General features: G+C 45.4%; 2 protein-coding genes and 1 pseudogene across 2 annotated transcripts; 2 read left to right on the top strand and 1 right to left on the bottom strand.

The window, feature by feature from the left end:
- Positions 1–5,964: 5,964 nt before the first annotated feature.
- LOC147185910 (uncharacterized) lies at positions 5,965–42,183 on the bottom strand. Its single transcript, XM_086102968.1, has 4 exons — positions 41,963–42,183; positions 41,740–41,871; positions 12,420–12,596; positions 5,965–7,867 (listed from the first exon to the last, which is right to left on the bottom strand). The coding sequence occupies exons 2-4, from the start codon at positions 41,861–41,863 to the stop codon at positions 6,492–6,494; spliced, it is 1,677 nt and encodes a 558-aa protein (XP_085959094.1). The 5' UTR covers positions 41,864–41,871; positions 41,963–42,183; the 3' UTR covers positions 5,965–6,491.
- Positions 42,184–56,081: 13,898 nt separating this feature from the next.
- LOC147185911 (uncharacterized) lies at positions 56,082–69,184 on the top strand. The gene is made up of 5 exons (XM_086102963.1): positions 56,082–56,260; positions 56,443–56,512; positions 57,688–57,811; positions 68,640–68,779; positions 68,867–69,184. The coding sequence occupies exons 1-5, from the start codon at positions 56,256–56,258 to the stop codon at positions 69,164–69,166; spliced, it is 639 nt and encodes a 212-aa protein (XP_085959089.1). The 5' UTR covers positions 56,082–56,255; the 3' UTR covers positions 69,167–69,184.
- A 1,733-nt stretch (positions 69,185–70,917) lies between these two features.
- Positions 70,918–72,089, top strand: part of LOC147185912 (uncharacterized) — a 1,335-nt pseudogene continuing 163 nt past the window's right edge.

The raw sequence follows: 72,089 nt of genomic DNA on the forward strand, positions 1-72,089 counted from the left end.
TGCGTTACAGCGTGGTCTCCTGGGACATGGACCTCCTGGCCTCCCACTGCAAGAAGCCCGCAGGTATGCAAAGAAACTTATTTCACAGCCTTCATGTCTATCAACTACGATGAATTTTGGCCTCAGCAGTACAACGTTTCAGCACACTCGTGGACTCGAGTGGCTCGAGGGAAAAGCTTTTTCAGCATTTATTCCATAACCTTGATTAGCAAGCTACTAGTGCATGACACGTTACTAGTGCAGCAGTCATTTACGAGTCGAGTTAAATTACATATCAGTCAGCCAAAAGCGCCACCGGTAGTGGGGGGAGGGGGGTCCGTATTTTCCACGCTAAAAGGCCCACTGGATTATGAGGCGCACCTTGAATGAATGGCCTATTCTGTAATTTTTTTTCATATATTGGGCGCACCGCGTTATAAGACGCAATCTATGAGGCCTCCAATAGATGGAGCTATGCTCAAGTGTAGCCACCCTAGGTGCAGCTACTAGTGGCACCCTTCTATTAAGTTGTCAGTCAAGGGGAAGTGTGTCAATCTATGAAATCTATTTGAGTTAGGGTGCACTACTTAAGGTCACAGCGAGATTGGCAACAGCAGACTCTAGTTAGAGTCAAGGGGAAACCTCCAACAGGAAGAAGACACACTGACTGAGGTTTTTATAAAAAAATATATTGGGTGAATATTTACAATAGGAGTAGATGGGAAACTGAACCAGAATGCATAAAGATGAACAAGGAAAAAAAACATACAGTAAGTTAAATTGTTATCAGTTCTTATCAATTGTTTTTTTGGTATCAGATCTGACCCATAAAAAAAATGACTGAGATCTCAGATTCAACAAAAAAAGAGGGAAATCCTTTCAACTGTCCTACCACCCTCCAGCGGACGGGTGGCTTTGAAGTCCAAGATGTCCTTCACCAACGTCCCACGTGGCATCCAATCTCCAGACTACGTAGTCCAATCTTCTGATGGTCTATGAGTCCCAAAAAAAAAACAGCCTGCACAAAGTGCGCAAGGCATTCACTAAACGTGGCAATAATCGGCTAGGGAAAATAACGATTTTCTAAAATTGGCTCGAACGAAGGCCACAGCGCTATTCGCCGTGAGCACGTTAGCTTAGCTCGATGCTAATACACTTGCTATGGAGCGCACGTGTCGGTACAATGGTTTATCCCTTTTTCTTTCTTTTATAACGGCACAGTTATATCTTATATCAACAGAACAACAATCTCCATTTTCACCAACTTCATTCCTGACTGTTTTTTTATGTTACAAATCGAATGCTAGAAATGCTAATCGGACATATTCAACAAAAAACACTCACCAGGAACGTTATCTCTTCTAAACCCTTCTCTTGCCTTGAGAAGAAAAAAAAAAGAAAGATTGCCACAGGATTTAACTTACTATCTTGTACAGGTAGAGGTTCAAGGACTAGTTTTCATTTATCGTTCTTTCGTTTCGACCCGCCTGGGAAAAGTGCGAGAATGTTTCTGTCTCTCTCGCTAACGGGTCCTCGCTCCGAGCGCTGCGGTGCGTTCATTGTCCCTCGGAAACAGCAGTATCACAAACAAATATCACCCTCCAGAACAAACAATAAAATAACAGCCTTATCAAGGCTGGGTTACACTCTCCCCCTCTAAACGGCATGAGTCCCTTCATGCCCCGTTACCCATCCTGGACATTATGAAGGCAATGCCGCAGCCTTCGAGAACGCAACACATAAAGCTTGTATAAAAGAATTAATGGCTAAGCTCAGTGGCTCTCCCAACTCATCATAGGTAAACTTTTTAGGTCGACGTCTTTCTCTACCAGAGCGTCGCAAGCCTACCGTCTCTACGTCAACATCATCAAGTTCGATAGCCTCAGCAATAGGTCTAGAGTCTGATGGAATGGAAACCCTGTCAGTCAGGGTGTTTGTCATGTGAGGTTTTTGGATATCAACTTCAACCTGGTCTGGACATCTAGCGTCTGTGGATGATAACTCACCACTACCCAAACCAGGAATCTCATGTTGTGAGGCCTTGTCAGATTTTTCAAAGTCAAGTGTCGATCTGTCTGGCACCGCAATATCAGAAGGTGACGCTCTGGGTTGAATATGTGTAGGAGCTTGAGATTTTGGGGGAAACTTTTCAGTTTGGACATAGGGGCCCTTCGTGATTATCTGTGGCTCCCACGAGCCAATATAAGTGTCCTCTTCATCACTCTCTTCTATGTCACTGTACACTGCTTCAGCATCACCGTCGATGGTTTTCATCTTGCTTCTTTTGCTTCGTGTCCAAATCTTTCTCAAATTTCCTCCTTGAGGATCTGATTCACTTTGGTCCACAACAGGTAAGAACCCACAAGGGAGAAGTAAATCCCTGTGTAAAGTGCGGTGAGGGCCATCTCCGGTTTCTGGTTTAACAACATAAACAGGACTGTCTCTGATGCGTCTTACAACTGTGTGAATGGTTCGTTCCCAACGGTCTGCAAGTTTGTGTTTTCCTCTGATGTTAACATTCCTTACCAGGACTCTGTCACCGACATAGAGCTCAGCAGCCCTTACCTTTTTGTCAAACCGTGTTTTATTCTTCTCACCCATCTTCTTCGAGTGTTCGGAAGCAAGAGCGTAGCTCTCCTGGAGGTTGTCACGAAGAGTTCTGACATAATCTGCATGTGATTTGGGGCCACTTTTACCGGGGTAAGTACCAAGGACAAGATCAATGGGCAATCGAGGCTGCCTGCCGAACATTAGTTCATATGGGGAATAACCTGTTGTGTCATTTTTTGTACAATTGTAGGCATGTGTCAAGGGCTTCACAAAGTCTCGCCAATGGGATTTGTCCTTTTCCTCTAATGTGCCCAACATGTCGAGCAGGGTCCGATTATAGCGTTCTACTGGGTTTGCCCGGGGATGATATGGAGTGGTACGAATCTTTTTTACCCCGACGAACTCACAAAGCTCCTTGACTAACTTAGATTCGAAGTCTCTGCCTTGATCACTGAGCAGGCGACAAGGGAAGCCATATGGAATGATCAAATTATCCCAAAGAGCTTTAGCTACCGTCTTAGCTCTCTGGTCTCTCGTAGGCACTGCTATGGCAAATTATAATTGCGCACACACTTATTTTCTGTTTAATTACTCCAAATTGTTACTTGAGAGTGTTTTCACAACAAACTATATGAAGCAAATCGTGATCTTTTTTTTTTAACAGGTACGAAAGCACATCTTCAACTGTGTTTTTAGTAACTGTGTCATATCAGTTCATCCATAAATGTGTTCGATCAACAACCAATCTGCAAGAAGAATGTGACAGGTGGAATCAACATTGCTGATCACAGGAGGTATTTTCTGTGGACCAACATGAGCTATGAATCAATTGTACTTTTCGACCCTTTACCTCCAGTTGAGAACAATTAAACATGTTTTGAATGTGTGTTACAATAAAAAATGGAATTAAAAAAATCTGCTCTTTTTTTTATTGCCAATTTAGAATAGAAAGAATGATAGTTGTGTAAGCTTATGTTATATTATTATCATTATATGTTTGAGCATCATATTATTTCATGTTAAGATGACCTAAATTGCATTCTGTTGTTTCATAATTGCTTAGACATGTTTTATGTTCAAAGATTCCGATTGGCTGAAAGAAAGCATGAAGTGATTTTAGTTGTATGTGTGTGATCAATTGAATCGGTTGTGTTGGTTGCTGTTGGAGGAAGGAGATATCTAAAACATACAGCGTGGACCGGATTTGAACACCCTTGAAAGATTCGGAAAAATCCAACTGGGTAAGATTTGGCAGTTGCTCTGTCTAGAAACACAATTGGTGAATTAAAATGAGCGAATGTTGTGAGATGAGACTGAGACTGATCACTCGGCCTCCGAAGTTCTCTTTCAGCCAATCTCGGGACAGGTTTGAGGTGTGATAACTTGCTCCGGCTTGCTGGAACCAGAAATCTCAGCCAGAGGCATCATTGGACCAATCTTCATCGAAGAATCTGGCGCAGCAGTGAAAGTCACCAAGGAGCGGTATGTGGAGGTCCTCAAAACCTTCAAGAATGAGCTCCAGACCATCTACCCGTCGCTCATGAGCAAGTTCTGGTTCCAGTATTTGCACTTTATAGTGCAATAATGTAATTGTAACATTTGTTTGTTACATATTTTGATGCATATTAATAAAACATTTCTGTCTGCATTTGGGGAGGGGGGGGGGGGGCAGGCCTTGGAACGAATTAGAGCATTTGCAGTTTCACTGCAGTGTTGTCCGTTGCTCTTTTGGTGACTTGATATTACGTTTGAAAAGAGCTATAGCAAGTACAAAAACACGTCGTTTGGTCACTTTTGTTTGAATATTGAAACACCAACATTGAAATACAGCTAAAAATATATGTATTTTCATTTTTTGATTGAAAGAAGAATCCCATATAAAACGAGGCACAAATCGAAATATAGGTATAATACTGTACAGGTTTTGCTGTAACGGTGTCCCCACAAAGGACACTACCACACTGCCTCCACCCACATCCGCTATTCCATCAACTTCCGACGCAGCACCCCAGCCAAATGCAGACATTATACTTGAAGGAGCATGATGTGCTGAGTGCCAGAGACGAGTTCGGCAGGGGGCCCATAGACTGGTCTGCTCAAGTTGCAAAAGCAAATTCCATTTCAACTGCATGTTGCCCACCCGCAGCCTAGCTCGAGATGCCGTACAGTTACAGCGGTGGGGATGCCCCCACTGCGTAAGTCCCCAACCGTCAAGCAACAACGCCCAAATAACTCAGCCACAACTTGACCCCAAGACCACTGGGATCAAACAGTCGAAGACCCGGTTCCTTCAATGGAATGCAAACGGTATCAAGCGAGAACTGCCACTACGAGAGGACTTGCTGAGTGAAGAAAAAGTAGACATTGTGTGCATCCAAGATACAAAACTCCTCCCAAAGGCAGCACCAGCGAGTTAATTGTCTCGAAGCATAAGGCAATCGAAGTTTCCGGCGTGTGGCAATACAATGAATGGTATCTTTCATTGAGATTTACTTTTACCAGAGATGCAACGGCACCAATGTTCCCTCGAAGATGCGCAACTGCACACTGGTCACACACTCTCAGCGCACAAGAAAACCTATCCAGCGCAGAGAACGCACTGCAAATGAATTAGATCTCCAGTATAACTTTTTTTCTGTTTCAAACAACCATCAAAGCTCACACTCACACGTAGGGAGACATTTTGAGTGTGAAATCAGCCAGCCATGCATGTTTTTGGAATGTGGGGGGGAAACCGGAGTACCCGGAGAAAACCCACACAGGCCTGGGGAGTACATGCAAGCTCCACACACGGAGGTCGGGGCCGGGATTGAACCCACGACCTCTGCACTGTGAGGCCGATGAGCTAACCACTGGGTCACAGGACTGCCCCATTTTGTAAAATATTTTTGCTAAATATGTTGTAAAATAAAGCAAAAATGACAAATACCCAGATGTTATTCATTTGTGACAGGTCGTTGGGAGAGCCGGCAGGGGGGCACGACAAAGCATTTATGCTGAGGGCACCAAAATGGCTGATTTTAAACCGTGTCACTCGTAATTACACGTCGGGCGAACGGGCTAACAACGGGCTGAGAGCAACACTGAAGGACAATGGAACAGATAAAAACAGACTTTGCAGATTTTTTCACAGGCTGGAGAATACAAAATGGAAGTGGAAGTGTGAAACTTGTGGCAATGACCAAGGCAAAGTGATCCGCGCACCATGATGAGGCCTCTGAAAGAGAAGCTAAGGAACCTTGAGCTCAGAGGTATTTTCATTCCTGTGTACTGTGGCACAGACCGGATCAGAAGAAGTCCAGGGGTTTTCCAGGAAGCGGTGCGGACAAAAGACAATTAAACAGAACCCAGGAAAGTTCAAACTGACACAAAGTGAGTGAATATTCAGTTGTATGTTATTTTTCAAAAAGCATAACATGTAAAAAGTAATGACACTGACATTTGTAATATTTTATTCATGGCCCAAATGATACAGGATAGAGACACTAACATTTACATCAAACAGGCACAAATTAGCATGTTGTGCACAGATTAGATTCATATTGGTTCATTGCTCATGAAAAAAAACTCCCAACTGGCCTTTCAATTCTGAGCATCTCCAAAGGTGATTGACAGCAAGTGGGTGGGGAGAAATGAGCACATGTAGCAAAATTGAAGAAAAAAATATATTTTCTACAATTCAAGGACTGTTGAATTTTGAGGAGGAAAAAAAACGAAGACTCACAACAAACTACATTTAAAAACCACAACTCTAACCATATGAAAACTAACTCTCATGAAGATTCCAAAAGTATAACCCTGATGAAAATGCTAAATTTTCTAAATCGTTACAACAACCAAAATATAAAAAACTTTTCAATGCAATCAAGGAAAACGTCAGCATCCCAGTAAGAAGGTGGATAAAATACAACCAGCTTTGGCGCATGCAAACCTGAAACCTTCTCAGGTGAGAAGTGAAAACTTCAATGATGACTGCTTGTCTCATCATCACACTTGTGATTCTTAATCTGATGCTTCCATGAGAATCTTTGGCCACAAACTGCGCAGGCAAAAGGTTTCTCACCAGTGTGGGTTCTTGTGTGTTTTTTTAAGTATCCCTTACGAGAGAAACTTTGGCCACAAACTGCGCAGGCAAAAGGTTTCTCACCAGTGTGGGTTCTTGTGTGAATTTTTAAGCTTCCCTTACGAGAGAATCTTTGGCCACAAACTGCGCAGGCAAAAGGTTTCTCACCAGTGTGTATTCTTGAGTGTATTTTTAAGCTTGAATTCTCAGAAAATCTTTGGCTACAAACTATGCAAGAAAAAGGTTTCTCACCAGTGTGGGTTCTTGTGTGACATGTTAAGTTTCCCTTCTGAGAGAATGTTTGGCCACAAACTGCGCAGGCAAAAGGTTTCTCACCAGTGTGTATTCTTGTGTGACATGTTAAGTTTCCCTTCTCAGAAAATCTTTGCCCACAAACTGCGCAGGCAAAAGGTTTCTCACCAGTGTGGGTTCTTACGTGGCTTGTTAAGTGTCTCTTCTCAGAAAATCTTTGCCCACAAACTGTGCAAGCAAAAGGTTTCTCACCAGTGTGGGTTCTTGTGTGACGTGTTAAGTATCCCTTACAAGAGAATCTTTGGCCACAAACTGCGCAGGTAAACGGTTTCTCACCAGTGTGGGTTCTTGTGTGTATTTTTAAGATTCCCTTCTGAGAGAATCTTTGCCCGCAGTCGGTGCATGCAAAAGGTTTCTCACCAGAGTGGGTTCTTTTGTGACTTTTTAAGCTTGCCTTACAAGAGAATTTCCGGCCACAGTTTGAACAGGTGAACGGTTTTGCACCAGTATGTGTTCTGATGTGGAATTCCAAAGCACTTTTACAAGCATACATTTTCCCACAGTGAGAACATTTCCAGGGTTTGTTGTCTGTGTTACATGTCAGATCACCTTCAGAGTCATCTTCATCCTCATCTGCATTTAATGACATGTTGTCACTTTCTGATCGTGGAGTTAAGATGCCATTTACTTTTGATTCTTCCTGGTGGTTTCCAACACCTTTTGTTGTCATGTGTTGACAAGAGCTGGTGCTTGGAGCCTCTCTGTCCGCCTCATTTATACTCTTCTGAAGGACACCAGTAAATGGCACCTTGTAGATAACCTCCTCCTCCTCCTCTTCTTTGATGTCAGGGGGCTCATCCACCTCCACTTTCGTGCAACGGTGCTGTAGCTCCTGCTCTTTAATATATTGGGCCTGCTGCTCCACTTCCTCTTTTAAGTGGGAGATCTCTTTTTTCTCCTCTTCCTCTTTAATGTGAGAAGACTCCGCATTCAGCCGCTCAGGACAAACATCTTTGCTGATGTCTGAAAGACACAAGAAGACAAACACGTGTGGAATTATGGTTTAGCTTTAGAATGACGGTTATTAGAAGAGCCCAATCAACACAGATACAGATACATATCACATATCCCAAGATACCTATGAGCACGTGCTGCATGTGCGCGCACACAAACACACACACACACATGCGCACACCCTGATGAACTACATCAAAAAAGACATGGCAAGACACAGAGAATGTTGGAAATGGAGAAGTTCTTGCAAGAGGCTTCACTGAACATTCAGGACATAAGTATGATAAAAGCAATTGTTGTGGTCAAGGCACAAATGTGCAAAGGCAACATCTCTATGCAAGTCTCATATATGCGAAACGGGGCGTAACTCCTAATGGATAACATCCTTTCTGTAATGGACATCATCCTGTCTGTTTCTGGATGACCGTTCCATCATCTTATGTTTTCGTCTTCTTTTCATTTCTTAATCTTTCTTCTTAATCCAATGCTTTTGATTTTGAAAGACATTTGTTTTCATATAACATGATGACAGGTGCTCTAATGTTACACAACATTTTTTTAGAAGTCATCTTAATGCTGGCTTCCACGAAAACCCTAATTGCTTGTAGGCCCTCTACTTTTGGTTGGAACACAGCTGCAAGCAGGAAACCACAATCAAGCCAAATGATGCACTGACAGTGTTGTCTGGTCTATGCCTGCAAAAGGTGTTAATATTATTTTTCGTTGCTAAGACAGTTTAAGTCAAGGTCACATCATAAGGTTCAAGTGGTGGTTATGTTGCAAGGTTCAGAGTAAGGTCATGCTTTCGTCATAGTCTGTCTGTCTGCGATCAGTCGTTGATGGAAGGCGCGCCATTTCATGGTAGGAGTGATGGTACGATTGATAGTTAAATATGACATTGACCTAAAAACTAGACTCAAATTCAGCCTAAGGATGCATTATCCAATTTGACCACTAGATAACATCAGAACAAATTGTCCACTGAGCTCTCGCCAGCTCGCGAAAGGTCCATTTACAGAGTACGGTATATAAATTAAATATGGTTAAATCGAACATCCCAAAGTCAATGCCTTTAAAATACGCCTTAAACAAATGTTTAACAAATGGCAATACATAAGATGTGATCATACAGTTTTACAGAATTTACTGTTAACTGTTTTTTTATGATGATTATTTTTCTTTCTTCTTTTTGAGTGTTGTCATGAAATAACAACATGGTATTATTCATTTAATTTAGAATAGTTGTGTGCTGTGATAAACGCTTTGAAACTGCTTGGTGTCAACATTATTGCTAGAGAACGTTATTTACTCCCAAATGGTGCCTCCTGATGAAGAACCAGACAAGATCAAAAACCTGTTGATTGCATGGGAGATAATGAATCAATATGAATTGTGTAAACATGATATCCTTTTTAAGATGCATTGATGTGATTTTGACATGTGATTTTAATTCAAGTATGTGCACGATGACTATCATTGATTTGAGGGAAGATTACGGGTTAAAGCGCGAAAGATTACTTTACTTCTTCCTACTCCCTTGAACAAAATAACTGTTGAATGATGACTGATTTCTCTTTCCTTCTTACTGTTTTACTTACCTTACTTTCCGTCAAATTATTACTGTATATGTTTTATGTTCAATAAATAAACGAAATGGGGAAAAAAAAGAGATAAACCGGAAAGTATCGAATTCAAATAGAAGAGCTGTGAGGGTGTGATAGGACGCCTGACTGCACAGCAGTGGAAATTTCTGATCAGCTAGAAAGTGAAAGAAGCCGCCTCACCCTTTGAAGGGAAAAACAGCTGTGAACCGAAAAAACATCATTTGCAGAAACCGGACCAGCTGTAGTGGTTGACATAACCACAGGAGCCTATTCAGGGCTATAAAAACCGCAGTCCGGTGGCGCGCGGGTGGACGAATCAGGGCAAAGCCCTGATCCCCCGGACAAACAATTTCCGGGACCAGACGGAAATAGGATTACCAACAATATTACAATCAACTGGCAGAACTTGAATACAGGTATTGGGGTGGCTTTTCTCTAACACTCCGTTTTATTCCAACTGCCCTTAGTTAGCCGTTGTGTCTGTAAGGAGACATAAACAATATACTACTCTTGCGTGTCGGAAGAAACGAGCCAACCGTATGTATTAAATGTCTATTACCCAAAATTGTTGTACTGATTATGTAAAAATAGGAAGTATACAAATGGTACTAAAATATTATGATAAAAATGAATAAGTAAAATCACGGGGCGTTTAAGACCTGATCAATCTTGACTCCCTCAATGATGATAGACAGGTGCTTATTTCATTTATTGATTTATATTCTTATCATCATTTTTTATTATAATCACTGTTGTTACATAATTCTCATTTGATATTAAGTCAAAAAATATCATTTAAACAATGGTTTTCTTGTATTCCGCAATAGTATTCCGCATCTTGCGGTTACAATGGTTGATGAATGCATGTTTCACAATAATTGTCATCTTAATAAATGTGTCAAAATTCATTATATCGTCTGCCACAGTTGTTTTTATGATTTAATTCATATCACCATTCAACCTTCGTAGATTAATCAAAGGTTGTGTGCTCGCTCACAACGGGCCGCGTGATCCGTCTCGAAAAATGAATAGTTAATTAAAATAGTTTACTACAGTGTAACGAAACAAATCAGAACGATCCTGTAGGATTGTTAAATCAATACTAGGTCTGTACCACTTGCTACAGAAGTAAAAAAATCGAAAGACCTTTAATTGTCGGTTACTTATTAGAGTTCAAATAAGCGAAGGCGGATTCGGGTTGGCTTCGTGAAATCAAAAGCGGTCAGGAACCTAGCCGCATCTCTTTCGTAATCGACTCGCATGAAATAAAGAACCCCCGTCTCCCCAGCCGTCCCGCGTTACCGCGAGGAGGGGGCGAGACGTAAACGGGGGTTCGGGCCCGTGAGTCAGGGGAGTCGATCAGGACTGTTCCCCGATTCGGTCCTGCGGATAACAAATTCTGACATACCGTATTTTCACGAACATTTGGCGCACCATATTGTTGGGCGCAGTCTCAGTAACGGGTGCTATTTCTGTGTTTGACACATACACAAAATACACTGTATTGTTGGGCGCAGCCAGGCATGGTAAAACATATGCCAGCTTAAACATACGGCATGCATGCATGCACGCCAAAAATACGTTTTTAAAAAGGCAACAGAAGCAAAACTGAGTTCGGTTGTACTTTATTTTGCCACTTTACAATGTACTCACGTTTTTCTCTTCACCTCTTATACGCTCACCCTTCACTCATTGGCGACGGGTACCTGCTAGGGGCGTGCCTTTAGCGTCCTCTTACACGCCCAGCCTTCACTCATTGGCGACTGGTACCTGCTAGGGGCGTGCCTTTAGAGTCCTCTTACACGCCCACCCTTCACTCATTGGCGACTGGTACCTGCTAGGGAAGTGCCTTTAGCGTCCTCTTACACGCCCACCCTTCAGTCATTGGCGGACTTCCGCATGCCTGTCGTCACTCACTCCGCCTGTTCTCTATATAAACAGCTTGTCGGCCAGAAGCGCTCTCAGTCATGCTTTGAAACTCAGCTCAAATAGATGCTTCGCATTATAAGGCGTCCTGTCCATTTTGGAGAAAATTTAAGACTTTTAATGGCGCCTTATAGTCGTGAAAATATGGTAGTTCAAGCGAAACATGCAAATAGCTGAGAATCGTTTTAGGAGAAACGAAAGTTATGATATCACACCTTGCGTCCTGGTAACGCCCTTCTGATGATATAAAAATGATGTGATTCTCTTCCTGCTTCGCACTCGTGACCATCGCAGCCATTGTCTGTAACCGCGGGTCCCCGGAATATTCTGTCATTAAAAGCTTTGAAGAAACTGTTCATGGATTCCAGCCTTTATTTGAAGAACCAACATTCACCTCGTCCGAAATTCAACGAATACATGGGGAAGAGGAGGCCACTCTTCCCCCAACAGTTGCCTTCAGGGATTTTGAAAGTCCAGCAGGTGCCAGTGGTCAGCGACACACTATCAACAGAGTGTGTCATTGTGTCAACACGCTCCATGACGCCCATCACTAGTTCTCTGTGCCTTGCCATGTCTTTTTTTATAATTGTTCATCAGTGTGTGTGTGTGTGTGTGTGTGTGTGTGCGCGCGCGCATGTTTTCACGATCTGATAGTGGAGCTCAGAGGCCATCTGCTTTTTAGTTCTTGCTGGTGGTTTTCGACACCTCTCTGTCCGCCTCATTTGCACTCTTCAGAAGGACACCAGTAAAGGGCACCTTGCAGATAACCTCCTCCTCCTCTTCTATGATGTCAGGGGGCTCATCTAGAGGTAAGAAAAAGGTCCAGCCCGACCCGGCCCGAGCCCGACCAATTAACTTGATTTGCACGACCTCAAAATGCCTCAGCGCACTGTGTTGTTTGGGAAGCAACATCACAGTGATATTTATTTTTAAAAAAGTCAGCGAGAGAGAAGCCCGGCCCGACCCGACCTGAAGCAATGACGGACATTTTAGGCCCTAAATTCGAGTCGGGCTCAGGCTTTAGATCTTACCTCTAGGCTCCTTCACCTCCGCTTTTGTGCAAGGGTACTCGAGCTCCTCCTCTTTAATACAATGGGCCTGCTGCTCCTCTTCCTCTTTCAAGTAGGATACCTCTTTTTTCTCCTCTTCCTCTTTAATGTGAGAAGGCTCAGCACCCAGCCGCTCAGGACAAACATCTTCGCTGATGTCTGAAAGACACAAGAAGACAAACATGTGCAGACTTTGTGGACTGGTGCCAGCAGAATCACCTCTAGATAAAAACCGGGAAAAGTTGGTTGTGAATTTCTGCAGAAACCAGTCCTCACCTGCACTGATGAACATTGAGGGTACGGACATAGAGAGGGTGACCTCCTACAAGTACCTGGGTATTCTTCTAAACAATAAACTGGAATGGTCGACCAACACGAACGCCCTGATTAGGAAGGGACAGAGCCTCCTGACCTGTTCAGTTTCCTACTCAGGAAACTGAACTGGTCAGGAGGGCCAGTTCTGTCCTGGGCTGCTCCCTGGACACTCTGGAGGAGGTGGGCAACAGGAGGATGCTCGCTAAGCTAAAAGCTATGATGGACAGTCCCTCCCACACCCTCCAGCCCGCCCTGACAGCACTGCGTAGCTCCTTCAGCCAGAGACTATTACAACCGCGCTGCAAGAAGGAGAGATACCGCCGCTGATTCCTACCGACTGCTGTCAGGCTGCTGAATAAACATACGTGGAAACCTGTAACCACTGTAAATAGCACACCCACCTTACGCAGTGTTTTCTATGCTATTGCTAATTTATTACATTTATTTTACAAATATATTGCTAATGCTATATTTTATATAACACTTATATTGAACTGTGTACAGTTCTTTTCTGAAACATTTTGTTCCCCCCACTAATTTTGCTGCTGCAGACTGCAAATTTCCCCAGTGTGGGACAAATAAAGGTTATCTTATCTTAGTATTATGGTTTAGATTTAGAACGAAGGCTATTCGAAGAGCCGGATCAATCAATCAAAGTGAATTTGGATAGCACTTTTCAAACATAAAAGTGCAACTGAAAAGTGCAATTAAAAAAATCAAATTTAAAACACAAAAGGAGGACCCTTCTCCTCCCTCCACAACATACACAGATACATATCACCAAATGCCAATGCACACACACTTTAACGTGTTAATAAGAGTCTTATAAATAAAATGCCACCAGCATTTCAAGACAAACACATTTTGTGTTTGACAAAAAGTACAGTAAACATTCCCATCCCTGGAATTCTATGGAAAGGAATTTCCTTCACCCGGAATAAAAACCTATGCATGAACATTTTGACTACGATATTACCGTATTTTCACGACTATAAGGCGCCATTAAAAGTCTTAAATTTTCTCCAAAATGGACAGGACTCCTTATGATGCGGAGCGTCTTGTGTATGCGCTGAGTTCCAAAACCTGACTGACAGCCGACACGCTGTTTATATAGAGAAAAGGCCGAAGTGACTGTGGACAGGCATGCGGCAAAGAAGTCGGCCAATCAGTGAAGGGTGGGCGTGTATATATACATATATGGAGAGAGAGAGAGAGAGAAAAGGCAGACGTGAGTGAGGACAGGCATGCGGGGAAGAAGTCCGCCAATGAGTTTGGGTGGGCGTGTAAGTGGACGCTGAAGGGACGCCCCAAGCAGGTACCAACACCTGTATAGAGTGTGGCTATGCGCATTGTTGCAAAACCACTTCGGTTTTGGTTTCTAAGAACCCCCGAAAATAAATTCTACAAAGAGACACGCCTATGAATCTCAGTTCAAACTTCAAGCCATCGGTTATGCTTTTGGCATGCGTGCCCATCTCACAGCAGCGGTGAAAAACCAAGTCAAGCAAATGAACTCTGAGCTTGCCGTTATTCCCGGAGGCTTGACTAAAGAACTCCAACCGCTGGACATCGGCATCAACCGGGCGTTCAAAGTAAAGTTGCGAACGGCATGGGAACAATGAATTATCGATGGCAAACACAACTTTACAAAGAGTGAGAGGCAGCACCGGGCGAGTTACGCCACAATTTGCGAATGGATTGTGGCTGCTTGGACTGTTCGAGTTTTTGGCAAAGCCGGCATAATTTCTGTGGAGCCACATGGCAATGAGAGTGACTGACAACGAGAGGGAACACGGCGTTTTTGATGGATTACCGGTACTTGCACAATTGTTCAATTCTGATACAGAGGATGAGGACTTTGATGGATTTCTGGGTGATGATTGATCGAAAAACGTGAGTACATTGTACGATGGCTAAATAAAATACAACGGAACTCCGTTTTGCTTCCGTTGCCTTTTTAAAAACGTGTTTTTAGCTTGTATCTGTATGTCTTGGCATGCTACCGTATGCTTCAAGCTAACGTGTTTTTAGCGTGCGCGCATGCATGGCGTATGTTTAAGCTGGCGTATGTTTTACCACTTTAAAATTGCGCCCAATAATACAGTGCGTTTTGTCTATGTGTAAAATACAGAAATAGCACCCATTAATGAGACTGCGCCCAACCATACGGTGCGCCGAATGGTCGTGAAAATACGGTACATGTTAAGGGGAACTTACTCCACGAGCCATAACCCGGATGGAGACGGAAGGCCGCGGCCAGCTTAAATACACGCAACGCCCACCCGATGCGACGGAAAGACACGACAGAAGACACGTTTTCACTTCGCCTTTTTCTATCATCAGATCTGAAATGACGACGTCATCAGGTGCCGACAGGTATGGCAGCCTCGGTCACACGCTCCCTAATATTATCCCTGTTTTTGTCATTTTCGTTAGTTTTTGGCGACCCTGAGCGGCTTACTTACAGGAGGGAAAAGTTGCTGCACATTGGGGAGTCTACGCTCGGTCTTTTTTCACCAGCACACGAAAATCCACAAGGTTTTTCGGAGCTAATCGCGAGTGCAGCGGCTGCGCTGTACAGAGCATGGAAACGCCGCCGGAGGAGGGGGAAGTGAGCCGGCGTGCTCGTCAAGCTGCGGCAGCACGGATTTCGAACCCCGCTTCCATCGATCCATCTTGCTAATCTACGATCTCTGCCAAACAAGATGGATGAACTTCTTCTTACAAAGACCAACAAAACCTTCGCACGTTCTGCTGCGCTCTGCTTCACTGAAACCTGGCTCAGTGACAGCCACCCGGATTCCGCGCTACATCTACCCGGCTTCCGCCTTCTCCGAGCCGACCGCGACACGGAGCTATCAGGGAAATCGAAAGGTGGTGGGATTTGCTTCTATATCAACGAAGAATGGTGCACTGATGTCACGAAGCTCGACGCACACTGCAGCCCGGACCTGGAGTCGCTGTCTTTAAACTGCAAGCCATTCTACTCGCCACGTGAGTTCACCTCCTTTTTACTAGTCGGTGTTTACATTGCGGCACAAGATAACGCTAACACGGCGATACAAACGCTAGCCGAACAAGTAAACAAACTCGAACTAAAATACCCAGAGTCACCCCTGATCATTTTGGGCGATTTCAGTAGAGCACATCTTAACCGTGAACTTCCCAGATATAAGCAGCACATCGACTGTTTCACCAGAGAAGGCAACATTCTAGACCACTGCTATAGAACAATCAAAAATTCATACCGATCGGTCGCCCGTGCAGCATTGGGTCTTTCTGACCACAATTTAATCCACTTAATACCTACATACAGACAGAAACTCAAATGTGCTAAACCGGTTGTTAAGACTGTGAAAAAATGGACAGATGAAGCAAAGCTAGCTCTACAAGAATGCTTAGACTGCACTGATTGGGGCGTCTTTGAAACTTCAACGGGCACACTGGATGAATACACAGACACTCTAACATCATACATCAGTTTCTGTGAGGACATGTGTGTACCAACGAAGTCCTTCCGCTCCTTCAACAATAGCAAGCCATGGTTTACTCCCAAACTCAGGCAACTCAGAAAAGAGAAAGAGGCCGCATTTAGAAGTGGAGATCGGGCACTGTACAAACACGCCCGAAACCAATTGACAAAGGAAATTAACATCGCTACGAGAAGCTATGCAGAGAGGCTAAAAAACCAGTTCTCTGCTAACGACTCTGCATCTGTATGGAAGGACCTGAAAGCAATCACTAACTATAGAATGCCATCCCCCCAAACAGTGAACAATAAGGGTCTTGCTAATGAACTAAACATGTTTTTCTGCCGATTTGAAAAGGACACCCCCATTTCCCACCCACACCCACCTCTACCAGAAACCACTCTACCTACCCACCCACCCTCTTTTTCTCCACTACAGATCCACGAACAGGACGTGAGACGGCTCTTCAAGCAGCAGAAGATCAAGAAAGCTGCGGGGCCCGACAAAGTGTCCCCCTCCTGCCTGAAAGTCTGCGCTGACCAGCTGGCTCCGGTCTTCACACAAATCTTCAACAGATCCCTGGAGCTGTGTGAGGTCCCATCCTGCTTCAAACAGTCTACCATCATCCCAGTTCCCAAGAAATCGGCAACATCGGAACTGAACAACTATAGGCCTGTCGCCCTGACGTCTGTGGTCATGAAGTCCTTAGAACGGCTTGTGCTGAACCACCTAAAGAACGTCACCGGACCCCTGCTGGACCCTCTCCAGTTTGCCTACCGGGCAAACAGGTCTGTGGAAGACGCAGTCAACGTAGGTCTGCACTACATCCTCGAGCACCTCAACAGCACAGGGACCTACGCAAGAATTCTGTTTGTGGATTTCAGCTCTGCATTCAACACCATCATCCCGGAACTCCTCACCCCCAAACTTCTCCACCTCGGTGTGTCCCCTACGATCTGCCAGTGGATGCTCAGCTTCCTGCCGGGACGGACACAACAGGTGAGACTGGGAGCAACAACATCATCAACACGCACCACCAGCACTGGAGCCCCCCAGGGGTGTGTCCTCTCTCCACTGCTCTTCTCCCTCTACACAAACGATTGCACCTCAACAAATCCAGCTGTCAAACTCATAAAGTTCGCAGACGACACCATGGTCATCGGTCTCATCAAAGACGGCGACGAGTCTGCGTACCGCCAACAGGTGATGCAGCTGGAGCTCTGGTGCAGCCGACACAACCTCGGGCTGAACACGCTCAAGACTGTAGAGATGATCGTGGACTTCAGGAAACATTCTTCTCTACAGTTGCCCCTCACACTATCCAACTGCCCTGTGTCAACCGTCGAGACCTTCAAGTTCCTGGGAATCACAGTCTCCCAGGACATGAAGTGGGAAGTCAATACCATCTCCATCCTGAAAAGGGCCCAGCAGAGGATGTACTTCCTGAGGCTGCTGAGGAAGCATGGCCTGCCACAGGAGGTGCTACGACAGTTCTACAAGGCAGTCATCGAATCAATCCTGTGTTCTTCCATCACGGTTTGGTTTGGGGCCGCCACAAAAAAGGACAAAATCCGACTTCAACGGACAGTTAGGACGGCGGAAAAAAATCAATGGCACCGCCCTACCCACTCTTGAGGACTTGCACACTGCAAGAATCAAAACAAGGGCACGGAAAATCCTCCTGGATCCCCCGCACCCTGCCCACCACCTTTTCCAGCTACTCCCCTCAGGCAGGCGCTACAGATCCATGCGCGCCAAATCCAGCAGACACTTAAACAGCTTTTTCCCTCTAGCCATTAACTCCCTAAACAGTCACTGACATAGTCACTCTTCTTGTACTACAAATACTGCTACTGGTCACTATAAAATGGTTCAATGATTTTCTGCACCAACTGTACAAACTGTCATCGTATTGTATTCTAGCACTGTTCACTTTAGCTCTGCTTGATACTTTGCACATTGTCTCACAGTTGTCACTGGGTGGTACCACCGCACTACGGTTCACTTACATTACGAAATGTCCTTGCATACCGATTTGTCATGTCCTTGTTTACGATGATACTAATGCAGCGTGTTATACCGGAGACAAATTCCTTGTGTGTTCTACATACTTGGCCAATAAAGATGATTCTGATTCTGGTGTAAGTGAGTTTATATTTGCGTGCGTTTTACTGTAATTGCGAAAGATTTTAACTTTATTCACTTGCGTCCTGTAGATCATGGCATCGAAACATAGAAGAACTGTAATGACTGCAGCGGAGCGAGTGAAATGCATCCGTTTGAGCGAGACTGGACACAAAGTAAAAAGCATCCAGGAGACACTTGGAGTCGGAAAGAGGCAAATCTACGAAACTCAACTCAGCTCAACTGTATTTATAGAGCACTTTCAAACAGCCATCGCTGCATACAAAGTGCTATTCAAAGTGCTGTACATGGAGCAATTAACATACAACAGTAAAGCAAATCCGTAAAGATGGTAGAAAGCACCGAACAGCAAAACCAAGAACAAATCTAAGTCATGTTGAGTATATTGCTAAAGAATACAAGTGAGTTTTGAGGCGGGTTTTAAAGATGGTCAGCGAGGAGACTTGCCGAATGTTCAGTGGGAGGTCGTTCCAGAGAGAGGGACCAGCAACAGAAAAGGCTCGATCCCCTCTGAGCCTCAGTTTAGTTCTTGGTACTTAAGATAAGATAAGATAAGATATCCTTTATTTGTCCCGCAATGGGGAAATTACAATCAGAATTCAGAAAGGAGAAACGCTGGGTAGGGAGAGGGAAAAAAACCCCACGCTCGAACTATCCTCTTCCGAGGATAATTTAAGTCCAGGATAAAAAAGACCCTAGCACATGAATAAGCATTAGACAGTTACAACAAGTCACAAGACATAACATGTATAAGGGGGGGATGAATGGGAAGGGGGGGAGGGGGAGTAGGGTAGGGTAACCGTGACCCGGCCGAAATGACCAGCTGCACGGATTCACACGAGCGCTCTGCATGTTGACCCACGTCACGGGGGAAAAAGAATCGGAGCGATGAAGACGGTGATATGTGTATGCGCGTGTGGTTGTCCAGTTATGTATGTGTATGCGTGTGCAGGTCATAGCTGCTTCGTCGAGGTCTGCTCATCATGAAGACAGTCCCGGCTTATCAGTCCATGGCCGAGAAGGAGGGGGGTTGGTGGTGGGGGGCCCTAGACTCCATGCGTATTTCCATCCAGGGGAAAGGCCAGATAGCGTTGTTTGTTTTGGAGAGACGGCCGCCAACAATTCCAGACAGCCTCTGCCAGCCAGTATCTCTCACTGGCGCCGATCAGCCAATCCTCAATTCCTTTTCGAAGCGAAAATTCCAACGTCTCCATGGTATTATCGATCGCGCGGAGTCGCTCCAAACCGCAACAATATTGCGGTTGAGCTCAGTCACCGCTTGAGTCTGAGTGTTGGACATTCGCGCCAAGCCATCCAGAGTGACCGGCAGCTTCTTCACTTCCAATAGAGCTGCTCCCGTCAGTTGAATTTTGCGACAGAACAGCAAGCTGCCAACACCAAACAGCAGCATACCTGTTATCAAAAGGCCAATAATGTAGATGTCTTCCACGTCCTCCACGGACAGTACTGTCAGGCTATCCGGTCTCCACTTTCTCCATGGATCCAGGGCGTATCCGGCAGCAAGTGTCCCCGGAGGGCAAGCAGGCTCCCCACTGCCTGCTCTTTCCGTCGAAAAAAAATTGTCAATTACATCGAGAGACCAGCCAACTAATTCCATGGTTAGTTCTTCGGATGAAAACACGGTAGGAGGCTAGGGAAAAAGTTGGACAAAAGACAGCACAAAAAGACTAAGTGGCGAGCAGGGGAAAAAAAAAAGGTGGGGGGAGGGGGGAGGGAGCAGAGCAGAAGTGTCCGCCTTCGTCGAGAGCCAAGCAGAAAGATGTCTGATAATGTCTGGTCCACAGCGGTGATCAACGGGACAGTTACTTGCAACTAGTAAGAAAACTGTATGACACGCAGGCAAACATTGTCATAAACCAAAGAATGCATCCATTTCCCAAATGAGGAATTTCTGTTATCAGGACAGATTGGAGAGCGCAAAAACGAGTCCATACGAGAGAATGTTTACTGTACACATATATATATATATATATATATATATACACAGTATATATTAAAAATCCTCATCTCACCCCTCGGGTGGTGTCCGTCCCTCATTCAGCTCGGATCCTCTACCAGAGGCTAGGAAGCTTGAGTGTTCTGCGCCGTATCCTTGCTGTTCCCAGCACTGCACATTTCTGGACTGAGATGTCTGATGCTGTTCCCGGGATCTATTGCAACCACTCATGTAGTTTGGGGGTCACTGCCCCGAGTGCTCCGACCACCACAGGCACGACTTTCACCTTTACCTTCCAGGTTCTCTCCAGCTCCTCTCTGACCCCTTGGTATTTCTCGAGTTTCTCGTGTTCCTTCTTTCTGATGTTTCCATCACTTGGGACCGCTACATCCACTTCAACGGCTTTCCTCTGCCCTTTATCTATGATCACCATATCTGGTTGGTTCGCCATTAACATCTTGTCAGTCTGGATCTGGAAGTCCCACAGGATCTTCGCTCTGTCATTCTCCACCACCTTCGGAGCTGTTTCCCATTTTGACCTTGGGGTTTCCAGTCCATACTCCGCACAGATGTTTCGGTAGACTATGCCAGCCACCTGGTTATGGCATTCCATGTCGGCTTTCCCTGCCAGCATCTGACACACTGCAGTTATGTGTTGGATCTTCTCAGGTGCCTCTTTGCACAACCGACACCTTGGGTCTTGTCTGGGCCTAATTGGCTCTGGTGCTCAGGGCCTGCTCCTGAGCAGCCAGGATGAGTGCCTCTGTGCTGTCCTTCAGCCCAGCCCTCTCTAGCCACTGATAGGACGTCTTGAGATCAGCCACTTCAGTTATGGTCCGGTGGTACATACCGTGTCGCGGCTTGTCCTCCCATGATGGTCCCTCTTCCAGCACCTCATCCTCTGTTCCCCTTTGTCTGAGACATTTCTGAGTACGTCATCCATTTGGAGCCTCCTACTTGATGGATTCATGGAGCTTGGATGTTTCATCCTGGACAGTGGCTCTCACACTCACTAGTGCCCAGCCTCCTTCCTTTCGGCTTGCATACAGTCTCAGGGTGCTGGATTTGGGATGGAACCCTCCATGCATGGTTAGGAGCTTTTGGGTCTTAACGTCCATGGTCTGAATCTCTTCCTTTGGCCACCTTATTATTCCTGCAGGGTATCTGATCACTGGCAGGGCATAGCTGTTTATTGCCCGGGTCTTATTTTTGCCATTGAGCTGGCTTCTTAGGACTTGCCTCACTCGCTGGAGGTATTTGGCCGTAGCCGCTTTCCTTGTTGCCAGTTCGAGGTTGCCATTGGCTTGTGGTATACCGAGGTACTTGTAGCTGTCCTCAATGTCTGCTATTGTTCCTTCAGGGAGTGAGACCCCTTCAGTGCGGACTACCTTTCCTCTCTTAGTCACCATCCGACTACATTTCTCAAGCCCGAATGACATCCCTATGTCGCTGCCGTAGATCCTGGTTGTGTGGATCAGGGAGTCTATGTCCCTTTTGCTCTTAGCATACAGCTTTATGTCATCTATGTAGAGGAGGTGACTGACCGTAGCTCCATTTCTGAGGCGGTTTCCATAGCCTGTCTTGGTGGTTACTTGGCTTAGGGGGTTCAGTCCCATGCAGAACAGCAGTGGGGAGAGTGCATCACCTTGGTATATGCCACATTTGATGGACACTTGGGTAAGTGGCTTGCCATTGGCTTCAAGTGTGGTTTTCCATATCCTCATCGAGTTCGCAACGAAGGCTCTTAGAGTCCTGTTCACCTGATACAACGCCGAGCATTCAGTGATTCATGTATGTGGCATCGAGTCATAGGCTTTCTTGTAATCAATCCAGGCTGTGCACAGGTTGGTATGTCGGGACCTGCAGTCTTGTGCGACTGTTCTGTCAACCAGGAGCTGATGTTTGGCTCCTCTGGTATCTCTACCAATGCCCTTCTGTGCTTCGCTCATGTATTGATCCATGTGTCCACTTATCTTAGCCGCAATGATGCCTGACATGAGCTTCCATGTTGTGGAGAGAAAGGTTATTGGCCGATAGTTGGATGGGACTGCACCCTTTGAGGGATCCTTCATGATCAGGATCGTTCGCCCTTCGGTTAGCCATCCTGGGTGAGTCCCATCCCTCAGCAGCTGGATCATTTGTGCTGCTAGGCGCTCATGGAGTGCTGTGAGTTTCTTTAGCCAGTAGGTGTGGACCATGTCTGGGCCTGGTGCTGTCCAGTTCTTCATACCTGAGACTCTTTTCTGTATGTCTGCCACTGTTATGGTAACCAAGTGATGGAAACATCAGAAAGAAGGAACACGAGAAACTCGAGAAATACCAAGGGCTCAGAGAGGAGCTGGAGAGAGCCTGGAAGGTAAATGTGACAGTCGTGCCTGTGGTGGTCGGAGCACTCGGAGCAGTGACCCCCAAACTAGATGAGTGGTTGCAACAGATCCCGGGAACAACATCGGACATCTCAGTCCAGAAATGTGCAGTGCTGGGAACAGCAAGGATACTGCGCAGAACCCTCAAGCTTCCTGGCCTCTGGTAGAGGACCCGAGCTGAATGAGGGACGCACACCACCCGAGGGGGGGTGAAACGAGGAAATTTAGATTTGAGCTGTCAAACGATTAAAATCCATCCATCCATCCATTTTCCGAACCGCTTGATCCTCACTAGGGTCGCGGGGGGTGCTGGAGCCTATCCCAGCTGTCTTCGGGCAGTAGGCGGGGGACACCCTGAATCGGTTGCCAGCCAATCGCAGGGCACACAGAGACGAACAACCATCCACGCTCACATTCACACCTAGGGACAATTTAGAGCGCTCAATCAGCCTGCCATGCATGTTTTTTTGGAATGTGGGAGGAAACCGGAGTACCCGGAGAAAACCCACGCAGGCCTGGGGAGAACATGCAAACCCCACACAGGGAGGCCGGAGCTGGAATTGAACCCGGTACCTCTGCACTGTGAAGTCGACGTGCTAACCACTGGACTACCGGGCCGCCTAACGATTAAAATATTTAATCTAATTAAAAATGCAACTGTCATAATTAACTCAAATGAACTAAAAAATTAATCGTGATTACTCACACATTTTTCCTCGTTTCTGAATTTCCTTTTACATTTTTTGTCCTATTTTTCCCCATTTCAATGCTCTCATCAACTTGGAATCATGAAGCAGTTTTCTATGTGCCAAATGCAAATATTTACTGAAATAACAATTTCGATTTTCAATTTGACATGAACATTTTTCATTTGGAGCACTTATTCACACATATCTCTCTCACAATATTACTGTCCATCAACAACAGTGAAAAAAATATTTTGTCACACGACAGCTGCTTTAACAGCTTTTTTTATGAAATCAAAACAGAACAATATAACATTATAAAGTGCACATCTAAGGTAAACTAGTACTCAGCCTGTAGTGGATTTAAACCATGGTTGCATACTTCGTTTTTCTCAAGTTTGCATTGAACACAGCAGTCTGTTTCTGTATGTTTGTTGGAGAATAACGAGACACCGGACAGCAGTGTTCGTTATGTGCCGCTGTATTAAACTGCCGGCCGTACAAAGAAGCGCACACACTTCCCCCGAGCTGCTGGGGCAAACCATTTTCACTCCCCCTCACACAGTCAGGCTATGTTGATTGTGTTGGTCCTTCTTGCGCGGAAGTCTCTCTACGGTTTTTGTGTAGACCTCATTTCGGATGACTACACTTGGTGCGATGACAACACTGGAGACGTTTTATTTTCGCTAGGTTGCGACCACAGCAGCGCACTGTCACCGTCAGACGAACACAGAGAAGCTCCACCCGCTCTATTTATATGGACACGGAACGCTGTAACCTTCCACACAAAATAGTTCCAAACAAGTAACAATCGCGTCAGTGGCATACATCGTATACCTGTATGATACAGAGAGAGAGAAGAACAGATAACTTTGGTCTTGTCAGTGGAGCAATCTGGCAACTTTTTAAAAGTAAACTTTCCATTCATAAACTCTAAGTATCCGTTTTCGGTGTCTTGTGCTGACGTGGCTGGCAAAACAGACATGGGCGTGGACTTCTGCAGCGCGCTTGTCGTTTTGTTTCTGGTGTATTTATAGAGCAACGTAACATCCGCTTGTGACGTGTGCTGCGTTAATCTCGCGAGAAAAAATTTTATCCCGTTAAAATTCATTTAAATTAATGCCAATAAAAACGTGCTGTGTGTTGTGTCCAAGGACCGGCAACCGGAGGCCAAGGCCAAGGCCAAGGACTTGACTCCGAGGCCAAGGCCAAGGACTTGAGAAATTTTCCGAGGCCAAGGCCAAGGACCAAGGACTGATTTTGAAACTGAGGCCTAGCCGAGGACATGTATAAAACAATGTTATCATACCACTTGGCAGGTCTTCATGATTTGCAACACCCCTCTATCATAACCCTTTGCACTCCCTAACGCTTGAATGAAGTGTTTTTATTCAAAGAGTAGAACAGTCAGGGTACGTGTTATTTATACTGAGAAAAAAAAATCATATGGTATACATTTATGAATGAATGTTTCAGTGCAGTAGTTTCTTAATACGAAGTAAATTAACACTCAACAGGCATGACATGGCACAGAGCTCAAGTTGAGAAATTACTTTGCATAGAAGTCAATCACTGACTGCAGAAAAAGCGGTCATCTCTCAGTGATAATTTTACAGTTTACCGTTCAGCGATCCAGTCCCTGGGACTCGCTGATCAGAAAAGTATGAGTCCCATTATGCATTGAGAGACTCCCAAATTTCAAATTCTGAAAGGGTCTACTTATTCAATTGCATATGATAATAACACAAACAAGTCAAGTCAACAGTATTTATAGAGCACTTTCAAACAGCCATTGCTGCATACAAAGTGCTGTACATGGAGCAATTTAACATGCACAATAAACAGTAAGACAAATCGGTAATAAAGGCGGTAGAAAGCACCAAACAGTAAAACCAAGAACAAATCTAAGTCATGCTGAGTCGAATGCCAAAGAATACAAGTGAGTTTTGAGGAGGGTTTTGAAGATGGGCAGCGAGGAGGCTTGCCGAATGTTCAGTGGGAGGTCATTCCAGAGAGAGGGACCAGCAACAGAAAAGTTGCAAACAACAACATATACAGTACATACAATGATAAACAAATGCTGCAAAAATTTAAATAATTCAGGAGCAGGCCTGAGGATTTCGAAAATTCATGGTAACCGTTTTTCGGTTCCGTCGGATTACCCAATGGGAAACCACGATAACAAATGTTGGGTTCCGTAAACGTTCATCATGGGAACCCATTTTTCTATTTTGACTGATATTGATAATCAAGAATTCCCAAACTCAAAAGTATAATGTTTCAAGGGTCAATGTTTGAAAACTATGCATTAGCAAAGAACATTACATCAGCAGCTGTGTACTCCAGGTTTATTCCAAAAAATAAATGGATCAAAAACTGGTGGACTCGTGTGGCATCATCAGAGTATTTTTTCCAATCTCACATCACACTGCAAAGATTAATTGACTGGTAATCACTAATACAGGTAAGTATTGATGTGGCTTGACATCCTCTTCCCAAGACGATGCATGTGTAATCTACGATCAATTTGACGAAAGAATTTAACACACGTCATCATTAGTTCTACCAACATTTAACATTAGCATTACTACACCTTGTGACGAATGTTTTATTCATAAAGTTACCATGCTACAACCAGTAAATTATAGAATAACCAATACTGTTTCATAATATTTTTCACAGGGATCAGCCTACAAATCTAATGACCAATTTGCCTCGTAAACGTGCCTCGCGTCGTATTTCGCTCTCGCGTTCTGTGCATACGTCACAGGGGAGTTTAGTGATACGCCCTTTGGACGATTCATACGAAAAATCAGACAAGCATTTCCATTTCTTAAATATCGTAATTAGTAGACCTTGGTGAGTTTTTTTCGCCACCATCTCAAACTTTCACCCGCGCGATTCCTCAGTTTGCGGACTAAAATAACAACCCACATGCGCACATAACACACCTGTCAACTCATACGGTTTAGCCATAGTTCATACGGATTTTGTGGTGAATCTTACGTATATGGCCATATCGCACAAATCATACGGATTCTGAACATTTCCGGGGTTTTTTTTCACCAACTCCAAATGATTTGGAGTTGGTGAAAAAAGTAACGCAGCAATACAACTCTAAACACAGTAATGCCACTATGTAGAATGATGATTAGATATTAACCTGACATTGTATTATGGAGATCTACAATAAATATCATTGAACATTTCGTGGGTTTTTTTCTGCCGTTATTTTGACATATAAAATGCTTTGGTATTTTTTGCTCTTTATAAGGATTTCTTTGGTAGCTTATACAGGTTGGCGCTCCGAAAAGTTGACAGATATGACATAACGTCATCTGTTGTGTCCCCCCCCCCAACACTGAAAACAAAACAAAACAAAACGAAAGTAAATTCAAAGAAACACACTCACACACCACACCACATCACAAACACACATACAGGCGCAGTGAAATCGCGTGGATCACACAGTCAACTCAAGTGCGGTGACTTTTATAATTAAACTATTTTTCAGCACCGTGAAAAACACGGAAACGACACGCTACCGGTAACGATTGTTACTGTGAAATCCTCGGGCTTGCCGTAGTTTTTGTGTTTGTTTGTTTTGACTGAGAAATTTCCTTGCGTCCCAAAAACGCACATTGTTTGGAACTGTGCGTCCCGTGGGAAAATTATGCGTCTAGAGGTAACGAGACGGCTGAATCAGAATCAGAATCATCTTTATTGGACAAGTATGTAGAACACATAAGGAATTTGTCTCCGGTATAACACGCTGCATTAGTATCATCGTAAACAACAAAATCATTGAACCATTTTAGATTAACCAGTAGTTTTGTAGTACCATTTTGTAGTACAAGAAGAGTGACTACGTCAGTGACTGTTTAAGGAGTTAATGGCTAGAGGGAAGAAGCTGTTTAAGTGTCTACTGGATTTGGTGCGCATGGATCTGTAGCGTCTGCCTGAGGGGAGTAGCTGGAAAAGGTGGTGGGCAGGGTGCGGGGGATCCAGGAGGATTTTCCGTGCCCTTGTCTTGATTCTTGCAGTGTGCAAGTCCTCAAGAGTGGGTAGGGCGGTGCCAACGATTTTTCCGCCGTCCTAACTGTCCGTTGAAGTCGGATTTTGTCCTTTTTTGTGGCGGCCCCAAACCAAACCGTGAAGTGCCGTGAAGACTTTCAGGCAGGAGGGGGACACTTTGTCGGGCCCCGCAGCTTTCTTGATCTTCTGCTGCTTGAAGAGCCGTCTCACGTCCTGTTCGTGGATCTGTAGTGGAGAAAAAGAGGGTGGGTGGGTAGGTAGAGTGGTTTCTGGTAGAGGTGGGTGTGGGTGGGAAATGGGGGTGTCCTTTTCAAATCGGCAGAAAAACATGTTTAGTTCATTAGCAAGACCCTTATTGTTCACTGTTTGGGGGGATGGCATTCTATAGTTAGTGATTGCTTTCAGGTCCTTCCATACAGATGCAGAGTCGTTAGCAGAGAACTGGTTTTTTAGCCTCTCTGCATAGCTTCTCGTAGCGATGTTAATTTCCTTTGTCAATTGGTTTCGGGCGTGTTTGTACAGTGCCCGATCTCCACTTCTAAATGCGGCCTCTTTCTCTTTCCTGAGTTGCCTGAGTTTGGAGTAAACCATGGCTTGTTATTGTTGAAGGAGCGGAAGGAATTTGTTGGTACACACATGTCCTCACAGAAACTGATGTATGATGTTACAGTGTCTGTGTATTCATCCAGTGTGCCCGTTGAAGTTTCAAAGACGCCCCAATCAGTGCAGTCTAAGCATTCTTGTAGAGCTAGCTTTGCTTCATCTGTCCATTTTTTCAGTCTTAACAACCGGTTTAACACATTTGAGTTTCTGTCTGTATGTAGGTATTAAGTGGATTAAATTGTGGTCAGAAAGACCCAATGCTGCACGGGCGACCGATCGGTATGAATTTTTGATTGTTGTATAGCAGTGGTCTAGAATGTTGCCTTCTCTGGTGAAACAGTCGATGTGCTGCTTATATCTGGGAAGTTTACGGTTAAGATGTGCTCTATTAAAATCGCCCAAAATGATCAGGGGTGACTCAGGGTATTTTTGTTCGAGTTTGTTTACTTGTTCGGCTAGCGTTTGTATCGCCGTGTTAGCGTTAGCTTGTGGCGCAATGTAAACACCGACTAGTAAAAAGGAGGTGAACTCGCGTGGCGATTAGAATGGCTTGCAGTTTAAAGACAGCGACTCCAGGTCTGGGCTGCAGTGTGCGTCGAGCTTCGTGACATCAGTGCACCATTCTTCGTTGATATAGAAGCAAATCCCACCACCTTTCGATTTCCCTGATAGCTCCGTGTCGCGGTCGGCTCGGAGAAGGCGGAAGCCGGGTAGATGTAGCGCGGAATCCGGGTGGCGGTCACTGAGCCAGGTTTCAGTGAAGCAGAGCGCAGCAGAACGTGCAAAGGTTTTGTTGGTCTTTGTGAGGAGAAGAAGTTCATCCATCTTGTTTGGCAGAGATCGTAGATTAGCAAGATGGATCGATGGGAGCGGGGTTCGAAATCCGCGCTGCCGGAGCTTGACGAGCACGCCGGCTCACTTCCCCCTCCTCCGGCGGCGTTTCCATGCTCCGTACAGCGCAGCCGCTCCGCTCGCGATTAGCTCCGAAAAACCTTGTGGATTTTTGTGTGCTGGTGAAAAAAGACCGAGCGTAGACTCCCCAATAAGCAGCAACTTTTCCCTCGTGTAAGTAAGCCGCTCAGGGTCACCAAAAACGAAGGAAAATGACAAAAACAGGGATAATACTAGGGAGCGTGTGACCGAGGCTGCCATTCCTGTCGGCGCCTGATGACGTATGACGTAATCTCTAACCATTCTCTGAGTACTACTATTATTACCACTACCACTAATACTACATTAATTAATACCTTCAACTTCACAATAATAATAATAAATAATTAAATCGACCATGATTTTAAACTATGTATTATCAGTCCTGGGTACGACGTTAAACTGCATCCAACTGGTCCTCCAGGTTGGGGGTTGGGCGTGAGGTTAACAACCTCACCCTGTAAAACAAAACCTGTTACAGAAACGACGAGAGGAAGCCATTCCGGTAAACCACGGCGAAGAAGAGACGGCACATCCTTGGATGTATCTATGACGGGGCCGGGTGAAATCCAGCAGGAAGCCCGACCCCTGATGACCCTGATCTTTGGAACCAAAACCAACACCAGAGTAGGCACCTGGAATGTGCGCACAATGTTCCAGTCTGGTCGCATGGACCAGGTGCTGAAGAATATGAGAGACTATCGCCTGGACATCTTAGGCGTTAGTGAAATGAGGTGGACGGGGCAAGGGCGTCTCGTGGTTGATGGAGCAACTTTTCTGTACTCTGGGAAGCAAGACCACCATTCCCATGGAGTCGGCATCATCCTCTCCAATAGTGCAGCAAAAGCATTGATTGGATGGAAGCCGGTGAATGAACGGATTATTACAGCAAGGCTCTACACCAGATATGCCAAAGTAACCATCGTACAAGTCTATGCCCCAACCGAAGCTGCCTCAGCGGACGATAAAGACACCTTCTACAACCAGCTCCAGACCGTGCTTGAGGAGATCCCCAGACATGACATCAAAATGCTGATTGGAGACTTCAACGCAAAACTGGATAATGACAGAAGGGGCCTGAATGCCACAGTTGGACCACATGGGTCTGCAGGCTCCACGAACGACAACGGGGAGAGACTGTTGATGCTAACCAGTACCAACGGCCTCAGCATTGGCAACACCTTTTTTGAGCACAAGCGGATCCACAAAGTAACCTGGGTTTCACCTGGTGGCGGGACCCAGAACGAACTGGACTACATCTGCATCAACACAAGGTGGCGCTCGTCATTGCTCGACGTTCGCTCCCACAGAGGTGCAGATGTGGGTTCAGACCACTTCCTTGTGGTGAGTAAAATCAAGCTGAAGCTGAAGAAGGTGAAAAGGGTGCAGCCCAAGAGACCTTACGCAGTGGACAAGCTAAAGGATAACAACATCTCAGAAAGCTTCTGTGAGGAGTTGAGTAGGAAGCTCAAGGTATCACAACACCTTGCAAACATTGAGGAGCAGTGGAGTATGTTCTCTTGTGCCATTGCTGAAACTGCAGAAGCAGTTATCGTCAGAAAGAGGGGTACCAACAAAGAGAGATGGATAACAGACAACACCTGGAAGTTGATTGATGAAAGGAAAGTGGCCAAGATAAAAAGAGAACAAAAGAGGAGGCTCCGGAGCTGGAGGATGGAAGACGAGGAGTACAGGCGCTTGGACAGGGCAGTGAAGAAGAGTTGCAGGAAGGATAAAAGACAGTGGCTAGAAGAGAAAGCAAGAGAGGCACAGGAAGCAGCCGAGAACAACAACACGATGACCCTATACAAGATCGTGCGGGAGCTAACCAACTCCAGGAGCAGCTCTAGCGTGCCAATCAGGAGCAAGGATGGCAGGACACTTCTAAGCGACGAGGAGCAAGAAGCAAGATGGCTGGAACACTTCAGGGAGGTTCTCAACCAACCAATGCCTCCCGTGCTCTTCAATTTCGATCAAGAGACACCAGCTCCAGCTCTAAATATTACATCGAAAGAGATATCCGAGACTGAGGTTGCCAGAGCAATCAAGGGCCTTAAGAACAACAAGGCACCGGGACTCGATGAGGTAGCTGCCGAGATGTTGAAACACGGCCAAGACGCTGTTGTGGAGAGCCTTACCCACCTGTTCAACCTGATTTGGCATGCTGAAGAGGTTCCTGCCGACTGGAGACGTGGGGTCATTGTCACGCTTCCTAAGAAGGGAAACCTCACAGACTGCAATAACTGGCGGGGCATTACACTGCTGTCAATCCCCAGCAAGGTATTCTGCAGTGTCCTGCTACATCGCCTTAAAGATGAAGTGGATAACATCTTGAGGGAAGAGCAAGCCGGTTTCAGGAAAGGAAGGTCTTGCGCCGAACAGATCTTTACCCTTCGAAACATCATAGAGCAGTGCCAAGAACTTCAGACACCACTCATGATCAACTATATCGATTTCAAGAAAGCCTTCGACAGCATCCACCGGGAGTCACTGTGGCAGATCGTCCAGCTGTATGGTGTACCCCTCAAGTACATCAACATCTTCAGGTCATTGTACCACAACTCAACCTGTTGTGTCAAAACCAACAGTGGCACAACTGATGATTTTGACATTGTCACTGGTGTAAGACAGGGTTGCATTCTGTCACCCCTACTCTTCATCATCATAATTGACTTTGTGATGAGGAAGTCCATCACAGGGGAAGAAGTTGGTATCAAGTGGGGAGGGAGCAGACTAGCTGACCTGGAATTTGCAGATGATTTGGCTCTGTTAAGTCACACCCAGCCCGCACTCCAGGAGTTGACCAACAATCTGCATGAGCACGGAGTTAAGGTCGGTTTACGAATTAGCCAGGAAAAGACCAAGGCCATGGCCGTCGGACAGCACCAACACCTTCAACCACTCACTCTACACCAACATGACATAGAGTACATTGACAGCTTCACATATCTTGGGAGTAACATCTCAAATACAGGTGGTGTGGAGAAAGACGTCAACAGTAGACTTGGTAAAGCTGCGGGAGTGTTCCAACGCCTCCGCAACATCTGGTCATCGAAAGCCATCACTACGACCACCAAGCTACGCCTCTATATGTCAGTGGTTATCCCAACAGCGATTTACGCCTGTGAGACATGGATGAAGACAGCCAACATAACCAACAAGTTAGATGTCTTTCATTGGCGTTGCCTGAGATCCATCCTGAGGATCTCATGGAGAGACCACATCACCAACGAGGAGGTGATGAAGAGGGCAGGAGTGGCTGAACTGTCAGACATTGTCTCTGAAAGGAGAAGGAAAATGATCGGCCACGTACTCCGGCTGCCAAGAGAGAGACCGGCAAGTGTGGCCATGGACTGGATGCCAGAGGGTGGAAAGAGGAAGAGAGGTAGGCCAAAGAAGACGTGGAGACAGACTGCCAAAGAAGACCTCAGTGAGATGGGTGTCAGCTGGCATGGAGCAAGAAAGGTCGCCAGTGACCGGAACAAATGGAGGAGGCTCGTCGCCCAATGTTCCAAATAGGAGCGGGCGGAACTAACTAACTAACTAACTAACTATTATCAATATTCATTATTCCAAACATGAGAAAGCATTCAGCATACATAACTGGAATCGAGCAAAAGGACTCCAAATCCCACCGGCCAAACCCGGAAGTGAGGTGCCGATATTATTGACTCCAGCTGTAACGCAAATGACTTGGTTCAAACAAACATTCTAGTGCCACCGCACAAACGTGATGACTGTGCAAATAAAAGACACCACTTTTACAGAAAGGCTTTACACGCTATTTAAACTGCGGATCGCGAACGGAACAAACTAACTGTGATGCCGCTCTTTAATGCGTTGCGCTAACTGTCACCTGTCAGTGGCAGACCCGCCCCCTCTTAAAGCGCCAGAGTTAATCCATCAATATGGGTTTCCTTCAATGGAATTTATTCGATTCCTTCGTGATTTGCGGTCCTTATACAAGGGATTCGAGGCTCTAATCCCTCATTGTGTCCGAGGACCGGCAATCCGAGCCCAAGGCCAAGGACTCGACTCCCGAGGCCAAGGCCAAGGACCAAGGACTTGACTCCGAGGCCAAGGCCGGGGACCAAGGAGCCGGTCCTCGAGCCGGTCCTCGAGGCCAAGGACCGGCTCGAGGAACACATCTCTGATATATACAATATATATACTGTATATATACACACACACACATATATACATATACATATACACACACATATATACATATATATATATATACAGTATATATATATATATATACCAACTGAGCTATCCAGCCGCTCATGGAAGCTCATGTCAGGCATCATTGCGGCTAAGATAAGTGGACACATGGATCAATACATGAGCGAAGCACAGAAGGGCATTGGTCGAGATACCAGAGGAGCCAAACATCAGCTCCTGGTTGACAGAACAGTCGCACAAGACTGCAGGTCCCGACATACCAACCTGTGCACAGCCTGGATTGATTACAAGAAAGCCTATGACTCGATGCCACATACATGGATCACTGAATGCTTGGAGTTGTATAAGGTGAACAGGACCCTAAGACCCATCGTTGCAAACTCGATGAGGATGTGGAAAACCACACTTGAACCCAATGGCAAGGCACTTACCCAAGTGTCCATCAAATGTGGCATATACCAAGGTGATGCATTCTCCCCACTGCTGTTCTGCATAGGACTGAACCCCCAAAGCCAAGTAATCACCAAGACAGGCTATGGATACCGCCTCAGAAATGGAGCTACGGTCAGTCACCTCCTCTACATGGATGACATAAAGCTGTATGCTAAGAGCGAAAGGGACATAGACTCCCTGATCCACACAACCAGGATCTACAGCAGCGACATTGGGATGTCATTCGGGCTTGAGAAATGTAGTCGGATGGTGATTAAGAGAGGAAAGGTTGTCCGCACTGAAGGGGTCTCACTCCCTGAAGGAACAATAGCAGACATTGAGGACAGCTACAAGTACCTCGGTATACCACAAGCCAACGGCAACCTCGAACTGGCAAAAAGGAAAGCGGCTACGGCCAAATACCTCCAGCGAGTGAGGCAAGTCCTAAGAAGCCTGCTCAATGGCAGGAATTAGACCCAGGCAATAAACAGCTATGCCCTGCCAGTGATCAGATACCCTGCAGGAATAATAAGGTGGCCAAAGGAAGCGATTCAGACCACAGACGTTAAGACCCGAAAGCTCCTGACCATGCATGGAGGGTTCCATCCCAAATCCAGCACCCTGAGACTGTACGCAAGCCACTGTCCAGGATGAAACATCCAAGCTCCATGAATACATCAAGGAGAAGGCTCCAACGGATGACGTACTCAGAGAATGTCTCAGACAATGGGGAACAGAGGATGAGGCGCTGGAGGAGAGACCATCATGGGAGGACAAGCCCCTACACGGGATGTACCACCGGACCATAACTGAAGTGGCTGATCTCAAGAAGTCCTATCAGTGGCTAGAGAGGGCTGGGCTGAAGGACAGCACAGAGGCACTCATCCTGGCTGCTCAGGAGCAGGCCCTGAGCACCAGAGCCATTGAGGCCCAGATATACCAGACCAGACAAGACCCAAGGTGTAGGTTGTGCAAAGAGGCACCTGAGACGATCCAACACATAACTGCAGGGTGTAAGATGATGGCTGGGAAAGTACATGGAACGCCATAACCAGGTGGCTGGCATAGTCTACCGAAACATCTGTGCGGAGTATGGACTGGAAACCCCAAGGTCAAAATGGGAAACAGCTCCGAAGGTGGTGGAGAATGAGAGCGAAGATCCTGTGGGACTTCCAGATCCAGACTGACCAGATATCGTGATCATAGATAAAGGGCAGAGGAAAGCAGTTGTAGTGGATGTAGCGGTCCCAAGTGATGGAAACATCAGAAAGAAGGAACACGAGAAACTCGGGAAATACCAAGGGCTCAGAGAGGAGCTGGAGGGAGCCTGGAAGGTAAAGGTAACAGTCGTGCCTGTGGCGGTCGGAGCACTCGGGGCAGTGACCCCCAAACTAGATGAGTGGTTGCAACAGATCCCGGGAACAACATCGGACATCTCAGTCCAGAAATGTGCAGTGCTGGGAACAGCAAGGATACTGCGCAGAACCCTCAAGCTTCCTGGCCTCTGGTAGAGGACCCGAGCTGAATGAGGGACGGACACCACCCGAGGGGTGAGACGAGGATTTTATATATATATATATATATATATATATATATATGTATATGTATACACACACACACACACACACACACCGTATTTTCTGCACTGTAGAGCGCACCAAAAAGTCTTCCATTTTCTTAAAATCTCACCGAGCACCTTATGCTTCCAATGTTATAACTTGCTGTTGGTTCAGTGAACTGTGTCGCTGCTTTATTAAATAAGTTTGTGTTGCAGCTCCAAAAAAAGGAGAGCTGTGTTGTTAATTTTTTCAAACAGTCTCAACAAATACAGGTACGTCTTTGTCTGTCCATGCCTTCTTCCATTCGACTCGAGAGATGTTCAAGACCGCCCCCGAAAAACGTAAACGATTACTTAAATGAAATGACAAAAATTGAAAATAATCCATCAAAACTGAAAAGCAAGCGAGGATATCACAAAATAAATTCAACAGCCCCCCCCGAAGGAATTTATATTGTGATTTCATCATTTGTGAATTCACAACAAAGGAATACATAACTACAACTGACATCTTGTGTTATTTTGACTTCAAGATGGCGCCGTGAGAGTGGCTGCCTTTCCAGCAGCTCCTATTTTGTTTTTCTACTTCTTCCTCTCATAACTTTGCTGCTGTGAAGTGGGAATTTCTCCATTGTGAGACTTGTAAAAGTTTTCTTATCTTATCTTATCTGGTCGTACTGGTGGAGCTACAATAAAGGAAATGCCAATGCGTTTTTCGTAGGCGGTCATGAACGCCTCTCCTGTTGAACGGAATACGAGAAGGCACGGAGACAGACAAAGACTCACCTGTATTTGTTGAAAAAAGGAGAGCTGTGGTTGTGGTTTTATTATTTTTTTAAACGCAGACTTTATCAATGGTTTTCACAGTCTCAGCAAGTACAGGTACTGTACGTCTTTGTCCGTCTCCGTGCTTTCTTCCGTTCCACTCGAGAGGCGTTCATGGCCACCTACGAAAAATGTAAAATAATTCTTATTCAATGAAATCACGATGAAAATCAAGCGAGAAGATCACAAAATAAGTTCTGTAGGGGGATATAGAATTTATTTTGTGATTTCCTCGCTTTGTTTTCTGTTCTGATGCATTATTTTCAATTTTCGTCGTTTCATTTAAGTACAGTAATAGTTAATTTACATTTTTCAGAGGCAGTCATGAACGCCTCTCAAGTTGAACGGACGCTTCTCGAGTTGAATGGAAGGAGCGTACCACCATCTGGTGGACGCATTGTAGATTGCGCCTTTCAGTTTTATGCCATAACTAATTGACATGTTGCGTTGGGTGTGCCTTAACCTCCATGGCAGAGGCTCCATCAAACCCCCGAGACCGATTCACTCATCGTTGTTTGACCGCCAAGAAATTATTTAGTTACATTCTTTTAAACCCAAAAGAAAAACGTGCATGCATCAGTTGGCTTTTATTTTGAATGTGGCCAATGGCGCTCCCATGCCCGTGCATGCATCAGTTGGCTTTTATTTTGAATGTGGCCAATGGCGCTCCCATGCCCCACATTACCGTAATGTAGAGTATTAACAATCGCAGTGGCGGCGAGTGGAGGCGCAGTCCGCAGAGGTGCTTCCGAACGTAATGGCACTCACCCCGGAGTTCCTGAGCTATTTACAAAATCGCCGTGTACATCCCAATGGATCCAGAACATGTTTGTGTATTTAGTCATTGCCCGTGATCGTTTTTCACTCTTTCGTGTTAGCAAGCCTGCTTCAGCTATAGCTAACTCAAGTTAGCGGGGAACTCCAGAATAAAGTATAAAGTACTTTTAGCATGATCACGCAGGTAGTTTATCTGTTGTCGGCATCTTCGCCTAGGGCAGTCCTTCTGTAATGTTTAGTCACCAAAATTGTATCGCAGACAACTGGCTGGTCAATCAAACGGGAGTCCTCGATTGATGACAGGGCTGAACGACGTGAGCCACGATCTTATTGAATTTTATTTATTTACACTTGGTACAAGAACAACCCTTTTGCGTGTCTTTTACATTCATGGCCAAAAGCCGTTTTTCTGTACACATGTACACTAAAATCCTGACAGGTTGTAAAGTGATAAGCACATTTCGATTTAAAATTTCGGGTTGTACAGTATTTCCAACGTTGGAAGGAAACTCTGTCCGAAATGGAGGACACCCTGTGCAGTGAGGTATGTAACACGCATTTCAGGTTGGACCCGTCTTTGACACTAAGAAAAAAAATTGGACAAGCATGCATCACAAACATTGTTATTGAGGCACGGTACACCCATCCATCCATTTTCTGATCCGCCTATCCTCACAAGGGCCTTCTTTGGGTTGTTTGTTTATTGAACTAAGAAACAGATAACAGAAATTTGGGAGCAAGGCAAGGGAAGTTAAAAAAATAAAAACAAATAGTGATAATTGAACACAATATACATGGTCAAAGGAAGTAAGAAGAAAAAAAACGAATCTAGTCCCACCCCTTGTTTTTTGGTGAGTTTTAACTTGATTTATTTTAAAATTGTCATTGATTGTTCATTTGGCATTCCGCATTCTGAAAGGAAAAAGTCAATGTACACTGGCATATTTCTATACCATTCTACTCTCATACTCAATCAATATTCACTTACAATACAGCGTTTAATAATTTTACCAACTTAAATCTGATTTAAATTGTTTTTTTTAAACTTGACTTTTAAACCTGTTTTTGATCCCAGCAAGCGATTCACAATTCTCGATTCGAGGCGAGGAAGCTAAGAGCAGACTAAACTCGGCCGAGAAGTCCTGACGAGTACCGATACAACTGTAACTGGACATGAAGATTTCACACAAGGTGTTTTTATCTGGAAACACAGTACCACATGTCCTGTATTCGTGGATTTAATACAAATTCAGGGAAATGCAGTGATGCGGGTGGTTGGGAAAATTAAGTACGACTTGGACACCGATGCTAAAAAAAATCTGGAGTTAGGAACCTATGGCTCGCCAGCCAGGTGTGGCTCTTTGGATGATTGCATCTGGCTTGCAGATAAAACAAAATATTTTCACTTGTTTAATCCATCCATAGATTTTTCACTGCTTATGTCCTGTTCAGGGCTGCACAAGCAATTTTAATTGGATGATACTGTTGAAACTACGTTGGCCATTGCTGGGTCAACAGGTAAACGCCCCCTTTTGAATCAGTCTGCCATGGTCATTCGCTCAAAGCTAACCCTTCAACAAAGCAGTTGGTGAAAAGGAAAAAAAAGATGACGAGTATGGTCCACTTCAGGGCGAATGGACCAAAGGATTCACTTCTGTGAAGAGAACAGGTTCTGCGCTGTGCCTAATTTGCGATGACAAAATACCATCGATGAAACAGTCGGATGTCGCGCGGCACTTTGACACCATTCTACGTTCGAAACAAAACGCACTGCGGGAGACAGCAGAAAGGAAGCGTGCAAGCTACTGAGCAGGATGCAAGCTGGCCAGCAGCAACTCCGCATATGGACCCGCCGGCAAGTCCATTAGCTTTGCTGGATCTTGAGCAATAGTGAGGAACGGAAAACCATTTCCATGAATAGTGATTATTATAACAAAACGATTTCAAAGAATACATCCAGAGGCTTATTATACGGGCATTATGTTGAATTCATTTTTAAAATGCACTATATTATATGGCTCTCACTGAAATACATTTCCAAATATTTTGCTTTCATGGCTCTCAGTCAAAAAGTTTCCCGACCCCTGCTCAAAATTGTCCCGAGGTGTGACCGTGAATATATACAGTATATATATATACTGTATATATATATTAGAGCTGTCAGTTTAGCGCGTTTTTGTTGGCATTAATTTAAATGAATTTTAACGGGATTAAATTTTTTCTCGCGAGATTAACACGGCACACGTCACAGCGGATGTTACGTTTCTCTATAAATAAACCAGAAACAAAACAACAAGCGCGCTGCACAGGTTCACGCACGTTTGTTTTGCCAGCCACGGCAACGCGAGACACCGAAAACGGATACTTTAAGAGTTTATGAATGGAAAGTTTACTTTTAAAAAGTTGCCAGATTGTTTCAATGACAAGACCAAAGTTACCTGTATGTTTTGCAGTCGTAAACTGAGCTATCACCATAGCACGTCGAGTCTGAAATACCACTTAATGGCCAAGCACACAGCTGACGTGAGTACTCCGCCCCCTCGTCTCAGACAGACGGCAATGGATCATTTCAAAGTGAAGAAAATGGATAACACGACAAAAAACAAATTTGCTGAAGCCATAGCTAAATGTATGGCTACTGCATGCAAGCTGTCAACATTGTCCACAGCTCGACTCAAGCTGAAATCATTCGCATTGCATCTAACAACTCCACTACGGATTGCCAGCGAGAGCCTCCATTACAAGCTGTGTACAGAAATTGTATGTAGCGGAGAAGGCTAAGTAAGGTACACCAAGCGGAAGAAGACACTATTTCGGGAGAGAAATAAGAGACTAGGTTGATGAGCCTCTGGTGAATAAAGAGCAGGCATTACGTTGAGTTCGATGTATGGCACTGACGCGATTGCTACTTGTTTGGAACTATTTTGTGTGGAAGGTTACAGTGTTCTGTGTCCGTATAAATAAAGCGGGTGGAGCTTCTCTGTGTTCGTCTGGCACCGACTGTGCGCTGATGCACGTCGAGAGTTTAGCGGTGCAGTGGTAGCGACCACACTGAAAATAAAATGTCTCCAGTATTGTCATCGAACCAAGTGTAGTCATCCGAAATGATGTCTACACAAAACTGTAGAGAGACTTGCGCGCAAGAAGGACCAACAGAATCAACATAGCCTGACTGCTGTGTTCAAAGCAAACTTGAGAAAAACGAAGTATGCAACCATGGCTTCAATCCACTAAAGACTGAGTACTAGTTTACCGTAGATGTGCACTTTATAATGTTATATTGCTCTGTTTTGATTCCATCTTTTCTGCTTGGCTCTCGACGAAGGCGGACGCTTCTGCTCTGCTCCCCCCCACCTTTCTTTTTTCCCTGCTCGCCACTTAGTCTTCTCGTGCTGTCTTTTTGTCCAACTTTTTTTTCCCTAGCCTCCTACCGTGTTTTCATCCGAAGAACTAACCATGGAATTAGTTGGCTGGTCTCTCGATGTAATTGACAAAATGTTTTCGACGAAAAGAGCGGGCAGTGGGGAGCCTGCTTGCCCTCGGGGGACACTTGCTGCCGGATACGCCCTGGATCCATGGAGAAAGTGGAGACCGGTGTGCCTGACAGTACTGTCCGTGGAGGATGTGGAAGACATCTACATTATTGGCCTTTTGATAACAGGTATGCTGCTGTTTGGTGTTGGCAGCTTGCTGTTCTATCGCAAAATTCAACCGACGGGAGCGGCTCTATTGCAAGTGAAGAAGCTGCCGGTCACTCTGGATGGCTTGGCGCGAATGTCCAACACTCAGACTCAAGCGGTGACTGAGCTCAATCGCAATATTGTTGTGATTTGGAGCAACTCCGCGCGATCGATAATACCATGGAGACGTTGGAATCCACGCTGCGGAAAGAATTTCTGGATCAGACTGATCGGCGCCACTGAGGAGATACAGACCAAGGACTCAAGGCTGTCTGGAATTGTTGGCGGCCGTCTCTCCAAAACAAACAATGCTATCTGGCCTTTCCCCTGGATGGAAATACGTACGGAGTCTAGGGCCCCCCACCCCCCCTCCTTCTCGGCCATGGACTGATAAGCCAGGACTGTCTTCACGATGAGCAGACCTCGACGATGCAGCTATGACCTGCACACGCATACACATACATAACTGGACAACCACACGCGCATACACATCCTTGTTAACTTGTCTTCATCGCTCCGATTCTTTTCCCCCCGTGACGTGGTTCGACATGCAGAGCGCTCGTGTGAATCCGTGCAGCTGGTCATTTTTCGGCCGCGTCGCGGTTACCCCTCTCAACCCCCCCCCCCCCATTCATCCTCCCCCTTATTACATGTTATGTCTTGTGACTTGTTGTAACTGTCATATGCTTATTTCTGTGCTAGGGTCTTTTTTTTATCCTGGACTTAAATTATCCTCGGAAGAGGATAGTTCGAGCGTGGTTTTTTTTCCCTCTCCCTACCCAGCGTTTTTCCTTTCTGAATTCTGATTGTAATTTCCCCATTGCCGGACAAATAAAGGATATCTTATCTTATCTTATAAAAAGAGCTGTTAAAGCAGCTGTCGTGTGACAAAATATTTTTTTCACTGTTGTTGATGGACAGTATTATTGTGTGAGAGATTATGTGTGAATAACTGCTCCAAGTGAAAATTGTTCATGTAAAATTGAAAATCAAAACTGTTATTTCAGTAAATATTTGCATTTTGCACATAGAAAACTGATTCATGATTCCATGTTGATGAGAGCATGAAAATGGGGAAAAATAGGGCAAAAATATATATAAAAGGAAATTCAGAAAGGCTAAAAAATGCGTAGGGGTCACGATTAATTTTTTAGTTCATTTGAGTTAATTATGACAGTTGCATTTTTAATTAGATTAAATATTTTAATCGTTTGACAGCTCTAATATATATATATATATATATACACGCACACACACACTCACTGCGTACAAGAAAGACAGCATTTAAAGGCTTTTAAAAAGAGTACAAGACAAGTGAAACGAACGTTGTGACCAAACCTAATCTGTGAAGAACAACTCTTGGCTGCATCCTGCCAATGGCGTCCAGCAGTTGACGTTGTCCCTTGTGGTCCTCTTTTTCTCCACAAAGTTCCTCCTCGTATTCTGATGTCCTTGTGCGCATTGTTCACACTGAAATTACAACAACAATTTTACGTTTACGATTTCTGCAGAGCGATGTGTTGAGCACGAGCGCCTCTTTGTTTGCGGCGAGCAAGCTAACCGAAGCTAAACTAGGCCGAGAAACACCAATGTCCACCGAGACGACTTTAATCGGGCACGAAACTTCAACGAAAGATGTTTTGGTCCAGCGAGATGACGGTGGACGCCCCGAGTGGAGGTTTGAACATGTTAACAACAAATTCGGACAATTTAGTCAAGAGTGTCGATCCCTCCTCGCTCATCAATCCTGGACTGCGGACAAGACAGCGATTGTGAACAATCTGCAACACGGAAAGCTGCCAATACAGAGCACCGTTGACCACCTTCAAAACAAAAGACACCAAATGTGTGCATGCACGTGAATGGTTTGGATTTCAAATACTGTCGTTTTTATATGAAGAAAAATAAATGAATAAATTGACGAATTAATTAATTTTCATCTCAAGCTGCTTCAAACAACAAAGCGTGTGACGGAAAAGTGGTTAGGACTGCACGACTGTCCGTGTGTTGTGTTTATTATTTTAGTTGATGTTAACTGTTTTGTTAAGCGCTTTGTTACAGCTGCCGCTGTTGTGAAAGCGCTATATAAATCAGCATGTATTGTTTTGTATTGTATTTCAAAATAAAAGGCCTCTAAAATCAGAATTTTTACCTTTGCGCTTGTTTCAAAAAAAGTAATAAAAAATGTGGCCCTTGTGAGAAAAAGTGAATCGGAAATGGATGGATGGACGGATGGATGCATGTTTGGTTTCTCTTTGGTTGTTGTTGTGTTTTCTTTTTCCCTGGCTGTTTTATTTGGGTGAAATTAACAGTTTGGTTTGTTGAGTTAACCTTAAATGTGCGGTGATTTTGTTTTACTGTATTCCAAAGCAGTTATTTCAGCTTGAGTTCTTCAATTAAACGGTGTGGACTCTGTCACGGTTCTGTTTTCGGTCTAGCCAGCAGGTGGCATGAGCGGACTTCTGTGCACACCTGCTGCCAATCTATGATTAGTACACTCTGTATTTAAGGACCCCTGTGCTGTGCACCTGTTGTCGGAGTATTGCCTTTGCCTTGCTGCTTCATTGCTCATAGACTGATTTTGCTATAGACCTCGTTGTATTTCGCTTTTGAACTCTCGGTACCAAGTATTTTGTAAGTATGGTTTTTATTTTGTGATTGGGCTTTCGCTTGCGTGTATTTGCTACATTGTTTTTTATTTGCCTTCACGGTTCTTCTTTTCCTCCCTTGCCTTTTGTGCAAGCGCTTTTTGTTATTTGTTTTTGTGCCCTCTGGTCCTTGTTTTGACCAGCACTTTATGTTACTTCTTTGGCAGTGCGATTTTTGTATATTAAACCCTTTTTTTTTGCTACAGAGACCTTGTCTGGTGTCTACACTTCTGGGATCCCAACTTTATTCGGCTTGCCCGAAACGTGACAGAATACTCCGACCAACATGGATCTCGTAGACACCAACAAGATTATGACCACCTTGACCAGCCAAAGACAATTAGTGGGTCAGCAGGAACAAGATCTCGCGGAACTCAGGGGAATGATCTCCCTGCTGGCTCATCGGCTCGAGAATTTGGGTTCGCGAGTGGAGCAAAACGCTACCACAGGAACACCATTCCCCCTGACCGGGGAGCGGGAACCAAATATTCCACACCCACCACGTTATGGTGGTGAACCTTGGCTCGGTGAACAATTTCTTCACCAATGCTCGTTGGTGTTCGACCAACAACCATATAGCTATGCAAAGGATAAAACCAAAGTGGCGTTTATAATGAGTCTGTTGACTGGTCAGGCGGCGTCATGGGCGTTGGAAGTAAGCAATGCTAAACTCGAGCTTTGGTCTTCCTTCCCTGCTTTCGTGGCAGAGTTTCGACGGGACTTCCACCATCCAGTTATGGGAAGAGAGGCCGAAGGTCGGTTATTAGATTGTGGGGAAGGAAAGCAATCAGTGGCCAAATACTCTATTTCCTTTCGCATTTTGGCTGCCCGAAGTGGTTACGGGGACCGCGCCCTTCGTGGATTGTTTCGTCGCGGTTTAAATTCTTCCTTGAAAGATGAACTGGCAACCCGCAATGACAGCACTACCTTGGAGGAACTCATCCACCTGGCCATCATACTGGACCATCGTATGCGGGAAAAGACAGCGGGAATGCGGAAGCGAAGGGGGTCCTGTTCGTTTCCAGCCCCGACATGCTGAAGGCCAGTCTGCTTCTGATGAGTCAGCGCGGTCGTCCGGATCAGAGCATCACACCGGAACCGGGGCAGTCGTCGCAGAAGGGGAGCCTATGCAGCTGGTAGGAGGACATTTGGGTCCCAAGGAGTCCAGGTCAGGACTTCCCAGGAGACTCGAGCTGGACGGTACTCTTTATGGTCTATCCCTGGCTCTTCCGGTTCGGGCATTGGTGGATTCGGGGGCGGACGATTGCTTCATTGACACTGAAATAGCTAACAAACTGGGTTGTCCGGTAGAGGAGTTAAATGAGGTCAAAAGGGTTCACGATCTTGATGGGCGACTCCTGGCGGAAGTGAAACAGATCACAGGCCCTTTAATGTTGAGGTTATCGGGCAATCACGTCGAATATAGGAGCTTTTATCTGATGCGGTCCCGATCCGTACCATTAATCCTGGGGTTACCCTGGTTAAAGACACATAATCCAGTCATCTCATGGGAACGCCCCGCGATTGAGAATTGGAGTCCGTTTTGCTATGCTCACTGTTTGCAGTCTGCTGCGGGGGGTAGAGGGCTTCCTCGTAATGACCCGCCTGAGTCGATTTGTTTAGATAAAGTCCCGAGCATCTACCATGATTTGCGACAAGTGTTTAGTAAGGACTGCGCTCAGTCCTTGCCACCACACCGGCCGTACGATTGTGCCATCGACTTGCTCGCTAACACCCCTCTTCCGAGTTCTCGCTTGTATCAAGTTTCCCACAAGGAACAAGAAGCATTGAGGGAGTACATCGACAGCTCACTCTCTGCTGGTCTTATTAGACCAGCTAGAGCTCCTTTGGGGGCCGGGTTCTTTTTCATAGAAAAGAAGGACAAGTCACTACGTCCGTGTGTAGACTATCGGGGACTTAATGAGATCACCATCAAGAATAAATATCCACTTCCGCTATTAGATTCCGCGTTTGCCCCTCTCCAATCTGCAACCATCTTCACTAAACTTGATCTACGTAGTGCCTACCATTTAGTCCGCATACGGGAGGGGGATGAATGGAAAACTGCATTCAAGACCCCACTGGGACATTTTGAGTATTTAGTCATGCCATTTGGGTTGACCAACCCCGAAGATCCTTTTGTGGTAGAGGTGGACGCTTCACAGACTGGAGTGGGGGCGGTATTGTCACAGCGTTCCCCAGTCGACCAGAGACTCCACCCTTGCGCCTTCTTCTCTCGGAGTCTCAGTCCCGCGGAAAACAACTATGATGTGGGAAATCGTGAACTGCTGGCCGTCGTTTCAGCTCTGCAAGAATGGAGGCACTGGCTCGAGGGGACTAAGGAGCCCTTCACCGTGTACACAGACCACAAGAACCTCGCATACATTCGCGCTGCCAAGAGACTGAATTCACGTCAAGCCCGGTGGGCGCTACTACTTACGCGCTACAACTTTACACTCACCTATTGTCCAGGTTCCAAGAACATACGACCAGATGCCCTATCACGTATCCATGACCCCGCTGAGAGGAGCAGCGAACCAGGGAGCATTCTTCCGGACCGTGCATAAGCCACGGACTCAAGGCTGTCTTAAATTCTTGGGCAGCCTGCTACCAAAACAACATCTGCTATCTCGACCTTCCCCTGATGAAAGTATGCACGGAAGCTCGTCCCCCACAATCACCCCCTCCTTCATACATTCCCTTGGTTCACCATCTTCATTGTTTATGTCTTGTGACCACTGTCATATGCTTGTGCAGGAGTCTTTTTGCCTAATTCAAATTATCCTCAAAATGAGGGTAGTTCGAGCATGTTTTTTTTCTCCCCCTCTCCCTCCCTTGTGGTGTGTGACTTCTGGGTTGAGTGAACGCTGGCGCGTTTTGGCTGCCGCTGCTCAACCCGTATTGTTTTGTATTTTTTGTTATTTTAAAGTGTCCTTGGGTGTCCAGAAAGGCGCTTATAAATAAAATGTATTATTAACACCAACCGTGGCCATGAGCATAGCGTCTGCTAACTGAAAGCGGAGGTTTTGTTCATATGTACATCCGGCATGCTTCTCCACAACAAAAGCAGTGAGCAAGAGCGCTACACATAACATGAATCTCCAACACCCCAATGCTGTTAGCTCACTGGGCAAAACAACAAAATTACATAACACAACACATTCACATTTCAACACCCTCCACAGATCCGCATCGCAAATTCCCTCAACCCTTGTTTTGTCGCTGGTTTTGTTGTTCTTTGCAAGTGCTCTCATGAGCCTTGCTTTTTTTTTTGTGTTTGTTTTGTGACTTTGTGTTTGTTGTTACGTCGTGTGGACCTGATGTGGACTTTTTTCAGCATTTATTGGCCACAACATTCAACAAGGAGGAGACTCTGTGCTTGGTGGTTGCGCCTTCTCGGGAGCATGGGTATACCAGCACTGTTTTTGACTGGGAGGAATGTCGGCGCCATTTGACGGTCGTTGCTGGACAGTCCCGGGGCGCTTGTGTCTTGCGCCTGTAATGGGCAGCATTTTTCACAGCCCCGCTTTGTTCAGCGGAGAGATCGGTGCTGTTGAACGGTCTGCGGCTGGATGCATGTAAGGCTTGAGGAGCCGACGATGAGAAGAAAGGAGTGTTAGCGCGGAGCGCCGATGCGGATTTGGAACTGTGAGTCGCGGCTTGGAGTTTGAAGCGGATTACGTGGGACAGGAGAAGTGAACTAATCTCTTTTCGTCAATGGACGCTACAGCTTCGTGTTTGCTTTCAAAACTTAGCTTGTAGCAGACGTCTCTGACCCACTGGTGAAAGGACACTTTGATCCTCTCCTCTTTCATCTATAACTGCTTCAAACAACAAAGTGAATGCAGAAAAGTGGTGAGGATTGCACGACTGTCTGTGTCCTATGTGTTGTGTTATCTTTGTTATTTTGACTTCAAAATGGCACCGCGAGAGTGGCTGCCTTTCCGGCAGCTCCTATATTTTGTTGTTCTACTTCTTCCTTTCATAACTTTGCTGCTGTGAATTGGGAATTTCTCCATTGCGAGACTAATAAAGGTTGTCTTATTTTAACTTTTTCTTATCTTAAATATCTGAATACATGTTTTACTGTATTCCAATGCTCCACAGTTGGTTCACTGAAATGCTGAGATAGTTTGCTGACAACATACAGTAATTGATTTCAGGTCTTGTACATGTCGATAAGTATATTAAGCTTCCCACTGCTTCCCTGTACTGTCTCGGCTGTTTTAGCTTTTCTGCATTTTCAGTGTATTCTAGTTTTGGTTCACATGGGGTCTGTCTTGGTTGAGAGTTTTGCATTTCAAACCTTTCTAGAATCTTTTTCACATATCTTTCCTGTGACATTTTAATTTGTCCATCTATTTGTTCAAAATCGATTCCTAGGAAATGTTTCAATGTCCCTAAGTCCTTCATTTTGAATCTCTGAGTGAGTATTTGTTTGACATCATCCATTACTTTTTCCCATTTTGCTGTCAGCATACAGGGAATAAACTGCTGTCACCACAACCTTGGTCAGCTCCTGTGATTTTGTTTCTGTGAAGATATTGTCACGTTTGCGTGCGAGCCCAAGCAGGTTTTGGATCCCAATAATCGCAGACGTCAACAAGATATGCGTGAAAAACAAAATAGTTTAATATTTACAATAAGAATGGCTAACAAAAAAACGCTTGGATCCAAAAGCCAAGGGAACAGAAATAGAACCGAGTATGTGAAAGAAAAATAACGTATCGAAAAACACGCGAGAAAAATCCAATGTGTAAAATAAAGGTCTGCCGAGCAGAGAAAATAGAAGGAGAAACACAACGAGAACGATAGCAAACAACAGGTCAACGAGCGTGAAAGTGGCAATTAGTGATGGGTCCAGCGACACCGATGCGTTGACGCAAGGTGGTGGGCAGGGTGCGGGGGATCCAGGAGGATTTTCCGTGCCCTTGTCTTGATTCTTGCAGTGTGCAAGTCCTCAAGAGTGGGTAGGGTGGTGCCAATGATTTTTTCTGCCGTCCCAACTGTCCATTGAAGTCGGATTTTGTCCTTTTTTGTGGCGGCCTCAAACCAAACCGTGATGGAAGAACACAGGATTGATTCGATGACTGTTGTGTCGAACTGATGTAGCACCTCCTGTGGCAGGCCATGCTTCCTCAGCAGCCTCAGGAAGTACATCCTCTGCTGGGCCCTTTTCAGGATCGAGATGGTGCTGACTTCCCACTTCATGTCCTGGGAGACTGTGATTCCCAGGAACTTGAAGGTCTCGACGGTTGACACAGGCCAGTTGGATAGTGTGAGGGGTAACTGTGGAGAAGAATGTTTCCTGAAGTCCACGATCATCTCTACAGTCTTGAGCGTGTTCAGCCCGAGGTTGTGCCGGCTGCACCAGAGCTCCAGCTGCTCCACTTGTTGGCGGTACGCAGACTCGTCGCCGTCTTTGATGAGACAGATGACCGTGGTGTCGTCTGCGAACTTTATGAGTTTGACAGCTGGACTTGTTGAGGTGTAATCGTTTGTGTTGAGGGAGAAGAGCAGTGGAGAGAGGACACATCCCTGTGGGGCTCCAGTGCTGGTGGTGCGTGTTGATGATCTTGTTGCTCCCAGTCTCACCTGTTGTGGCCGCCCCGTCAGGAAGCTGAGGATCCACTGGCAGATCGTAGGGGACACACTGAGGTGGAGAAGTTTGGGGGTGAGGAGTTCCGGGATGATGGTGTTGAATGCAGAGCTGAAATCCACAAACAGGATCATCACATAGGTCCCTGTGCTGTCGAGGTGCTCGAGGATGTAGTGCAGACCTATGCTGTCTTCCACAGACCTGTTTGCCCGGTAGGCAAACTGAAGAGTGTCCAGCAGGGGTCCGGTGATGTTCTTTAGGTGGTTCAGCACAAGGCGTTCAAAGGACTTCATGACCACAGACGTCAGGGCGACAGGCCGAAAGTCGTTCAGTTCCGATGTTGCCGATTTCTTGGGAACTGGGATGATGGTAGACTGTTTGAAGCAGGATGGGACCTTTTTTTTTTATTTGCCTGCTTTGAGAGGGTGAGAGGACGCTGGCGTGTATGTCGCCGCTTCTCACTCCAAACTTTTCCAAAACTTTTCAGATATTTCTTCTGATTTTTCTTTTGCCCTTCTGTTTTTGGACTGTTTGGACTGTGATTGATGTAACAAATCATAGCTTCACCCGATCAATCAAACCCCAAATCGTAACTTAGTCCACGGGCTAACGCCGGTAGCTTAAATTTACCGGCTGTCACCGCACCGGCCTTTCTCCCTCGTCATGGGGCGGCACAACTTCGCCGCCTTTGGGTTATTTCTGATACTTCTGACGTTCTGCCATCATCCAGTGACAGGACTACTCCACTATTCTGTCGCGGATCTTCTCCGGATCCGGAGGATTGCACCGGAGCCTCCACCGCCGGAACTGCACCATCATCCTGACATCGCTCGCCTGCCTCGACGTCGCTACATTCACCGCGGGTCGCGTAGACATGTTGACTACAAAAATCCTGGCTCAATCAACTCGACCTGGTCCACTTCTCGACGTCCTCCCAGAAACCGCGGCCGCAACACCAACTACTATGCAGTAGCCCGCCTGGCTAGGTCGGCTAACAGCACTGCCGCCATCAAACATGACACCTCCGCTGTCAACTTTGGACTGCTGAACATCCGCTCACTTACGAACAAGGGTCACCTCATTCAAGACGTCCTCGCCGAACGCAAACTTGACTTCCTCGTTTTAACAGAAACCTGGCAACAAACAAACGACTTCGCTGCTCTGAATGACTCCACTCCTCCCGGCTTTGTTTACATCTGCCGTCCCCGTGGCAACGGCCGTGGAGGAGGCCTCGCGGTAATCCACCGCGAGAAGTGGAAAGTCTTACCAGTCTCCGTTCCTGCATCAAGCTCTTTTGAATGCATGGTGTTTAAACTCCCTGGACCCACGCCAACCATCATTGCCACAGTTTATCGCCCCCCGAAGCCACATAGCGATTTCATCAATGAATTTTCCAGTTTAATCACACACTTATCCACTCTCTCGCCAAATTTAATTTTGCTGGGAGATTTTAATATTCACATGGACAACCCCGACCTGCCACTCACAAGAGACTTCACATCCTACCTGGAGAGCCTCGCGATACACTGTCTTACTGACTTCCCCACCCACATCAAAGGCCACACATTGGACTTGGTTTGCTGCTCTGGCTTCTCCCCCTCCAAGCCCACTGCTGATGTTTTTCCTGAAACCGATCATTTCCTCCTCACTTTTAACATCGTACTCCGTCTCTCTACAATCAAAACCTCCCGCCTCATTTCTTTTCGTAATACCAAAAATATCAACATTGACACCTTCTGCTCCATTATCGACCGTTCCCCGCCCCCAGACGCCCTTTCAAACCCGGATGACCTCACCGCTCACTACAATGCCTGCCTCACAAATATTCTAAATTCTCTCGCCCCCCTGAAGACCAGGACTGCTTCATTCTCTACATCTGCCCCCTGGTTTACACCCGCTCTTAGATCATTGAAATCAAAAAACCGCCAACTTGAGCGACTCTATAAGAAAACCGGTCTCACCATCCATAAGGACATGTACACTACCCATATCACTAAATACAAGGACCAAATTGCACAAACCAAATCCAGCTACTACTCCGGCCTCATCCTCTCCAACGAAGGAAATTCAAGAACTCTCTTCTCCGTCATGAACAAAATCCTCCGGCCACCAAACTCTCTCCCCCTCCACCTGTACTCCACAGCAACCTGCAACTCCATAATGGAACACTTCAATCACAAAATCCTTAAGATCCATCACCAACTCCATCAAAACCTGCCTGCTCCCCCCCCATCTGAACCTTCTTCTCCTTGTCATCTCTTCTCCAGTTTTGTTCCACCAACGACTGCTGAATTATCCAACCTCATACTCAAATCCAAGCCCACCACTTGCCAGCTTGATCCCCTCCCTTCATCCCTTGTTAAATCCTGCCTTCCTTCTGTGCTTCCTCTCATATCTGCTATTATCCACTCCTCACTCTCTTCTGGTATTGTCCCATCACTCCTCAAAACTGCTGCTATCACCCCCACACTGAAAAAACATGGCTCTGACCCCAACAACTTTGATAACCTCCGCCCCATCTCCAACCTTCCATTTATCTCGAAAATCCTTGAAAAAACTGTTGCTGCTCAACTCCACTCCCACCTGTCCCTTCACTCTCTCTATGAACCCTTTCAGTCCGGTTTCCGCCCCCGCCACAGCACAGAGACTGCCCCAATCCGTATTGTGAATGATCTCCTCATAGCATCTGATTCCGGTTTAGTATCCATCCTCATCCTCTTAGACTTGAGCGCTGCCTTTGACACAATCTCTCACCCTATCCTCCTCAATAGACTCTCCTCCATTGGTCTCTCCCACACTCCCCTCAGTTGGTTCCACTCCTACCTCACTGGCCGCACTCAGTTTGTCCAGCTCAAATCCTTCACCTCAAAGCCCTCCCCAGTCACCACAGGTGTACCACAGGGATCTGTCCTAGGTCCCCTTCTCTTCATCATCTACCTCCTGCCTCTTGGCCATATCCTCCGCAAATTTAATATCCACTTTCACTGCTTTGCTGATGACACCCAGCTCTACCTCTCCTGCAAGCCAAACTCCATACTCCCACCCCCCTCCCTCACTTCTTGCCTCTCCGAACTCAAAACATGGTTCACAACAAACTTTCTTAAATTAAATACTAATAAAACTGAAGTCCTCCTTCTTGGCACCAAATCCACTTTATCCAAAGTAAACAGTTTTTCCTTCAACATTGACAGCTCCCTAGTGTCCCCCTCCCCCCAGGTTAAGAGTCTGGGTGTCATCCTGGATAGCATGCTCACCTTCCACTCGCATATCAACACCATCACCCGCACTGCTTATTTCCACCTCCGCAATATTACCAGACTTCGCCCTTCCCTCACCCCCCGCACCACTGCTATTCTTGTCCACAGTCTTGTCACATCCCGCCTTGATTACTGCAATGCTCTCCTCTTCGGCCTACCTCAAAAGTCCCTTCATAAAATCCAGCTGGTCCAAAACGCCTCTGCTCGCATCATCACAAAAACATCTTCCCAGCAGCACATCACCCCCGTTCTCCAACAGCTTCACTGGCTCCCTGTTCAACATCGCATCAATTACAAACTGCTTCTATATACATATATGGCCATCCACAACCTGGCCCCTCCTTACCTATCCGACCTTCTCCAGGTGCATATCCCCTCTCGCTCCCTCAGATCCTCGTCCTCCCTCCGCCTGTCAGTGCCCCCTGCCCGACTGAGCACCATGGGAGCCAGAGCCTTCAGTCACGCTGCTCCAAAGCTCTGGAACAACCTACCTCCGGACCTCCAAAACTGCACACCTCTTTCCACTTTCAAGTCCCGTCTAAAAACACACCTGTTCAGGATTGCCTACAACACATAGCTCTTCCATTTCCTATGTTTTTATGATTTTATGATTTTATGTCCTGTTTTTATATAATATCTCGTTTACTAATTTTTACATTGTATTTTCTTATTGTCTGTACAGTGTCCTTGGGTGGCATGAAAGGCGCTTTTAAATAAAATGCATTATTATTATTATTATTATTACTTCTAAATGCTCTAAATGCACTCTTTCTCTTTCCTGAGTTGCCTGAGTTTGGAGTAAACCATGGCTTGTTATTGTTGAAGGAGCGGAAGGACTTCGTTGGTACACACATGTCCTCACAGAAACTGATGTATGATGTTTCAGTGTCTGTGTATTCATCCAGTGTGCCCGTTGAAGTTTCAAAGATGCCCCAGTCAGTGCAGTCTAAGCATTCTTGTAGAGCTAGCTTTGCTTCATCTGTCCATTTTTCACAGTCTTAACAACCGGTTTAACACATTTGAGTTTCTGTCTGTATGTAGGTATTAAGTGGATGAAATAAGTGGATTTCGAATCTGTCTTTTTAGCCCTGGGTTGAATGTCCCCCCCCCCCCCCCCATCAAAACCCCTGGCCCCAGCCCGGCCCCCTCAGTGAAATTGATCCAGAACCGCCACTGGCTATTTCCCCTGTTGTGGAGAACACACACACACACAATGGAATAAGACATGTCAAAAATCCGAGAGGCACTTGGTGAGACAAGATTTGAATAAATACCTTGCACAAATGCACAAAGTGCCTGCGCGTTCTACTGGCGTGCAGACGAGATAAAAGACTGACGAGCCCATCATTTCAAATGGCCGTAAATACACTCCGAAAATGTGGCTGTTCCTCGCCCGTGCTCAGCGCGTTCACGTGAAAGCGCGTACCCGCGCGTCAAGTTCATGACGCGACCACACAGCCGGGGCATGCATTGCATAACAGCTTGACCAATTCAAAACTCGATTTTCAAAAAATAACACCTGATTTTCCAAAAAACGCCGAGCTAGCAGTGCTCTACAAACTGCATTACATTGTTTTGCAAACCAATGTAATTTATGTGCAACACACGCGGGTCGGACTTCTTATGAGGTGACACCAGAAAGTTGAGTCTGTCTGGTTGACGTCTCCGCAAAAGACGCGTACGACCTGACAAGCAAATGTGCACAAAATGGCGGAAAAGTACTGCTTTGATGTCTTTGCTCATTGCTGTTCTATGTGACGTGCACATACGATCATATCCATACACACAGGTGCAAATAGACCCCTCTCAACAAACTAGACCGTTTATTCGAATGAAAATGACGAATTGGATGCTTTTGAAATGACGTAAAGAGCCTGCACGAGAATATTTTAGGCTCTACCGCCATCTTGTGGAAAGTGAGGTTAAAAAAATAGTACCACAATTCTCAAGCTTTGATCGTATTGGTGAGCCGCCGGTGATGTAATATGTGCAAAAATTGAGAAAAATGCACGATAAAACACCAGGTTTACAGTCTATTGAAAATTGGAATTTGTAATGGGCGTCAATTTGTCATTTTTGGGAGTATTACTGACTCCAAACTCCAAATTTGTCACGATGTCATATATACCAACTGTAATGTTCAAAATTGTCCAGCAAGGTGTCATTTTGAACTTTGACCCTTTTTGAAGTCCGATGCAAAATTTCAGCTTCATGGAGTTATTTTTCACTGTTTTGGCTGTGTGTACAACTGTCCAACTGTCCAAAAATGTCCCATTCTGGGGTATCCTGCATAAGGCGAGACAGTTAACATGTCAGATTTCAGAGGCCTATTATTTTGAAATGGGAGAACAGATGTGAATGCCAGTATTGTGGTTGGATACCGCGTGTGTCGAAAACCTTGTTTGGTTGCGGGATAACCAAAAGTAAATTTTAAATTATTTTTTTAAATGTCAGGTGAAATTGATGTTACAATTACGATTGACTTTATTTTCTATCTCAATTTAAGAACGCTTCTTGGCGCTGTTCTGAGAGGTTTTATTCTTCCTGGGTGAATTTATCGTTGGCCGACAACCAAGGAATTACTTATTTTATTTTTTTTATATAATTTTTTAAAACAGGGAAGACATGCAGGTAGTTGGAGTCAGAGTAGAGGATACAGAGAACAGGGAAAGATGAAAATTAATGACTCGCTGTGGCAATCCCTGAAAAGGGACAAGTCGAAAGGAGGAGAAGAAGAAGAAGATAATTTTTTACAACATCCAAATCACTGACGTGCATGCATTAGTTGTGGTACTTTTATTTTGAAGGTGGCCAACACCGCTCGCTGACGGCAGGTTCCCGTAATGCACAGTACTGTATTCACAATCGCTGTGGTGGCTAGTGATGGGAATTCCGGCTCCTTTTAGAGAGCCGGCTCTTTTGGCTCGGCTCCCTAAAAAGAGCCGGATCTTTCGGCTCCCAAATGGCTCCTCAGTTTTTTTGTTGCTTAAATTAATTTACTACCAACAATAACGTAATATTATGCGTAAAATGAATTACTAATGCAAAAAATAGACAGTATATCAAATATTTATTATATATATGGCTTTATGTATATTCTTCTGAACATACTCAACATGGAGTACAACATGGAGTGCTACAAAAATAAAAACAAAGTACAAAGACCCCTATCAAAACAAGGTCAACAAAAAGTTCCAATCTCTGAATGTGTATATTTATAAGCTTTTAACTATTTACAGTAAAACAACATAAGTAAGCTTTGAATACCACACAACAAATTATAAGTTAAAATTTGTAAAACAAAAAGAAGAAAGCAGCACCCAGGTAAAAGTTTTAACTTGTCTTTCGCGAAGATTGGCATGAAGAAAAACCAAGTGCCTCAGCTTTGAGGGGTTGATCCTGTTTATCCTCTCTGTTAATATTTGCCCTGTTTTGGAGAAGATTCTCTCTGAGGGGACAGATGTTGCGACAACACACAGCCAACCAAAATGGCTGAAAATCACTTGCAATCATTTTACCCAGTTCCTCGTCAATTGTGTTCTGTTTTGCTGGTTTTATAGCTTTTTGCATAAAGTGGCTCATAGAGCTCTGGGTTGTACATCTAGGCAGTTGTGACATTGCAGCAGCAGCAACAGTTGCAGACACACTAGCACCTTCATTAATAGCTGGTTCCCTTGCTTGTCTTTTCTGTTCGAATTGTACTGATGGGTGGACTTTTCTGATGTGCCTGTGCAGGTTATTTGTGGAGCCTAATTGATGGGATATTTTAACCTTGCATAGTCTACACGCTGCCTTTGAACTATCAATTAAATTGAAATGAGTCCAAATTTCACTGCGTTTCCTATCCATTTTCTCACCTTTCCGCTTTCCACCGTGTTGTTTTTTTCGCTAACTAACTCTCTCGTCTCCTCGTTTGTCTTGTTTGCGTGCTGCTCCGTGTGCTGCTGTCTCTTCTCTAACCCCTCCCCCTTCTCTAAACTGCAGCGTGTGCGTGTGTGTGTGTGTGTGTGTGTGTGTGTGTGTGTGTGTGTGTAAAACCCTCCCCTTCCTCTTCTACCACGGATCTTGACCAATCACGTGCGGTTTTAACCGAAGGGGGGAAAAAAACAGGAGAAAAAAAAAGTCGGCTCCTATTCGGACCGGCTCCCATCGTTCACTTCAAAGAGCCGGCTCTAAGAGCCGGCTCGTTCGCGAACGACACATCACTAGTGGCGGCTCACTTGACTTTTTTGCGAGTGGAGGCTGCCTTGGCCGCAGTCGTATATCGGTGCTGCGGACTGTAGAGCCACAGACAAATCTACCTTTACGCACTTGGTATCCCCTCTTACGACTGATAGCACTGAAGCCTCGATGCAGTACGTCCACCATTTCTTTTTTGGACTGCAACATAATTCACTCAAGGTTCTTGGCCTAGTTTAGCGTACTTAGCCTAGCTTGGCATCCGCTAAGGCTAAACAAAGAGACGCGTTTCTTCAAACAGCAGAGGTAAACGGTGAGAGTGTCCAGTGTTGTAATGAATCGTGTAAAATGTGTGCAGGAGGATAGCAGATTACGAGAATGATTTCTTCGGAGCAAATGAGGACAACGAGAGTGCTCGACCAGAGCAGGTTGGGTCATTTTTTGTTCTTTCGCTCGATTGCAGGGGTCACCAACCTTTTTTTTTTGAAAGTGAGAGCTACTTCTTGGTCGCTGCGATGGGCTAGCACTTTTATACACAATTATGAAATAACACATTTGCGCAGATTACGTTTTCAGAATGTTTTCATGATGTCTCTTCATACCTAAAATGTGACCAAGATGGCTGCTTGTTCGACACTGTGCTGCTCGTTCTTACAATCCGACAAATATCATGAAAATAATTTATCATTCAAGCTCCTTGTGGATTTGTTGAACTAAACGAGAAAATAGAACAACGTTTTGCAGGATTACTTTGTGTTACTTTGCAGGATTACTTTGTAATGCATCACAGAGCTCATTTTGTGATGCATCTGATGATATTTTCTCACCTCAACTATATTTATAGAGCACTTTCAAACAGCTGTCGCTGCACACAAAGTGCTGTACATGGAGCATCTAACATAGAGCACCAAACAGTATAATTAAGATCATAATTTGGGTCATGCTGAGTCGTGATGGGACGAGCGACACCGGTGCGTCAGCACGGTGCCGAGAGCTCAAGAGTGAAACCCCCCGTCTTGGTGTGTGTATTGCTTTAAGGAAGAATCACGTGACCGATACCGGAACTGAATCGTTCGGATTTGCCGCGCCAAAGTGTGTTTATTATGTTTATAAGGAAGCAAACATCCTTAAATCAACATGTCGTGGGTTTGTTGGATGGAGTTTTGTGTGATTATGGATCGTTCGAAGAAGTTTTCCGCAGTGTGGAATAATTTCGTTCTTGTGACGCCAAACAAGGTAAATCTTTTTTTCTCATTTGAGCATTGTTTAGTTTACTGTTGCAGAGTATATTTTTACGATGGCGTATTGCACTCACTTTATCAGTTTATCAAGTGAATGACCTAACAGTTGCTTTTTTCATTTTATTTTGTAATTACAAGATACTCTATTGATCTCGAAATCATGAGATAGGGGCTGCACTGTCTATTTTTTTAAACAAGTGAATGTGTAGCGACGCCACTCGAGTGAAGCGCGACTCAGCAGTCGATAGTCCACTGCTGTCTGCCGTGCGTGCGCCAGAATGTCTTTAAATGCAATGCTCCACCTTAGTTTTTGCTCTGTTTCGGTAAGAGGTTTGAATTGTTAACTCTTTATGTTATTGTAGGTGAAGTGTCGGCTCTGCTCCACAGAGCTGTCTTACTTCAATCAGAGCACTTCCTCAATGTTGAGGCATAATAGAGCTCGGCATGGCAATGAAGTATTGGCAGATACTCGTGAGAGTACCCCAGGTATGTTGAACTTCTCTAAAATAATTGTGCTTAAAACTGAAACATGCATGCAAACAGACAGACCCCAGGCCTGGTATTGAACCTCCAGTCCCCTTGCTGTGAGGCGACAGTGCGAACCACCCTATCACCGTGTCGTCTGATGTCTACTTGATATGTATTTTATGTACTTGCAGAAATCACAGTCCTTTTACTGAGCTTTTGACCACAGACTTTATTCACTGGAGTCATGTATATGCAACATAGGTAGACCCAGGGGTTGAAAAGAAAGAGGTTATCACCAGATCAAAAATCAATCTGAAAAAGAACCCAGGAAAAGATGGTAAACATCGACCACAACATCCTGATATCTAAATGAAAACAAGTCACCATAACCCGAGTTGTTTTCCACACCAGAATCACTGCCATCCAAAAGGAACAGCAGAGGGTACATTCCATTCAATCTAGACGTCGTGGGTGCCACAACCGTAGTGACAAATTGGATAAGCAGAGCTTTTGATACAGGGACCGCAGCAAATCCACACAATGTCGAGATAGCTGAGAGAAAAGAATTTGAAAGATTAAGACATAACACACCAGTATTTTACGTGACAAAGGTCTTACTCCATAACTCTGATGACAAGGGCGTGGTCACGCCGGAGCGATACGGTTCAGTATGTGGGGCCCTCAGGGCGTGGTTGAACAGCACCGCTCACCACACACCGCACATGCTCGATTGGCCTCAGCCAAGAGCACATTAATAATAATGCATTTTATTTAAAAGCGCCTTTCATGCCACCCAAGGACACTGTACAGACAATAAAAAAATACAATGTAAAACCGCTATGCGGTCCCGGAACACCATCAGAGAGGTGACTGTCAATTGTTTTACTTCCAATCGCCAAAAAGGCTTCCACAGTATAATTTGCAAGCTTCTGGACACTGTAGTGGAGGTAGCAGATCCCGTCAGCACGTTTATAAAAATGGACCCCCATCGTGCAGCAACTTGGTTAACCAATTTATACTCATCTGGTACGCCACGAGGAACCCCAATTACACCAACGTAGGTGGAACCTCAAATATCCTCTCCTGTGGACGAAACATAGTCATTGGTAAAAGCAGTGACACCAATGCGCAAACACCAGTGACAACCCTTAAAGCAGAGCTCTTTCATGATTTCTCGCAAAGAAAAAGAAAAACTCTCGGCCGCGATAATCATCATTTGCCTTCAAAATCAGTTGAAGTACACTACTGCATTACATTGTATCCACATTAACATAAAATAAAAATAAAATAACAAAAGAAAGAAATAGTTCAACTTTCAGCAGAGAATAACTATATTACTGTCGGGTTGTTTTCTTTTTTCTTTTTACCATCAAAGAAAACATCCTAAACGCATAAAATTACCTATGAAATGTATTTAAAATCTGTATCTGAACCCGTATGACCAAATTATTGCACCATTCAAGAAATAAATCAATAAACAGTAATAAATTCAATTGCAGCCCAGCAACATCAACAGAGGAGCACAATACACAAATCACTTCAACCTCCAAAACAAACCCAAATAAAACAAGTCGTGCTCTTTTTTTATCACTCTTGGTGTGTTCACTTCTCAATTTTTATTTATTTTTCTTAATGAGATCGACGAGATCGATTATAAATAAAATATTTTTGCCTCCAGAACAAAAATGTATACAACAATTTGTGTCGAAATGTGTTTCTTCTTTTCTTTTCCCAAGATCATCTAGATCACAGGTGTCAAAGTCGAAACACCACATAAATGTATGCATAAATTTATGTGAAAGCGTGAAAGCAATTTACGCGCATCAACTTCCATGAACCCTCTAAAATTTGTACTGAAACGTCGAAATTCTACATAAATAATGTCGAGATTTCGTGATAATTTTGTTACCTGTTAACACTCAAACAATAATTGAACAAAATATGACTGGTTTCAGAATTGGCAATTCATTCATATGTTGTTGTTAGTAAATAATTTCATCATTGTATTTCTGATATTCACTCCATGTACATCACTTTGTATACAGCGATGGTTGATTTAAGTTGCTCTATGAACAGTTGAGTTGAGTTGAACAATTAATAAAATATAACCATTTAATCAAATTTCACCGTCGTACCGGGGTAGGTGTAACCCCAAAGCGGGTCGTGACAAAGATGAGTTTGACACCCCTGGACTAGATCTATTAGCAAAATGTAGGTTATTATTAAAAAATACATCCCCTTTCACATGTGCTAACGGAGAGCACAAATACCCTTAAAAAAAAGAAGAACAGTTGTCCATATGTTAGTGTGATCATATAACAGGAAATGACATGCCACCACTGATATTCTAGCATGTCGACAGAAACACACCCTGAATGAGTGCAAATGTGTCTTGAAACTTCTTCCACCGGTCGTTTGATGTTCCCAGTAACTAAAATACTGTGCCCATCGCGTCACCGGACTTCGCTCACCTTCCTCAGTGGATGTTTCTATCGAGATGACCTTTTTACAATGTCCGTCAATCGGTGTGGTCAGCAACACTTCAAAGAAGTACAATGTTTCTTTTTCATGTTTCGAATCAGAGTCAGGTCTGCTGGAACCACCATTTTGTCCTGCTGTGAAAAAGCACAATCTCAATTCATTTCTTTTTTTTTTTTCTCTAAACTTTCTCACATATTGTCAACCGAATCCGTTTACACAAGTACACAATTGTGAAGAAAATATCAATAATCTATATGGTCTCCCAAACTTGCTACTTGCAACCAATCCTGCAGATTGTGGACGGCAGGAGCAATAGTGTCTCAAATAAAATGTGAAACATGCATTGTATTTTATCAATTAACCTGTTCACAAAATGTGTTCTATTGCCGCAAATTTTTGACCCGTTTTGGAAAAGCCTCAACCAAACCCAGGCAATATGTCATCCCCTCATTAATTAAACGAAACCCATGTGCACTATCTGAAATGGAAATGTAGCTCGAAATGTAGCGTATTAAAACATTAGTTAAACCCATAGGTTGTATAATGTTTCCGAACCAGATACACCATTCCCCCTGCCAACGCGTGAGATAATCCATGACACAAAAAATAATTTTGGGTTCACTGCCAGTGCTGACCTCTCCGTGAGCCGTCACCTTACCGTGGCGGAGGGGTTTGTGTGTCCCAATGATCCTAGGAGCTAAGTTGTCTGGGGCTTTATGCCCCTGGCAGGGTCACCCATGGCAAACAGGTCCTAGGTGAGGGACCAGACAAAGCACGGCTCACAAAGCCCCTTATGATAGATAAAATCGATGGCACTCAGTTTCCCTTGCCCGGACGCGGGTCACCGGGGCCCCCCTCTGGAGCCAGGCCTGGAGGTGGGGCTCGTTGGCGAGCGCCTGGTGGCCGGGCCTACACCCATGGGGCCCGGCCGGGCTCAGTCCGAAGAGGCAACGTGGGTCCCCCTTCTCATGGTCTCACCACCCGTGGGAGGGGTCAAAGGGGTTGGGTGCAATGCGAGCTGGGCGGCAGCCAAAGGCGGGGACCCTGGCGGTCCGATCCTCGGCTGCAGAAGCTAGCTCTTGGGACATGGAATGTCACCTCTCTGGCAGGGAAGGAGCCCGAGCTGGTGTGTGAGGTAGAGAAGTTCCGACTGGATATAGTCGGACTTGCCTCCACACACAGCCTGGGTTCTGGTACTAGTTCTCTCGAGAGGGGTTGGACTCTCTTCCACTCTGGAGTTGCTCATGGTGAGAGGCGCAGAGCAGGTGTGGGCATACTCATTGCCCCCCGGCTCATGCCTGTACATTGGGGTTCACACCGGTAGACGAGGGGGTTGCTTCCCTCCGCCTTCGGGTGGGGGGACGGGTCCTGACTGTTGTTTGTGCATATGCACCAAACGGCAGCTCAGCATACCCACCCTTTTTGGAGTCCTTGGAGGGTGTGCTGGAGAGTACTCCTGCTGGGGACTCCCTTGTTCTGCTGGGGGACTTCAATGCTCACGTGGGCAATGACAGTGAGACCTGGAGGGGCGTGATTGGGAGGAACGGCCCCCCCGATCAGAACTCGAGTGGTGTTTTGTTATTGGACTTCTGTGCTCGTCACGGACTGTCCGTAACGAACACCTTGTTCAAACATAAGGGTGTCCATATGTGCACTTGGCACCAGGACACCCTGGGCCGTAGTTCGATGATCGACCTTGTGGTTGTATCATCGGATTTGCGGCCGCATGTTTTGGACACTCGGGTGAAGAGAGGGGCGGAGCTGTCAACTGATCACCACCTGGTGGTGAGTAGGCTCCGATGGTGGGGGAAGATGCCGGTCCGTCCTAGCAGACCCAAACGTATTTTGAGGGTTTGTTGGGAGCGTCTGGCGGAATCCCCTGTCAGAAGGAGTTTCAACCCCCACCTCCGACAGAGCTTTTCCCATGTTCCGGGGGAGACGGGGGACATTGAGTCCGAGTGGACCATGTTCCGTGCCTCTATTGTTGAGGCGGCCAATCTGAGTTGTGGCCGTAAGGTGGTTGGTGCCTGTCGTGGCGGCAACCCTCGTACTCGCTGGTGGACACCAGCAGTAAGGGATGCCGTCAAGCTGAAGAAGGAGTCCTATCGAGCCTTTATGGCCTGTGGGACCCCAGAGGCAGCTGACGGGTATCGACTGGCCAAGCGGAACGCAGCTTCGGTGGTCGCCGAGGCAAAAACCCGAGCGTGGGAAGAGTTCGGTGAGGCCATGGAAGCCGACTTCCGGACGGCTTCGAGGAAATTCTGGTCCACCATCCGACGTCTCAGGAGGGGGAAGCAGTGCACCACTAACACTGTGTACAGTGGGGATGGGGCACTGCTGACTTCGACTCGGGACGTTGTGAACCGGTGGGCAGAGTACTTCGAAGACCTCCTCAACTCCACCAACACGTCTTCCTTGGAGGAAGCAGAGTCTGAGGACCCTGAGGTGGGCTCTCCTATCTCTGTGGTTGAAGTCACCGATGTGGTTAAAAAGCTCCTCGGTGGCAGGGCCCCAGGGGTGGATGAGATCCGCCCGGAGTTCCTCAAGGCTCTGGATGTTGTGGGGCTGTCCTGGTTGACACGCCTCTGCAACATCGCGTGGTCAACGGGGAGAGTGCCTCTGGATTGGCAGACCGGGGTGGTAGTCCCTCTTTTTAAAAAGGGGGACCGGAGGGTGTGTTCCAACTACAGAGGGATCACACTCCTCAGCCTCCCTGGTAAGGTCTATTCAGGGGTGCTGGAGAGGAGGATCCGTCAGGAAGTCGAGCCTCAGATTGAGGAGGAGCAGTGTGGTTTTCGTCCCGGCCGTGGAACAGTGGACCAGCTCTACACCCTTAGCAGGGTCCTCGAGGGTATGTGGGAATTCGCCCAACCAGTCTACATGTGTTTTTTGGACTTGGAGAAGGCGTTTGACCGTGTCCCTCGGGGAGTTCTCTGGGGGGTGCTTCGTGGGTATGGGGTACCGAACCCCCTGATACGGGCTATTCGGTCACTATACCACCGATGTCAGAGTTTGGTTCGCATTGCCGGCAGTAAGTCGGAATCGTTTCCAGTGAGGGTAGGACTCCGCCAAGGCTGCCCTTTGTCGCCGATTCTGTTCATAATCTTTATGGACAGAATTTCTAGGCGCAGCCGAAGCGTTGAGGGCGTCCGTTTTGGTGGCCTCAGTATTGCATCCCTGCTTTTTGCAGATGATGTGGTGCTGTTGGCTCCTTCAAACGGGGCTCTCCAACTCTCACTGGAGCGTTTCGCAGCCGAGTGTGAAGTGGTTGGGATGAAAATCAGCACCTCCAAATCTGAAACCATGGTCCTCAGTCGGAAAAGGGTGGAGTGCCCCCTCTGGGTCGGGGGAGAGATCTTGCCCCAAGTGGAGGAGTTTAAGTATCTTGGGGTCTTGTTCACGAGTGAGGGCAGGAGGGAGCGAGAGATCGACAGGCGGATCGGTGCAGCGTCTGCTGTGATGCGGACGTTGTATCGGTCTGTCGTGGTGAAGAAGGAGCTGAGCCAAAGGGCGAAGCTCTCAATTTACCGGTCGATCTACGTTCCAACCCTCATCTATGGTCACGAGCTATGGGTCGTGACCGAAAGAACGAGATCCCGGATACAAGCGGCCGAAATGAGTTTTCTCCGCAGGGTGTCCGGGCTCTCCCTTAGAGATAAGGTGAGAAGCTCGGTCATCCGGGAGGGGCTCAGAGTCGAGCCGCTTCTCCTCCACATCGAGAGGAGCCAGATGAGGTGGCTTGGGCATCTGATTCGGATGCCTCCTGAACGCCTCCCTGGTGAGGTGTTCCGGGCATGTCCCACCGGGAGGAGACCCCGAGGAAGACCCAGGACACGCTGGAGTGACTATGTCACCCAGCTGGCCTGGGAACGTCTCGGGATCCCCCGGGGAGAGCTGGAAGAAGTAGCTAGGGAGAGGGAAGTCTGGGCTTCCCTGCTAAAGCTGTTGCCCCCGCGACCCGGCCCCGGATAAGCGGTAGAAGATGGATGGATGGATGGATGCCAGTGCTGACATAAACCCCATCTTGCAATATAGTTCTGTTTTTTGCCACATTCTTCATTAACCGATTGGAATATGTTGCCGCATTTTAAACAGAAGTGAACTTAACCCAAAACGTTATCATGTTGCTGATAGTCAGCAAGTCCCCCCTCTCAAAAAATAAAACACTGCCGTGTGTGCCGCGCACATAAATATCACAACTTGATACAATAACGAACAGCATTCGTCATACTGATTTATCAATACTTCACGTGCAATACAACACACCCTAATTCATAAGGCGCATTCACAACAACCGCGACCTTAACAAAGAAAGTACAAAGACTTTTTTTTAGTGTGCAGCAGCTCATGCATTTGTTTTTTTTTTTCCTAGCACTTCCAGCATGCAGAGATCGCACCATACACTGCTCAAGGCTGCCAAGTGGCTTATCTATGCCGCAACTGTCTTTGGTAAACACCACCTAGGGTGTGTGTGGTTTTCAAAAATGCCACTGCTGACCTTAAAACGTGCAGTCATTCGAAGTTAACGAAGCCAATTTCAAATACTCCCCACGCGACCTTGAAACATAAACAATGATTAAAACTGGAAGATGTTGCTCTTGTGACGAACGAAATTAGAAATCCAGCCGTGTATGCACAAATGAGACATGGCTTAAAACCTTACGTTTTTGTATAGTTTTTTTTTTCATGACTCAAACCAACATGAATTTGTATGTTAGACGATATGATTGGCAGTTTATAGCTTCAACTCTCGTCATTAAATTTCATAATGAGGGAAGGCACAACACAACCCAATGATAGCAAAGTTGTAACTGAATTTACATAATTTCATGACACAAGACCATCATTTCTCCCACATCAGGAGCCGTGATGGCTCTTCTCATGTTTCAAGAGAAATGTGCATCTTATGAACGTAATCTATAAAACAATGTAATATAATCGGAACATTCTGGCAATTAGCAGCATAACAGAAGCAGTTATAAGTTAATTGAAACCCACAGACAGATAACAGTTACAAATCATCCAAATCAAGGCCTTCACTGTATACTGACACATTCTACCTCCTCCCAGAAGCTTAACAACGTCCCACGTACGTCCACTGACGACCACTTAGCACAAATAAAAATGGTGTGTATGACTTACAAACAAACAAACAACTTTCTAAGCACCTTTTGGCCCTATTCAACCTAAACACATGATGACCTCCTCTTTCATAACATCACTGTGTCCAACTTCACCTGCCTGTTCCTTTTTTTATTCTCAACATACTCAACTTCCATCATCACCTTACGTCTCACCACCAACATTTTCACTTGCCTTTCACCCACTATAAGGACCCAAAACTCTCTGTCTCCACACCCATACTCAACCATTTTCTTTCTTTATCTGATTTACACATACTTCATGTAGCGCTTGTTGAAATAATGAAGCTTAAGTGGCGTTAGGAATCACAATTAATACAGTGACAATTACAAGTAATTACAATAGATGCCGTACAAACCTCCCACACTGCAAAAGCCAGAAAATAAAACAAACGAGACTCCACGAGACGAGGCAAGAGTCTCGCTTATCTACACACATGCAAAGACTAATTAAGCACATATTCGCAGACACAACTCTACAGATAAACCAAAATATTCACTTTGCTACCACTCTCAACCAGGTCAAGCATCTACAAACTTTTGTCACCTGCTAGAACACTTCACTACATCCAAATATCGATATACAGCATCAATTTACCCTTGGGACGGTCACGGGAAATGTGGCCTTTTGCCCTACAACACCAACAAACAATCTCCCCTGGATCAGTCCCACGTCTCTTTCTTGGCATTCCTCTGCCCCTATTTCGGCGCGGATTGTTGACTGTGCGTGTGTATGTGAGAGTAAATTTCACTCCCAAATCTCCCCTTCCCCTAGAGGTCATTGGATGGCCCCCTCGAAACGAGGGTGAAGGGGATGGTGGAAAAGGAGATGTCGAAGTTGGAAGGGATGAATACAATGATGGTGTAACAGGATTTGTGGATGTCATCTCAAGCTCATTTTCTCTCTCCACTTTCTGTTTTACTCCTGTCCGTAAACCTACCGGTCCCAACTCATCATCCTCTCTCCTGTGAAACATAACGTTTCTTTCGCTCTTGTCATGGTTAAATTCCATCTCACTGACACGTTCCCTTCTTTCAACTTTCTCTATTCCCTTTTCCTCCTTCACTTTCTGCTTCTTTTCAGCCAAGAACATCCAGAACTCAATGTTTTCGAACCCATCCATATCCATTTTCTCTCTGTCATTTTCGTACATAGTTCTAATATTATGCTGCAGGTGCAGTAATGTTTGTGTTCAGCCGGCCAGCGAAATTATATTTTTTTATCCACAAATTTAGTTGTTTTATCTTTGAAGGACATTGGCTCTCTACGAATTTCCAGTCCGTACATGTTAACTTCATTTTAGGATTCATTTTATCCGTGGTCTTACTATTTAGTATCCCCATTTTGCAAATTGAGAGTCAGCGGTTTACCTAGGGTAACTAGGCTGACTTTTCCCTTGAACAGGGTGACAATTTCTCCGACTGAGGTAATTTCCAACCTTCTCCCACCAAAGTGTACCAAGGTATACCAAAGTGGCGGGAAATTCTTGCATCTGCTTCCTCAGACAGTTGCCACAACAAATGTCCTGTTCTAATGAGGTAGCAAACCTCCACTCACACATTTACACAGTCACTCATTAAGCGCATTTTATTCGATGACATTCAACCTAGGGAACGTACTCCATACACACTCTATTTACACACGGAGTTTAAGCACGTGCAGGACACCGCACATCTATATGCCTGATAGGGACTAGTATGGCTCAGTGCTTTCAACGGCTTTAGAGACCACGTCTTTTTAGCCGGCGCGCAAACACTCATTCAACGCTTTGAAAGAGTCCCTTCTTAATAGATCCCTCTCAGGCTCAAATTAAGTTCTCGAACCAGGTGTAGTCATGGTATTCGGTTGTTACAAATCTGCAACACCTGTCCTGAGAGAGTTCCAATTAAAAACGGGTTTAAAGACCACCCCGACCTCCGTCTTTACAAACCCGGCGCGCAAACACTCATCCAACGCTTGAAAGAGTGTTAATGCGGAGTTTAAATACGTACAGGACACCGCCGCCCTACTTACCAAGAGTAGTCCTCTCTCCTCTGGATTCGCGTCAGCCCTCAGCCCCCAGACGAAGAGCCGAAACCCAGTCCCGGAAAGGGTGATTTAGCCGTGGCCACGGTCTTCCTGGCCGTCGACTCAGCGTCTGGAGGCGTCAGGTATATTGCGATCCCGGACGAGCCCCCCAAAATGTCAGGTTTATCCAATTTGACACTCAGGAATAAAACACAAGGAGGAGACAGGAGACTCAATTCTGGTACCAGGGGGGAACGTGGTGAAGCGTTCGGTTTCAGTTCTCGGCACGTCACCCCTAACGATCTCCTCCTTCACCCCCTCATTTATTGGGAAATCTACTACATAGGTGTGTCCAACCTAAAGGGTGGGGGCTGTTGAACACACACTGAACTTGTTTGACTATGTGTGTGTATGTGAGTGCAAATTACGTACATGTGTGCAATTGTCACAAAAACATCACGCCGCAGCTGGTGTTGATGGCTCCATTCACTGTTCACCCTTGCTCACTGTTTAGTCTTAACACTTATCTCTTCCCAACCACGTCCTCGGAAAGGTGGTTGTGTCCCTAAACTTCCACACAGTGCACCAAGCATTCTTGATTATAAAAGTGAGTATATAATGGATAAAATGTGAGTACATAATAAAGAATGTATCTTTATTAAAAGCAGAAGCGTTCTTCTTTGCAAGCATAATCAATTTATCATGTCAGGCATAAGCGAATGTATGATGACTAAAAATAATCAATCCAACAGTTGCCTTTTTAAAAACGTGTTTTTAGCTTGTATCTGTATGTCTTGGCATGCTACCGTATGCTTCAAGCTAACGTGTTTTTGGTGTGCGCGCATGCATGCCGTATGTTTAAGCTGGCGTATGTTTTACCACTGTAAAACTGCGCCGAATAATATAGTGTGTTTTGTCTATGTGTCAAATACAGAAATAGCACCCATTAATGAGACTGCGCCCAACAATACAGTGCGCCGAATGGTCGTGAAAATACGGTATATAATGATTAAGAAGCAATATATCTTTATTAAAAGCATAAGCGTTCTTCTTCGCAAGCATAATCAATTTATCATTGCAGGCATAAGCGTTCTTCATTGCGAGCATAATCAACCAATCAATCACCTCAATATCAATAATAACATTAATGATAAGCGAATGTATGATAACTAAAAATAATCAACCTATCAACAAGATATTTCCTTTTGGCTTGCAGTTCCTAACAAGCAAGCAGTGGATGAGGCAGTGGTCAACATGATCATCAGAGACTGTCAACCACTCAGCATTGTTGAGAATGAGGGATTCAGGGAGCTCCTGAAGCTTATTATGTCCTCGTATGCTCGACCAAGCAGGAAGGTATGTTTAAGAAATGTTATTATATTTTTGTATTAACTATAAAAGTGTATTTTATTGGTGAAACAGTATTTGTATGGTTATTTTCAGACCATCAAGGACTTGGTGAGCCAGAGATATGAGAAGGAAAATTCAAATGCAACAGCTGACTCCATAATTGAAGTCCAACGCAACCTGGCAGAAGCAAACACACCCAGAAACCAAGACCCTTTACAATATTGGAAATGGAACCAGAAAATATATCCACGTCTGCATCAACTTGCACTTAAAACTCTCTGCTCACCATCATCATCTACCATGCGAAAGAGTATTTTGGAAGGCTGGGGAGCTGGTGTCTCAGAGGAAAAATCGCCTTGGAGCAAAGACACTCCAAAAACTTTTGTTCCTTAATAAAAATTCAAAAACAAATGACTTGATTGTCTTTTGTTTCATATGATTTAACGGTGAACAATATTTTCTACATAAGTTAATAATTGTAATTCTGAATTGTTGCTCAAATTTGTTATATTTTACATACCAACTCACTTTAGCATTTACACAAACAAGGAATTTCTTTGCCTGCAATTATGTTATAGCTACTGCAGGGGTCACTATTGGGTGACCAACACAGTACCAATACAGTGCCGACACAGTTTGTGTAATGTGTCAATACACTCCTTGAGGTATCATCGTCAGCATTGCTGAGTCAAATGCCAAAGAATACAGGTGGGTTTGCCGAATGCTCAGTGGGAGGTCATCCCAGAGAGAGGGACCCGCAACGGAAAAGGCTCGATCCCCTCTGAGCCTCAGTTTGGTTCTTGGTACTTCTAATGTCTGGTCCACAGACCTGAGGCGCCGGTCAGGTGTGTAGGCATGGATGAGCTCAGAGAGGTAAGGTGGCGCAAGGTCATTTAAAGATTTGAAAACAAATAATAGGATCTTAAAAATAACTTTAAAATAATGGGGAGCCAGTGAAGAAGTGCCAGAGTAGGAGTTATGTGCTCCCTCTTACGAGTACCAGTCAAGAGGCGAGCAGCAGCATTCTGGACCAGCTCGAGGTGATTAACGGAGTATTGGCTGACTCCGAAGTAAAGGGCATTGCAGTAATCGAGCCGGGATGTGACAAAGGCGTGAATTACTGTCTCAAGGTGATCCTGAGAAAGGAGATTTTTACTTTGGCCAGCTGTCTAAGATGAAAGAAGCTGGATTTAACAACGGCACCAATTTGCCGGTCGAGTTTAAAATCACTGTCCAGTTTAATACCCAAGTTTGAGACTGTGAAATCCATCTTCTTTCATCTTAGGCAGCTGGCTGAAATAAAACATTTCCTTTTCTCATGAGTACTTTAAAACAATAATTCATGCCTTCATCATCCCGCCTGGATGACTATAATGGACTTTACTTTGGAGATAGCCAATCCTCCATTAATTGTGTCCGGTTGGTCCAGAATTCTGCTGTTCCCCTCTTGGCAGGTACTCGGAAGCAGAAGCACACAATTCCTCCTCTGACATCCCTGCACTGGCCCCCTATCCTTTTTAGGTTTCTTTTTCAGATCCTATTATTTGTTTTCAACTGGCTTGTGTGTTTTTGAGACCATATGGTAAGAGGAATTTTAAAAAGTAATTGTTATGTTTCTGTTTGGTTACGTTTCGTTTTGTTCCTTCATGTGCCCTTTTTGTCGCCACCTGTTCTCGTCATCAGCTCCCTCAACCCTATGGGTGCTGTTCAGGTGTTTCTCGTTGTCTCGTCACTTTGCTTGTATTTAGCTCCCTGAATTCTGTCAGTTTTGTTCGGTCATTGTGAGTTGTGAGTGTCTTTGTGCTGCACTCCTGTCACGTTTTGTCACAGGTTTATTTTGTTCTCTCTATAATCCGGGGAACACGATTCGATCAGTTTTTTTCTGTGCACTGCTGTTGATGTAGCGCCTCAATAGTTGTGCAGTGCTGCAACTGCCGTTAAAATACAGAGTTGCCGCAGAGGGACATCGATCGCTCAACCAGCACAGCTGGTGCTCTATGCTGTGTGAGTGTTGTCAATTGGCCTGGCTGGGGGTGGCAGGAAAAACCCTTAACACCTTTATACCCTTTTATTGTCACAGCTTTAAACACCAATCAACCATAGGTACGAATATAAACTATATTGCGCAAATTCAAAGTTTAAACATGAGAACTTACATGACCAAACCTTTTGTGTTTATCCTCATGTGTCTTGAAGACGTCAGTGAAGATGTTGGTCCTGGGCAGCAGGAGCCAGACTCCCCCCCACATTAAGGAGGAGGTGGAGGATGAAGTGCGCCCCTGTATTCAAGGAAATGAGGAGCCAGACCCCCCTCTCATTAAAAAGGAGGACAAAGGGCACCCTCACATCAAAGAGGAGAAGGAAGAGAACCTTCACACCAATGAGAAGGAGGAACAAAATATCTACAAGCTGCCATTGACTGGTGGACCTTTAAAAAGTGAAGATGAGGGTCAAAGTGAAACGAGCAGAGGGGCGAGGCCTCCAGACAGCAGCTCATTTCAACACGTGACATCACAGGTTGATAAAGGATCACAAGCAGACGGCCTCCAATCTCCACCATCAGGTGGTGATGACATAACGGCACACTCTACTAAGACTGATGATAAATCATCTGGGCCTGATGTGACATGTGAAACTGGCAAACGCTGTAAATGTCCTCAATGCGGGAAAACTTATGCTTATGCGAGCAGTTTGAAGAGTCATAAGATTTGCCACACTGATGAGAAACCTTATACCTGCTCAATCTGTGGCCAAAGATTCTCTCATAAGGAAATCTTAAACATACACACAAGAACCCACACTGGTGAGAAACCTTTTTCGTGCTCACTGTGTGGCCAAATATTCTCTGAGAAGCGAAACTTAAAAATACACACAAGAGCTCACACTGGTGAGAAACCTTTTGCCTGTTCAGATTGTGGCCAAAGATTCTCTCATAAGGAAAGCTTAAAAATACACACAAGAACGCATGGTGGTGAGAAACATTTTGCCTGCTTGGTGTGTGAGCAAAGATTCTCCCGGAAGGAAAGCTTAAAAATACACACAAGAACACACGGTGGTGAGAAACCTTTTGCCTGCTCAGTTTGCGGCCAAAGTTTCTCAGCGAAGGGATGCTTAAAAAGACACATCAGAATACACACTGGTGAGAAACCTTTTGCCTGCTTGGTGTGTGAGCAAAGATTCTCCCGGAAGGAAAGCTTAAAATGTCACACAAGAACCCATACTGGTGAGAAACCTTTTGCCTGCTCGGTGTGTGGCCGAAGTTTCTCAGAGAAGAGATACTTAAAAATACACACAAGAGCTCACACTGGTGAGAAAC

Source organism: Hippocampus guttulatus, chromosome 22, assembly GCF_054856545.1.
Source record: "Hippocampus guttulatus isolate MCC_2025c chromosome 22, RoL_Hgut_1.0, whole genome shotgun sequence".
Lineage (NCBI taxonomy): Eukaryota > Metazoa > Chordata > Actinopteri > Syngnathiformes > Syngnathidae > Hippocampus > Hippocampus guttulatus.

Bases quoted from the DNA above. Each gene is read 5' to 3' on its own strand.
- LOC147185910 (XM_086102968.1), bottom strand. From the start codon at position 41,863: ATGCGCACAAGGACATCAGAATACGAGGAGGAACTTTGTGGAGAAAAA. The intron at 12,597-41,739 runs GTTTGGTCACAA...TGTGTCTTTCAG, and splicing joins AGTTGTTCTTCACAGATTAG to ACATCAGCGAAGATGTTTGT. The intron at 7,868-12,419 runs GTAAGATCTAAA...TGTGTCTTTCAG, and splicing joins GGAGGTGAAGGAGCCTAGAG to ACATCAGCAAAGATGTTTGT.
- LOC147185911 (XM_086102963.1), top strand. The intron at 57,812-68,639 runs GTATGTTGAACT...TTTGGCTTGCAG, and splicing joins TACTCGTGAGAGTACCCCAG to TTCCTAACAAGCAAGCAGTG. The intron at 68,780-68,866 runs GTATGTTTAAGA...GGTTATTTTCAG, and splicing joins ATGCTCGACCAAGCAGGAAG to ACCATCAAGGACTTGGTGAG.